Source organism: Odocoileus virginianus, chromosome 5, assembly GCF_023699985.2.
Source record: "Odocoileus virginianus isolate 20LAN1187 ecotype Illinois chromosome 5, Ovbor_1.2, whole genome shotgun sequence".
In the NCBI taxonomy this organism is placed as follows: Eukaryota; Metazoa; Chordata; class Mammalia; order Artiodactyla; family Cervidae; genus Odocoileus; species Odocoileus virginianus.
The window spans coordinates 16,264,548-16,335,567 of NC_069678.1; the positions used below are offsets into that span (position 1 = coordinate 16,264,548).

At 47.2% G+C, this 71,020-nt stretch overlaps 2 protein-coding genes across 3 annotated transcripts; both read left to right on the forward strand.

Annotated features, from left to right (window-relative positions):
• Nucleotides 1-4,438: 4,438 nt before the first annotated feature.
• CADM3 (cell adhesion molecule 3) lies at nt 4,439-36,748 on the forward strand. Of its 2 annotated transcripts, XM_020885944.2 has the most exons (10): nt 4,439-4,699; nt 22,863-22,964; nt 25,003-25,143; nt 25,655-25,807; nt 26,511-26,648; nt 27,009-27,179; nt 29,607-29,697; nt 30,125-30,294; nt 33,033-33,158; nt 34,487-36,748. In XM_020885944.2, exons 1-10 carry the CDS (start codon nt 4,618-4,620, stop codon nt 34,603-34,605), a joined length of 1,293 nt encoding a protein of 430 aa, XP_020741603.1. In that variant the 5' UTR covers nt 4,439-4,617; the 3' UTR covers nt 34,606-36,748. The 2 variants fall into 2 exon arrangements, with proteins under 2 accessions (XP_020741603.1, XP_020741612.1); XM_020885953.2 differs by lacking the exon at nt 22,863-22,964 and having other exon boundaries at nt 4,442-4,699.
• An 89-nt stretch (nt 36,749-36,837) lies between these two features.
• On the forward strand, nt 36,838-39,911 carry ACKR1 (atypical chemokine receptor 1 (Duffy blood group)). The gene is made up of 2 exons (XM_020885963.2): nt 36,838-38,466; nt 38,887-39,911. Exons 1-2 carry the CDS (start codon nt 38,446-38,448, stop codon nt 39,853-39,855), a joined length of 990 nt encoding a protein of 329 aa, XP_020741622.2. The 5' UTR covers nt 36,838-38,445; the 3' UTR covers nt 39,856-39,911.
• The last annotated feature ends 31,109 nt before the right edge of the window (nt 39,912-71,020 follow it).

Consider the following 71,020-nt stretch of genomic DNA (forward strand, 5'->3'; position numbering starts at 1 on the left):
CCAGGTCTTCTGCATTGCAAGCAGATTCTTTATCAGCTGAGCTACCAGGAAAGCTTCCCCCACCCTCTTCCCCCCCAAAAATGGTACCTGTGATGATTTTTATTGTGAACAAGTTGCTGTCCCAAATTGGTGGCTTACAACAGGTTAGAATTAAGATGCTGCTTAAAATTAACAATTAAATTGGAGTTGGTATTAGGATTAGTAGTTAGAGTCTATAAAAGATTAGGGTTAGGGTTGAAATTGGAATTCAATTAAGGTTAGAATTAAAACACATACAAAGGTTTTTATTAAGGATAGGGTTAATTAAAACAGGATAATAGAAATAAGAAGCAGTATGAAGAATCTGGTTTACTTGGGTGGAAGATTAAAGAGGAAAGTAAATGTGGAAACCTGTGTAGAATTTACTGATAAAGAAAAAGTCATACAGAAGCCAAGGGTTAGAGGGCAAAGCAGAACTGAGCCAGGGTTCTGAGTCTTTTTGCCACAGGTGCTGTCATGCCCTCCTAGATGAATATGTAGTATTCACCCCACTCAGGCCAATCTCCCGCCCTCCTCCCTCCCCAAGAGGCGCCACGTGGGGGAAGGAATGCCCGGGGCCCACACAGCTGCGTCCAGCCCAGAAGCGGTGCCAGTGCCGCATTCCTCACCCCCAGCCACACAGGCTACTGCTGAGTGGACAAGGGCACCAGGAGCCAGCACTCGCCTCCCCCCACCCCCTCCTCTGCTCCCCCCAGTTGTCACTGGTGACCGGTTCTCGAATCCCACAGACAACCCACTCCAGACTCTGTGCCAGTCTCTGGGAAACACTGATTGTGTATCATAGCATTTTAGAGTGACAAGTAACCATAGAGATCACAATGCAACATGGATCCTTCTATTTCACCTGTTTTCGGGCTGAGGAAAATCCTTGTAGTTCAGGCTTTCTTTGTAAAACTCTATTCCGAGTGAATGGGGTGCCTGTAAGAGGCTGGGTGCACAGACACAAAAGGCATTAGGGTGGTTAGAGGTAAGGAGCTATTCCAAATGGGTCCATCTGCCTCTGCAGGAGACGTGACCCGTTCACTCTGGGAGAGGCAGGAGTGAGAATTCCTCAAAGTGGACGCTCCCAGAGAAAAGCGATTCTCCTTGTCCCTCCTGCTCTCATGGGTATGTCTGCCTTATTTATCCAATACTGTAAACCCTCTACTCCACAGCTGTGTGAACACAGAAGTCACCTAAGTTCTCCATGTTTCATTCTCTTTATCTGTTCAACAAGGGGTATTCACTAGGTAATGTTGAAGGTCCCTTACAATTCTAATACTCTTTTATCCTGTATTTCTAAAAGCCAGTGACTGCTTCCTATTCCCAGACCCTAAAGTGCTGCCAAGATGATGCTGATGATGCAGAAAAGAGAGAAGGATCTAGTAGGAAAAGAGCATTCCAGAGTTTCATTTGCTCATGCTTAATACTCTCCACAAAAGCTCTCCCCCTCTCTCCCCACCCTTGGTTCTCTTCCCTTGCAGTTACAGTAGAGGGTGGGGCCAGACCAGCAGAGTCATTAGAGAATTAAAGGACAGGCAGAAGCGGATCAGCAGAGCAGCAGATGGAAAAGGTGATTAGTTACAGAAGCTTGGGACCTAATCCTACATCCTAGCATCCCAATCCCACCCATCCCCACTCTCATTCCCCCCAACACTAACCTGTCCTCTCTTAATCCCACTTAGATGATCTTTCAAACTTCTAGCTCCAAAGATAATACCCTTTATCCATCAAGACTCTTTAACTAGGATAGCATGATTCTTCTCTGAAGCTTCATTCTCTCTTTGAAAACACACCCACTCGTTCCTTTTTGCTGCATGACTAAATTCACGCCAACCTAATCCCACCTTAGTCAGAAGGTCCATTTTCCCTGTATCTTCCCTCCTGCCTATCCCATAGCACAGCCTCTCCTCTTTCTTATACCAGGTGTCCTTATTGTATCTCTCAAGCACACTTCGCCTTCCATCTCTGACTCAGAGATTTCAGGGTATCAGAGAACCCCCAGGGAGACAGAGAACCCCAATGCAGCAGGACAGTTTGGAGTCACTGAGATGAGTCAAGGCAGGCAAGTCAGACAATCCAAGGTGGTCAAAAACTGTCTTATGAATAATTCTTAATAACCACCCAGACACTCAAGAAATGTTCAAGAGGTAGGCAGAGCTCTTCTCCCAGAAACCATAGGTAAACTCCACAAACAGTGAGAAGAAAAACAGAGGGGCAACCTTCCGGCTACCCTTAAGGATCTCCCTGGAGAATATTCTCTTGTCCTCTCCACCAGTGACTAACATTGACATAGAGCTTTACTGATTAGACTACATTCCACATCCTTGCTCCCTGGTGGCTCAGAGGTTAAAGCATCTACCTGCAATGCGCGAGACCCAGGTTCGATCCCTGGGTCAGGAAGATTCCCTGGAGTAGGAAATGGCAACCCACTCCAGGATTCTTGCCTGGAGAATCCCATGGACGGAGGAGCTGGTAGGCTACAATCCATGGGGGTCTCAAAGAGTCGGACACGACTGAGCGACTTCACGATCTTTCCACATCCTTGCCCTTGAGTTACTAGGTGACAGAGACATTAAGTCCATCACAGACAGCTGCAAAAGCTGCCTGAGAGGGGGAAAGATTACTCAAACATTAAAGATTAGCATGGTGATGCACAGCCAATGCAGAGACGGGATGGACCCAGAAGTCAGAAGACAGGCACCCGAATCTCTCATCTAGGGACAAAACTGGCCTCCCAGGATTGGTGTTGTTCCATTGCTAGGTTGTGCCCAACTCTTTGTGACCCCATGAACTTCTCCTTCTCCCACAGTTTGCTCAAACTCACGTCCACTGAGTCAGTGATGCCATCCAACCCTCTCATCCTCTGTCGTCCCCTTCTCCTCTTGCCCTCAATCATTCCCAGCATCAGGGTCTTTCCCAATGAGTCAGCTCTTCAAATCAGGTGGCCAAAGTATTGGCACTTCAGTGTCAATATCCAATGAATATTCAGGGTTGATTTCCTTTAGGATTGACTGGTTTGATCTCTGTAGTCCAAGGGGCTCTCAAGAGTCTTCTCCAAGACCACAATTCAAAAGCATCAATTCTTCGGTGTTCAGCCTTTTTTATAGTCCAACTCTCACATCCATACATACTACCCAAGACTAGAGGGCATTTCAAAAATCGTATTATTCCATGTCCTGGCCAACACTTGTGTTTTCTACTATTGTCAGTCTAATCTTGGCTAAATCAGTTCATACCCTTTGAGTCTCAACTGCACCTGTGTAATAAGTATCGTACCAAATATTTTCTAAAAAATACTCATACACATAAAATTATTCGACTCGGAGATTCTAAAATTTAGGAGTGTATACCTAAGAGGTAAGTTGGAGCAAAACTGACTCAGGAGGGCCTCTTTCTGAGATCTACGGAGACTCTTCCAGAGATCTTCAATCACAATTTAAAAAAAAAAAGCAAACCCCAGGGGCTTGGAACTCTTGAGCCAAGAGCAAGTACAGAAACCCTGCTTCTCTCATTCATCTTATATGTGGCCTCTGGGGCAAGAACTGCTTTAGCCACATAAGGTCCTTAAGAGAGTAGCTTCCTGAGAATCTTTAGATCAGACCATTCTCCTAGAATCGTACTCACTAAAACTTGAAAAAGGAAGGACAAGATCCTCTGAACTATAAAGAAGAAACATATTGGAACAGGTTGGGAGTAAAGTCGGGGAATAGGAAGGATTAAGGGGGAAAACCACTGAGTTGCTTTGTAGGCTGCTCAGTTCGGCAGAATCTGAAGGGAAATCGCTGTTTTTAGACTGGGAGCAATTTCTTTGAGGGATTGAGGGAAGTGTTGATTCCCATGGCCTGGGGGCTTGCTGGAAGATGTCTTTCAAAGGAAATTGCCTGGGGCCACAAATTGTTACTGGACGTCCAAGTAGGGGCTCTTTCGTCAGAGGAACTAGGGATGTTAGTGCTTTGGAAAAAGACCAGGGTAACTGGTTACCCATTGCAGAGATGTCCCTGGGCACACTGTTGATAGGGGCACCCTAGGGGCATCCCACTCCTGGGGATCCCCAGTTGCCAAAGGAAGGAGGGCGGGGCTGGAAGCTCTCGGGCTAGTGGGCACGCCCTTGCCCAGGCCTGCAGTGGCAGCTCCCGCCAGCTGGCCCAAGGCCCTGCCCGACTCCCCTCCCTCCACCCAAGTCTAGGAGGGGTGGGCGCCGGGTCCCACTGCTGAGCCAGCTCGCTCCCTCTGCTCCACGCCCGAGCCGGGCTGGTGGAGCTCCCGGGGGAGAGGGTGGAAGGCACCACGACGGCGCGGAGGGGGCGCGGCAGGCGGGGGGAGTGGGGAATGCGGCAGCCGGTCCCCCCCGCGACCAGCCCAGCCCCCCGTCACCCCCCCTCCACCTCCAACCGAATGGTTTGCTCCGAGCGCCCTATTTAATCCCCGCGACTGCAGCAGCGCCGGCTCCCTCCCGGTCCCCGCCTCGGCCCCGGGCTCCGAAGCGGCTCGGGGGCGCCCTTTCGGTCAGTGGCGTCGTCTACCCCTCTCCCCAGCTCCAGCCCCCAGGGACCCAGGCTCGCCAGCGCCCTGCCAGGGAGCCGGCCGGGAAGCGCGATGGGGGCCCCTTCCGCCCTGCCCCTGCTCCTGCTCCTCGCCTGCTGCTGGGCGCCCGGCGGGGCCAACCTCTCCCAGGACGGTGAGTGAGGGAGGGGGCGGCGCCAGGGGAGGTGGGGAGGGGCCGGGGCGGGGGCTCCGACCGGCCGAGGGGGCGGAGGGAGCCCGTCGGCTTTGTTTGCAAGCGGGGGTTCGAGTCGCCAGCCGCTCCTGACAGCCTGTGTCTGCCTCCGAGCATCCGCGTCTCTGTGGACCGCGGGGTGTGCCGCGCGTGCCCCCTCTTGTACACCGTCCGGCGTGTCTGCGTGTGGAGCCGGGGGTCTGGGTCTGCCCCGGGCCGCCCGGGCTCTGGGTCTGCCGCGGCCCGGGTGCGTCTGGGTGTGCGCGTCTGTGTTGCTGTCTGGCTGCGTTTCTGTGTCAGTATCTGTGTGTATGTCTGTGTCAGTGTGTGTTGGGGGCGGAGTGAGATTTGTCGCTGTTTCAGTCAGGGCGTGTGTCGGCTGTTTGTGTGTGTGTGTCTGGAGGGGCTGGGTAGCCAGTGCGCTCCCCTGAACTGATGTATGCAAACATTCCCGCTCCCCGGCCGCCCCCCACCCGCGGCGGAGCTCCGAGTGGGCAGGGAAGGGGGCCTGGGTGAGGCTGCGGAGGGGGGCGTGGGCAAGGAGGCGGGGGGCTTCTCTGGAGCAAAACAACAACACTGGGCGGAGGGGGCCCGCGGATGGCAGGGTCCCGGACGGCGGCAGAAGCTGGGGAAGAAGCCCAGACGGGAGCGGAGGAGGGGGAGTCGCGGGGGGAGACTGGGCAAAAGCAAGACTGAAGATATTTGGGGAGGAGGAGGCATGGAAAACCCAAAGCTTTCCTGGGCTGAGAATTGATTTTCCGAATTGGAGGTAAGGTGCCTCGCCTAGCCCCCTCTGCTTCAGTCAGGAACTAAACCTGCTTGGGTTAGTCATGGTAGAGAGGTGAAGGAACAGAGTGGGGGGAGGACGGAGGCGGGGCCCGGGGTGAGGGGGCTAGGGGCCCCCTCCCGCCCTGGACCGGGCTATGTAGGTCAGCGCTGTGGGGGCACCTCAGCGTTCTTAAAGGTTGCTGACTCTTCATGGGGTGGCAGGGGACAGTTTGTAGGGAGACCGGGAAGAGAGGCACAGCTCAGAGCCTCAGGTCCCCGGAGGAGGGAGGGCAGGCGGGGAAGGGACTAAAGGAATGCATCCTCCGGTCTCCTCCGCCCCTGGCAGGGGCGGGCTGGGCTGGGGGAGGGGAAGGGGGACCGGGACCTCTGCGCAGCCCAGGGATGTGGGGAGAGTGAGGGGGAGGGTGGTGGCTGTGCCCGGCCAGATGCCAACGAAAAACAGACAGAACCGCAGGGGAGGAGAAAGGGGAGGCGGCTCCTGGGCGATGGACCCAGTGGCCAGCAAGGATGGGCACAGGGCGGGGCGGGGGTGGAGAGGGGAGGGGTGAAACTCGGAGGATGATGTAGAGAATTTCATCCGAAGGAAACAGGCGAAGAGCCAGGGTGCTGGAGGAATACTTGCTCCATCTCGCCCGACCTGCTCCCCAAGTCCTATCTCCATCATGAAGAAGGAGCTTCTGGTGTTATGGGGACACTGGGCAGCATCCTCTACCTACAGCTAGCTGGCTGGCTCTTTCTACTCTGTATCCATTCACACACCCCAAGGGAGTTCCTACCCGAGTCACCACAGGACAGAGGCCCCTCCTCTCCCCTATGCGGAACCCCCCTTCCCCTGGACGGCCTTACTGACGACCCTACTCAGTGAGGAGGTGAAGAGTCCTGCCTGAGGGCAGGCTAAGTGCAAGGCAAAGGAGAGGTTGCTAGGTGAAGTGTACATACCCAAATAAGGACTCTCTACTAGGCCTTGACTTTCAGCTGCAGCCCCTGGCCTTCCCATTCTGCTAGCTATGTTTAAGAGGGACAAGTGTGACCCAAACTGCCTCTGTTTGGCAATGGGAACTGATGGGGCAGGTTGGAACCTCAACAGAGCGAAGTCATCCCAGAAAGCTGTGAGCTCTTCAACTCTAGGATATAAACAAACACTGGAGAAGAGAGTGATCTGTGTTTTAGCCAAGTCTTCCTTCACCAACTGCACGCTTCTCTCTCAGTCCTCAATTTGGGGGCTCAGCCCCTACTCAGGCTTAAGATTTAGAGGAAAAGAAATGCTTTATCCTGAAATATATATATATATATATACACACACACACACATACATGCACACACACACACACACACACATATATATACCTCTCATAGCAGTGGCTTGAGGGAAGAGTGGAAGCCAATAAATTTTGAATGGAGAATGTCTGGAGGAGGGATTGAGAATTTGGAGATGGGTTAGAAGATCTGTTCCCAAAAAAGAGTCAAACCAAGCATCACTGTCCTTCTAGAGCACTGTCTGTCCTGACAGTGGCAGTATGTCTGGCTGCAGTGTCTCAGGAGGCACCGATGCACAGGAGACATAACCATGCACCATCTTCTATCTAAATTAATTCTACTTCTTAGCTTCGGGATCTAAAGAGGCCCACTCTGCTGTGGGAGGCAGGTGTATAGATTTAATGCCCACAGGTGGCGGCCCTGATGACCATCCTGCCCAGGCTCATACAGCAGGTGTGTCTAGGAGCCCTGACTTGGGGTCCCGAGGGCCCTGGGCAGGGAGCTCAGTGGCAGCACACAGCCCCCTGGAATAGAGCATGCACTGTTTTAGATTTCATCAGACCGAACAGGGATCCAGAGGCTGGAGAAGGACAAACAGTTGTTATCTGAACCTGACCATTAGTGCTGTGGTTCAAAACTCAGGAATGGTTTAGACATGCCGGGTGAGCCAGCTGCCCCCTCCTTCTCACATGTCTCCACTAGTGTTGGCTATAGCTGGCAGTTCCAGGTTTGGGGGATTACAAGGCCGTGAACTTCATGTATCCTGTGGTTGTCTCTCCGGTGAGCTGTTTGACATTCCACATTGCGACCAACCTCCCTTGGTTTTTCTTTTTCAAACTTTTTCCAGCACTCTGTGAGTTGATCTGGTACAGAAACAGACAGGTGGGCAGCCTCCCTTTCCTTCAGATCAAGATACAGCAGTTTAACCTTGGAGTGCACTGCCTCACACATGAACATCTTTCCCTTCCCAATGACCTTCTGTCCACTGCCGTCCATTCTGCAGCCCCCTGGCCAGGTGCCCAGTGTAGAGAACATGCCCAATGTGCCGGAGAAGTCCAGCAGGCATTCACTCCAGAGCTGCCCACGGATCTGCTTGGCAGACCTGCTGCGCCCAGTTTCTTTTCCTGGTTGCAGCTGGAGCTGTTCTCTTTCTGTTCTCTTCCCAGTTGCAGCTGGGAATCCTTGGGAAGGAGATGCTCTCCCTTCAGACATGGCATTTTCGGGCACAGAGAAGCTGAACGCATCAGAGAAACACTGGTATTGTAGAGTTTAGTTAATTCCATACAGAGCCAGTCTGTCTGATGTGGGGCCCAAGCTGTAGCATATCAACTGCCTCTTCCAGCAGTTACACCAAAGACTCTGTCCTGAGCTCTCCCTAGGGCTTGGCGGCTCTGTTGGTCCCAGTAGTTTCTTCCAGCACAGTGGTTTTCTCACTTTTATCTTTAAAGATGTGGAAGTTCTTTACCAAATAAATAAAACAGATCAAAGGAGAATTACTCTTTTTGAAACAGATAAGTAAGACTGAAAGTCTATCTCTCTTCTTCTTGACTTCTCCCATATCTCCCCCCTAATCCTTAAGGCACAGAGGTTCTGCTATATACAGTCTGAAATCCTCTACCCTAGACTGACAATAAATGAGACAGTTCACTATCCTTAGGTTCTTGTTCTCTCTCTTCCTCTCTCTCCTCTTCCAACTGAGCAAGAAAGGAGGTCCAAATCTAATTTCAACAGTGCCTTGTTGGAGACAGTCACTATTCGCTTGAAGAATGAGTCATAGTTCTGCAGCCATAAAACTCCACAGATGGCATCTTTCTGGTGTTCTGGTCACTCTGAAACAGCAGACCAGGTAGTCGTGCCATTGCTCTGAAAATTCTTAGATGTGATTTTGGTACCCCTTGCTATCGCTGCTTTCTCGCAGTCCAAATAATATGTACTGGAATCAAAAGCTTCTTGTCCTTAGGTCACAAAAAATAACCTAAGGAAAAAACCCTCACAGTTATCATCAGAGAAATTAAACCCCCGGGGCTGAAGCTAGTCACATTCTTTGTTGTTTCCTACTCCAACAGAACCAGCTCAACAATCCTTTTTTTGTCATCTATTTCTCAGTAATGGAATTTTACTGAAGAATGGTAATCTAGGCTCCAGGTTCTCCATGAATGCAAGCTGTAGACTGCACTGATTCCTAACTGACTACTGCATGAAAAAGCCAGGGTATTAGAAAGTTTTGGTAATTATATCTTCTCCTTTCATCTTTTATGCTACAAGTTAACACTTCCTGTTTCATCACTGGCTATAGGTCTATGCACTGGAACATTTTGTTTCCTGGATGAGGTCATGTCCTAGAGACCCATCCATAAACTCTGAGAATAGCAATCCTCATGAGAATGCTTATAAGAGATGAAAGAAACAAACCACTAGAAAAAAAAAAAAAAAAGCCTGGAAAAGCAAGCCATCAGAAAAAGATTCAGGTCCCTAAGAACTCAGTCAAATTAAGCACAAATCCTCCATGTAACTGAAAGATAGGGAAGAACAAGTCTCTGGGGTCAGAGACCTGCCTCTTCCTCTAAAATCAGCAGTAGAGATGATTTTTTTTTTACCAGGTCAGAACCAGCTGATGCTCGGGGATTTTACAACCCAAGTAAAAACCCAATCCAACCCTGTTACAACAAGGAGATCCATCCATTCTAGCACCGAGATAGGAGTCTTGAACACATGAAACTGCTGAGATTTTTTTTTTTTAACAAAATATAAGCTCATTAAAGCTACACATTCTTCACTGAAGCCACAGGCACCAAAAGAGAGAGCAATCTGTCCCTTTACCAAAATTTCCCTAAGTCTAAAGAGAGTGGCCAAATTTCCCAACTAACACAAAGACCTCTAAGTCCTGAGGACAATACCCTTTTTACAAGGCATAATCCATTATGCTTTTCCATGTATGATCAAGATTGGACTGTTCACAGCAGTTTGGGGTGCGTTAGAGCATTCGATTGATACATGTCATACCCTTTGTTTGTTGTTTAATCTCTAAGTTGCGTCCCACTCTTTTGTGGCCCCATGGACTGTAGTCCACCAGGCTCCTCTGTCCATGGGGTTTTCCAGGGAAGAATACTGGAGTGGGTTGCCTTCTCCTTCTCCGGGTCTCATACCATACTTAACTATAATACACGTTTTGGCTTCCTTATGTCTAGTGTCTCTGAGGAGACCCAGGCTTTGTGGCACTGTTTCCCACATTAAAAGATACTCTTAATGGCATTCATAATTGGTTGCAGCAAATCAAAACTCTCTCCACCACCACTGATTCTTATGTAATTTCCATAATTACTGAGGCTTATGTTGACAAACTCAGTCCAGTGGCAGTTCTCACTTTTTTAGCACCATCTCTGGGTTGCATGTGTGGTAGGTTCAAACAAAGTACTTGAGAAGATCTTTGAGAGCAAATGATGGGTGTGGTGTGATCCTAACAGAAGCCCTGAGGTCTGCTCTTTCTCTTTTGATTGTTTGCGAGCTGGCTGCCTTAACCCATGATCCTGGTTTTCCTGTTCTTTGTGGAACAAACCACAGGTGCTTTGAGCTCTCCATGGTGCTAGCCCCTGACGGGGACACTCCAGGCTCTTCTTGCTGCTCTCCGTGGTCCTGCTCCCCATCCAAATTCCTAATCTCTTTACTCTCCACAGTGCAGCCCTCAAAACAGGGATGGGATTTCCCTCCTCCTACCACAAACACACACATGATCTTGGCTATGATTCCTGACTGGCTCTAACAGCAAGAGGGGAACAAGACCAAATCTGGAGAGTCTTCATAACTACCTAGTCACCTGTAGGAAGGGGACAGAAAAAGCAAATAATTCTGAGGTGGAAAAGTGTTGTTTGCAATGTTCAGGAGATGAGCGCCTAGAGTGACCTCAAGTGGCCTCAAAAGAACTGAATGTTTGCTATACATGGACTTATAGATTTAAAACAGAACTACAAACTGTTGTGGCTTAGACTGAGACAGCATTGCTCACGTACAGTTACCACATATACACGATACATGTAGAATGCAAAATGAGTCCTACTCAGTTTATGAGCACACACCTCTTAGCACCACTCTGAGCCTGACAACCAGCTCAGAGTATCCTGTCATGATACTCATTGTCCCTTTCCCCTCGGCCTTAGCAGTAAACATAAAGACAATATATAGGTTGGCTCATCAGAATAGATAATAGAAGAATGCAATATGGGAGAGGCATAGAAGATAAATACCAAATCCATGACTCATGTTCCTCATCATTATAACCATCTTGTATAGACTAAATGGCCTTAATGCAACCGTCTTATCCCAGAGTCCAAGTCCTTGGCCATATCTCAGAAGATGCCTCTTTAAACTGGACTCTGCTACTCTTTTGGGTTATCTGCCAATAAGCTGATGACGTCAAGTGCAGCAAGGAGCCAAGAATGCTCAGCCCCTGCCAGTCTGAGACTAGACAGCCTGTTCCTCCCATCACATCAGAGCTATACAAGCTTCTCTTCCCCTCAATGATGATTTCCCCCTGTCAATTTTACATAATAGTTCATATAATAGTTAACACTTATGAATGACCTGTACAGAGTGAAGCTGGAGAGACAGGTTTCCAGAATTAATTTCCAGTACCCCTCTTCCATTTCCTTATTTGAAACAAGGAGAAATTTCATTCCTCAAGGACAGGTAATGGAAGCGATTTATCTCCATGAGTGAGCTTTCAAGAAGACAGAATTAGGGTTATGGTAACAGCTGGAGTATCTCGCATCTACTCATCTCCCTGAGCCCCCTCTTCTCATAAAGAGCAGACATGTTTCTGAAAGGATTCTAATGCAGAATTTCCAGCTTTTTTTCAATATGTGTATCATTCTTCTGTGTGAGCTCTTACCTCTGGGATTCTTTAACCCTCTCATCTCTCACCATCTTTCTCCCAGAGGTCTCCAGGAGAATGATAAGAAAGCTAAATAACATAAAGAACTAAAATGTTATTTTCTCTCAGGATTCATTTTTCCTTACCCCAGCTAGACCTACACTAATTGTGTATTGATTGCTAATTATAAGCACCTTTGGCTCATTTACTTCCAGTTCAGGGTCAAAAAAGGTCAGACGTATCACCTCGCCCTAGGGAGGAAAAAAAGAAATGAAGGCTGGTATCTCAGCCATTCATCTCTAAGCTAACCATTACTTAGCTCCCTACTTCCTTCATACAGCCACAGATACCAGCAAGGTAGAATGGAAAACTAGTCCTTCCAACAGCAGGTTTTACTGGGAATATGCAGATCCTTAATTCTTGCCTTCATTTGTTCTTCTGGGATCTAGCTCTTTACTTCCAATTTGGATTCTAGAATTCCAGCCAAAGTCTCAGAGTAAAAAGCTTCAGAAGGTGAACTGGTTTACTGAGTCTCTAACTTAAATACCCAACCCTCCTTGGAAACCCAGCAAGGGTCTAACAAATACCTAGATGACAAGTTACTTGAGACTTAGCCTAGCCTAGGTCAGTCTTTGAAGAGCAAAGTTTTTTCTTTATCATAAAATGAGAGAACTGTTTTACCATCTGCTCCTAATCATTTGTCCCTCAGCAAATGTAAACAAAACAGTGAGACAACTGCGCTCACTTGTTCTTACTAGTTCTTACTCTAGTTCTTAAGGATGAGATATTTCCAAACACATATATTTTCTCCACTCATCTCATCCTATAATCTCAAACAAATATAAAAACCACCATCACTAGCCCATGGGCCTCACACATTCTCATTTATCTACAATTGCTGCTTCATGCCAACTCTCTTCTGCTTTCCAAGCCCTGGAGTCCAGTGTCAGGGACAGATGGGCTGAGCTCAGCCCTGGGGAGAAGAGGATTCTGGCCCTCTCCTGGGGAGTCTGAGCAGGATTCTGAATTCTGCTTTGAGGAGAATCTCTGAGTTTGAACCATATGGTTTGCTGGATGGACGTAAGGGGTTCTGATTAATAACGGGCTTGTGAAAAGGGCTCTGTATCTGGGTCATAAGAAAAGCTGTGTTTATGACAGAAAAAAAAAGGAAAACAGAGATACAAAGAGTGAAAACCCATCATCATGTGTGTGTTGAGGGTCACATGCTGAAGGGGAAAAAGAGAGTAACCAGGCTGAAATATATATGCATTGGAATATATATGCATCTTGAGGAAGAAAATCGAATGTACATCCACATTAAAGATGAGACACTCAATGAAGGTTTAAGGAGAGGAGATGGCAGAATTTTGGGATGGCAGAATTAATGGCCATTTCAGGGACTGTGATGTCTGTAGGCTTGGAGGAATGTATCTGTCTCACAAAGGAGCTAAATTCCCAGGAAGGCACAGAATAAGGCTAATTGAACAATGTGGCACTTGCTGCAAAATACATTTTTAGGTGAGAAAAGTGAAGGGAAGAGACTAAGTCTCAGCTGGGATTGGCAGAAGAGGGGGACCCAGAGCAGTGTGGGTGTGCGGAGCAGAGCAGTTTTTTCTCCATGTGATGCTCCTAATCACTGCCCTGAACCTGTCATCCACACCCTGACTCTGATCACCCAGTGAAGACAAACAGTAAAAACAAGTCAGTAAAATGAGAGCCGGCAGAGAGCCAGAACGCTCTCTTGCCTGACTTCTAACAAATTAAACTTTTTCACAGGGTTGTTATCCCACCACACCAAGCCATCAGCCTAAACTATCTACAGTGCGACATTAAGAGCAAAGGAGAATAAGATACAGCCTGTTGAGAAGGGAACTCATTCATCTGTTCCAACAGGTTTTGTGGCTATGGACAATTAGAAGCCAGGCTTTGGCACCTGGATGAATATTCCTTAGGGAATCTGTTCTTTATTTCTCCCCAATGTTCCTGGGCTTTCCTGCCCATTCCCAGTTCCTATTTTCTCATGGCTAGACATACTTTCCAACAAGTTAAACTTAATTACGCTTTCATTGACTCCACCCTGACTCTGGTATGTTTCCTTTCCTAAGTACTTTCCTAAGATGGGGCGATTTTTTCCCAATTCTATTACAGACGTGTGAGAGCAATTACATACACTTAGAGAAAGGGTATAAAGTGCCTGCACTTGGCTCAAGGGACATCTAAGAGTTCAAAATCTGGCCTGCTGACTCTCTTGCATTAGAACACAGACCCAGGTCATATCTGTCCTGATTTCGGAGGATGCGAACATGGTGGGAAGGGAATGAGGAGATGGAGGTGAAAGGATGCTTCTAAAATGGTTCAAGGCTGTCATCAACTGGAGTGATTTCATGCCTGCCCTTAGGGGCTTGCTTGAGAAATAAATGATGAGAGTCAACCCCCTGCACAGAACCTGTGCTCCCAGCAGCTCTTACAAAGCCATCCGCTCTGCTGTGTCTCATCACCCCCACCCCGCCTCTTAGTCCAGAACACTCGATGCTTGTCTGGAGCACATAGCCCAGTCCTGGAAGGCAGGAGCTAAGGCAAGGAAGGGGCTCTTTGGGGATTAGATCCCCTTCCTTTTTCGCCTCCCAACTGCAGTTCTTGCTTCAACACTGTGTTGGCTCCGGAGGGGCTTGTTTGTGTGGGGGGCCAGCCCAGGGCTCTCTCCCAGTGCTAATGCATGGAGAACACTGACTCAATAGCAAATCAAAGCAACAGCTGTCCCCACCTCCTTCTCTGCCACCCACTTCCCAGTCTCTGCTCCTCAGAATCTTAACTAAGTCTCTGAGGGCCCCCCCTCAGCCTACTGCAAGCCCACTCTGCCTCCAGATTTTTTCTGTCACTAGCTCAAGAATAGGATAAGCTCCTCTGCGGCTTTCTCCCTTCTAGTCTCTGTCTCCCACATCACAATCAGGTTAGCATCCTCCAGCTCTCCACACAGATGCTAACACTCACACAGCCCACCCTCCTCATCACCTTTTTAATTCCTAAGGGCACGGAAGCGGCTTCAGCCCCATGGCCTCCTCTTTTGTAAGAATCAGAATCTGCCAGGAAGACCCTGACATTTGTAGGGCGACATTATTCACACCGTCTGCTTCCTCATTTCACCCCAACTTCTCTAACCTGCCCGGCATTTAGCAGAGTTACTTCCCCTGAGGTCCAGAGCCCTAGGGTTCCTCACAGCAATGCAGAGGGAGCTGGGAAGCAGGAAGAGTGGATGCCACTGAAAGTAAAGTCACACTAAATGGTAACTTAACTTCCAAATTAGCTCGTGCACAGGAATGACAATGAGAACAGAAGACTGGGGTTATAAACCCAGCTACCACTAACCGCCTGTGTGACCGCACTTAGAAGTTTCTAAGCCTCTGTGAACCTTGGTTTCTCGTCCTTAAAACAGAAAGTGTGCACTAGATACTACTTGGGATTTTTATCAACTCTAAAAGAACCATAGTGAAAGGGAAAGTCACTCAGTTGTGTGTGACTCTTTGCATCCCCATGGACTGTAAGCTGCCAGGCTCCTCTGTCCGTGGAATTCTGCAGGCAAGAATACTGGAGTGGGTAGCCATTCCCTTCTCTAGGAGGTCTTCCCAACCCAGGCATTGAACCTAGGTCCCCCGCATTGCATGTGGATTCTTTACCATCTAAGCCACTAGGGGTGCCTAAGAATCATAGAGGGGAAAATATCTTGGGAAGAATGAGGTGCAAGAAAAGAAGGTGAGGAATTACTGAGGTTTGGCAGTGGAGTCAGAAAGGACATCAGTTACATTCTCGCCTGGAAGACTCAAAACGATCTTAGGAATAACCACCTCTGGCCAGAAGGGGTCAGGAGAAAATGACCAGAACATGTGAGTTGCTTGCAGGGCTTTAGCAAACAGATATAGTTACTCATGACATCGTAAACGTGGATGTTTTTCTAAAAACACTTGGATATGGGAAAACATTTGGGATAACTGGTTTTTGTTTGTTTGTTTTTCAGTGAAAAGAGGGTTCACACCACGATGTGCTTTTTGTTTTAACCTCAACCTCACTCCCTCTGCAGGCAAGCTAGTCAACTAGCCAACTACTCTAAAGACCCCCTCCTCCTCATTCAGCCTGGAAAAGCTAAGTGCCACACCATTCCAAGGCCAGGAAGCAAAAGCCTTTCAGTTCTAACAACTGCTTAGGATGCAGCCAAAAGGTGTCTGCCAGCCTACAATAATAAACCTGTTTGAGCCCAGATTCGTCCCTTCCAAACCTAAGTCTCTTGGATCATCTAACAGAATAAGATCCCTCATTCTGTAAAGATCTCTTGTTCTCTTGGCTACACTTTACCAAGCTACGGAGGCTAATCAGCCTGTTAGGGACTCCTTACAGTGAAGGTCCTCTTCCCCGCTCCATTCACCATCCAGTTTGACATATATCCTGTTCGCCCCCACCCCCTGGGAGAGTAAAGCCACGCCCAAAGAGTAGTGACTTCTTTGGGCCAAGAGGCTGTTGGGAGCCAGAGAGAATGTAGATAAACAAGACTCCAGGAGGGAAAGCCAGACAACAACAAAAATAACAGAGGGAGGAAGGGAATACTGAGAAGCTAAGGTCTCAGCAGCCCAGCCAGAGAGAGGGTGGCGGGGGCAGCGAGCTGGAGAGAAGGCCGATCAGGAGGCAGGCAGCTGAAGCGTGACTGAGCTCTGAGGCTCTGAAGTGGATGTGAGCTGGAGCATACCTGAGCTGAGCGGGGAGATCCATTAGGGGATCATGTTGCCTGTGAGGGGACAGGAGCCTGCGCTGAGGAGCCACAGGAAAGGAAGGAAGTACAGCTGAAAAAACAGACAAGCCGTGATGACAAAATAGCTCTTACCTCTATGGCCCCAGCTTTCTTTCATCTGATTGCTCTGTAATACTGGGAATAGAAGCGACCTGGGGACTTGGGGAAGACAAAGTTAAAGAGGAACGTAGAGCAGGAAGTGAGAGAACATTTTGACACTCATGCCCTCATGGTTTTCAACCAGGAAATTACACACTGACTTCTGCAGAAGTAATGGAATTCCTGGCAACCCAAGAGCAAGCGTGAAAAATGAAGTTTAAAGAGAGTTCTTTGTGATCAGGATGTTATGCTCTAAAGCTATGCAGGTCAAAATATCTCCCTTCCCAAATCTTGGAGTTATGGATTAAATTGGACCTCAGATGAGATTCGGAGAAGGCAATGGCAACCCACTCCAGTACTCTTGCCTGGAAAATCTCATGGACGGGGGAGCCTGGTAGGCTGCAGTCCATGGGGTTGCACAGAGTCGGACAAGACTGAGCGACTTCACTTTCACTTTTCACTTTCATGCATTGGAGAAGGAAATGGCAACCCACTCCAGTGTTCTTGCCTGGAGAATCCCAGGGACGGGGGAGCCTGGTGGGCTGCCGTCTATGGGGTCACACAGAGTCGGACACAACTGAAGCGACTTAGCAGCAGCAGCAGCAGATGAGATTGGTTCACTTTCTTCCAAATGCAGAAGCAGACATTCACTATTAAAGAAAAATATGGCTCTGGGCATAAGGAAAGGATGCAGGCACTGAGTTCTAATTCTGATCGTGCCATGGCCAGTCCCTTCAGTGTGACTGAAATATATGTCAGAATCCACTACATAGCTAGGGTCAGGGGAGAATCAAGAGTGAGATCACCTGGCCAGGGAGCCCAGCAATGGGGGTGGGTAAACCCTTCTAAAAGTGGGTCCCTTCAGCATTCTGGGCCACAGCCCCCAGGGTGTTTTTCCCTTGGAGATAACACTCCTCCACCCACCTGCCATGGCAGTCGTGAGGAATAACAAGTAGGCTGGGATGAAAGTATTTTTAACTCTGGAGTTAGAGAAATGCTGAATCATCACCATCACCATCACCATCACCATTAACTCCTACTCGAGGAGCTGGCGTTCTCTATAATCTGGGAAGTGGAGCTCTGGACCCAAGCACTGCACAGGCAGCAGTGTTTATGCAGGGGAGTTCTGTTCCCTTGTCCCACTGTCCCAAGTGTGTACCTGTGACTCTATATATGACCCTGAGGCGCATGCAGTGTGGATTCCCCAAACAGAAAGGACAGGGAAAATACATCAACCAAGCAATAAACTTTAAGCACATAAACTTCCCTACTAACATCACTTAAATTGGAAACATAATACATTTTTATTCATTTCAGTTACTCATGTATTTATTCAATAAATATTTATTGAGTACTTACTATGTGTAAGGCCCTGTACTCTGGGTGAAAGACAAAATCACAGGTGTCAATGCATTAGTAAGTCTCCAGTTCCCATCTCTGCTCCTCTTAATATGAACAATCATTCAGAAGGAATCAGAGTGAAAGGGCTACTTTGTCCTTTAAAATGCTGGGAGTCCTGAAGATACTGGAACTCATGGGTAAATAGGCCAAGAATTAAGAAAAGCCCCAGACAACTAAGAGCAAACAAGAAGGCAATCTTAGTTCACAGCCTAGAGCCAGAGTGCTACGAAAATGTGAGGCGACTCTGTTTTAACCAGACACATCTATTGCTTGGTTAACTGAAGAATCATCCCAGCTCTTTGAGGTGAGCCCCCAAAGGTGTAGATGAAGATGCACTAAGGAATCCAATTGAAAACATAACTCGGTGGGTATAAATCATACTAACACCACAAGCTCCCACTTCCAACTTGCTACACTGTTAATTTTTATCGTATTGCAGGTGACTGTTGTGAATATTGTTTAGGTGAACAAACCTTGGCTAGCAATGCAGGAAGGAATCTTTCCAACTATACCTTCTGCCCCTCAACACACACACAAAGCACATGCTTCTACAAAGGGAGGCAGTGTAGTAAAGATATGCAAAAAAGTGTCTGGGCTTTGTGGTCAGAGATATCTAAGTTTAAAGGCTGCCCTATCTCAGTACTTATTGGATCTATCATATGGAAAAGTTACTTAAATTTTCTGAGTCTTAGTTAACTTATCCTTAACATATGCATAATAATATCTATTAAAGGGTTATTCAGCTTCTCTGGTGGCTCCGGCAGTAAAGAATCTGCCTGCAAAGTGGGAGACCTGGGTTTGATCCCTGGGTCAGGAAGATCCCCTAGAGGAGGAAATGGCAACCCACTCCAGTATTCTTGCCTAGAAAATACCATGGACAGAGGAGCCTGGCAGGCTACAATCCACGGGGTCCTAAAGAGTTGGTCACGATTGAGTGACTAACACATACACACAGGTTATTTTGGAATAATGAAAACAGAGCACTTGACTTGGATCATGACACATAGAAGGTAACCAAGAGAGATTCCCCCCATCTTGTAACCTTCTAGAGCTTCAGCCTCTGGAATATCTACCTTCTTCCTTGGTCCATTTCTTCCTAGCCTGTTTGATTAGCTATTTCCTCTTCACGGGCATGTGTTGAACCTAGTTACCCCAACTGAAGATGTTCAGCATCTTTGATTCATTTATTAAGGAAATATTTATTAAGCACCTTCTAAGTGCAATATGCTCTAATAGGGCTGGTACCAAATATAAAGATGGATCAGATATCAACACTACCTGCAGAATTATTACAATTTAGGAGGGAAGCCAAACTTTCAGCTCCAAGTAAAGATTGATGCATAATTTAAGAAAAGCAGATAAAATGTTGTAATAACAACAACAACAAAATCAGAAATGATTTCTACCTGAGGCAATCAGGGAAGCCTTCTTGAAGGAAGTGCCACAAACAAATAGGCTTCTAAGGATGGTTAGAGCTTAGATGTGTGCAGATGGGTGAAGGGCATTATCAACAGAGTGACTGTGGGAAAGTGAACTGTGGGAAAGTGAACTTTGCTGTAAAGCAAAGGGTTTACAGAAAGAATTCCAAATAGCATCATATGTCTGGGATATGGGGTGAGTGAAGTAAAGAAGCAACAAAGCTGAAAGGCATATTGGCATCAGACTGCAGGATCTTGTAAGCTAGGCTAACAAATCTGGATGTTATCTGCAGACGATGGGAAGTCAGTGAAGGTTTCTAAGCAGAGAAACAACATGACCTATATGACTGGAGCTCTCTTTACCAGTTTTTCTACGTGAGTAACCTGGGCCTCCCCTTTCTAATGGTCTTATGGTCTCAAAGTCTACATTTCCTTCCTATGACCCTGCCTAAAGAGAATTGTCACTATTTCCACTTCAAAGTGCATGCCACCTTTTCAGAGCACTCTCTTAAGTTCTTTCCAGTCTGAACCCATTGAGGGAATTTATGCTGATGTCATAAACGATTGGCAAGATCTAAATCCAAAGAACAAGGCTTTCACAATCCAGGTTATAATTTCTGCCACTTATCCATGTTTCTATGAATAACATTATATAATCACTCAGCTGCTCCCAGGAGAGTGGCTATTCAGAATTTATCATTACAGGTGTACAGTTTTATAAAAACAGCAAGAAAACTTTCAGGCATATTAACAGACAATTCTCAAGAGGAGACAGGAGATCATAAGTACTGTGGAGAATTAAAGGGGAAAATATCACCCCTCGCAGGAAAAAATAAGAGCTATCTCTTAATCAGTTTCTTAAAACATAGCAAACCAGAATGAGTTCCTTATAAACCTACAGGGACAATATATCAAGCATCTCCCCAACATGCCACTTATTAGAGAGTATTTGTTTAGTTATCAGACCCCTCAGCTAAACAATTCAGTCTGGTTTGAATGACCAACATCATCATTTCACTTATTCATCCTATTCAGAAAAAAAAAAAAAAAAAAAGCCAGCAAAATGCAGGAGGAGGGGAGGGATGAATGTAATGTAAGCAAGGAAAAAAGCAACGGAGGAGAAGGCCGAAAACAGCACAGATGAAATAAGGAGCAACAGAATGAAGACTAAATCCATGCTGTTTGGACAGAAGACATGCTCTGCCTGAGTGAGAACGGACAGATCAGAGTGCCAATTGTGACTGAATGAATTACCAGAGGCAATTAAATGTGCTGAGGGCCCACTACAAGCTAAGTACTGAAGATACGAAGATGAAAAAGAGAATGCTCTTGCCCTCTTTACCAACTCAAAGTTTAGATGAGGAGGCTGATAACTAAAGAAAATTGCAATACAGCGGGCTGAAATATAAGAAAGAGAAGCTGCTGAAAAAGCTTTAAGAGCACCAACCAGCAGGAGAAAGAGGATCCTTGAAAGGGGTCCTATTTGTGTGCCTTTAGGTAAGTCACCGAACCTCTCCAAACCTCACTTCTAAAAAGGGACCCTATCTGGCTGCCTCTCTCTCAAGGTTGTTTTGACATGAATTCATAGTTGAAAGTCCAATCTGAAAACTGAAAGCCTTTATGCCAACGTAAGAGAAAGCTATTTTCTCCATTTGAGCAAAGGTCTATTTAGTGCTTACTTTGGGTACTGGGTACCAATGCTGTGGGGTTGAGCACTGACCCCTCTCTGGCTTTCCCGGTCCCTCCGCCATGGCAAGCTTTAGCACAACCAGTCTGGGTTCCCACTGAAGCACCTACAAACAGACTACCTGGAAAATACCACGAAACACTCACCAGCTTCCGGCTGCCTCCATCCTTGAGGTCCACAGAAGATAGCAGGGTGACAGCCTGGCCCCCAGGGAGAGTGTCTGCGCACCCTCGGCGACCTTATCCTGGCCGCCCTTCTTTCTCCCATCCTCATCTTTTTTGCCTCTCCTCATCAGCACTTTCCTTGCCCCCTCTCCGGTCGACTTCGACCTGCTACAGATCCTTTTTTCTCTGTTGCACTCCCCCTCCCCATTTGGGCGTGAGTGCTTCTCCTGTTCGGGAATAGAGTCAAGGCTTCAACTGCTGCAGGACGTCTGAGAAAGCGTGAAGAGCGGCGGCGTCCCCGAAGCTGTCTTTAGAGCCCTCTCCGGAGGCTAGGACTCCTAACACCCTCTCCCTTCCCCCGTCTGGCTCCCTTCTCCCCTCCCCCACGCCCTGCTCTCCCATTCGGCAGTTCTCTCCCTCGCTCCCTTTCTTCTCGTGGCCCCTAAGCCCATTTCCCACTTTTCTTTTTAGTCTGCCACCCGTGCCACCCCGTGCCCTCCCCACCCCACCCCTGGCCATCTTCCGTGGTCCCACCACCCTCTTCTCGTCCTTTCCTCTCCCAACCCCCACCTCCGCTGGCTCCGGAGCCGGCGCGAGGAGGTGACGAGGGGCGAAGTTCTGCCGGGACTCCGGCCCCGGGACAAGGAGCCGCTCCGGACTCTGCTCAGCAGCCGATGGCGTCACTGAGTTTTGCGTACGTGATTGGCTACCTCTGGGTTTACGACGGACGACCCTGGCAAGATTGTGCGAACTGGTTTCTTTGTCCCCCTGCCTCTCAGGTTGAGTCGGGGGAATAGGCCTTGGGCACTGTACACTACTTCACAACAGGGTCTTGGGAGAGAGCCGTGACTCAGGCCTTGCGCGTGTGTTGTGCCAGATGAGGGAGCAGAGTCAGTGATATAAAGCGGAGAGTGGGACTGCGGGCGGGGGAGGAAAACTTGAGAATCTGAACTCTGGATAGAAGGGAACTGTCTGGGAAGGCATGGCGCAACTTGCAGCCCCAACTGTGGTCTCTTTCTGCAGTGCTGAGGGTTTTACCTTGAGACAGAGCTTGGGCTTTGGAAGCAGGCGTTTAATTTCCAGTCTTTGTTCTTCTATTTGTAGGACCTTGGGCAAGTCACTTCATTCTGTTTCCTCTCTGTGAGGTAGAAATGATAATACCAATATACTTATTTAACTGGTTCATTTAAAGGATTAAATGGAAACATTTTCAAATGATTAAATCTGTCATTGTTTTAGTAGAGAATATGGTGTAGCAGAAAGAATCCTGGATCAGAAATGAAGAGTCTTTGTTATCGTTCATGTTTCTGTATGACCTTTACCAAGTCACGTTTAACCGTTGTGGGCCTCATTGCCCTCATCTGTGAACTGGGAGAACTGGACCCGACATCTCTAAGATCACTGTTGGCTCTAACATTATATGACTGACTACTAAAGCTTAGCATCCTCCTTAGTTCACCCTTTCAAAGAAGGACTTCACTTCCTTTTTCAGGACTCTGGTTAATCTCTCCCCTTTGTGAGAAGACCACCTTCTCTTAGGTACCCTGGTGAACGTGTGTTTCATAGGGCCCAGTCCTCTCCCCCATCCCCAGCAACGAAAGTACAGATCTCAAACTATAGCAGCTTACATGTAGGGCTCATCCTTGATGGAGACTCTCTCCCCAGGCTACTGGCAAGAGCAGAATTTGGAGCTGGGAACTCTGGCTCCACTCGACGAGGCCATCAGCTCCACAGTCTGGAGCAGCCCTGACATGCTGGCCAGTCAAGGTGAGAATCCAGGCCCCCTCATCTCGATGTCCCTCAGTCCCCTCAGCCATTCTCAAATCATCTCCCACTCATGTTGCTTCCACCCCGTGTTCTCACTCCCCTCATTACCACACAACTCTTCCTCCTCTCCATCTGACATTTTAGTACTTAGTTCTACACCACCAACTTCTCTGGCACCTACTCCTCCTTCCCTCGCTCCAGTACAGAGACCTCTGTTTCCCCTACACCTTTTTCCAAAAATCAAATGATTCTGGGAGGAGTGTATTATGCAGAATAAAGAGGTTCTGGAAGGACCCAATTGAGGTAGAATTCTTCAAAAGGAACCAGGGACAATGGGATTACTAGTCAAACATCACTATATGGTGAGCAGTAAATGAAAGACTTCCCAACCCTTCCATTGAAATATTTAAGGAATATGTCACTCCCACATTTATTCAGCCCACTCAGTCTCTGGCTCGCTAATATCAGAGTTGTAGTTTTAGTCCTCAAGTTAGGCGACTACCTGAGGAGCATTCCAGAGAAGAGTACTGCCTTGCGAATCAGGAGGCTTCTAGTCCTGACTGGAGCCATTGATGAGTGGCATGATCTGAAGCAATCACTTCACCAACATTGCCTCATTGTCTACATCTGTAAAATGAGGGAATTGGATTCCATGAGCCTTAAGATCCCTGTCCATTCTAATTTTTATGATTCTAAATGCTAAAACCGCCAGCCAGGCTTTGGGCTCCCTTCTGGAGGCAGCCACCCAGAACTGTGGTGCTTGGTGTCAGTGCTGGCAGGCGCCACTTTTGCTCCTCAGGGCCCGCTCTGTGGCAGGAGTGCTCATGGGATATTTCTTGACAATGCAACTCTGGGGACTGAGAAAGACAGGAGAAAGCAGATGAAGTAGGGATAAGGTTGGTGCCACAGGGAATGTGGGGATTTTTTTTAATTGCTCAGTTAGGGAGTGTAGGAAGTATGTTTCTTTGTTTTCAATTCAGAGATGACATTGCTGGTTAAATAACTTAGCAGGATAGAAGAAATTGTGTGGATGTTTCAGAAATCCAAGCTGGAAGGTCAGAGCTATTGGGTCAAAGGAAATCAGATATGAAAATGAGGGAATCAATATTGGGAATCAGTCCATGCTGGGGGGCACATGGGACAATATTGGGTGAAGGAAGCAAGTGTGACACTGGCTGAGGGGCTCATAGCTCAAACTGATTGGATGGCATATTTGGAATTCAAAGGCCTCATCTGTATGTTATCTTATTATCTTCTTTTGTTTAACTTGACTAAGGAGAGAGGGATTAGAAACCACATCCCTCCATCACATTGAAGGGAAAACTTTAATCCATTCTTCTTTAAAATAACATCAGGATGGTGAGTTGGGTTTGTGTGTTGATTTGGGAAGCGGGTAGCGCTGATACTGAGAGGAATATGTTAAGGGAGCTGATGACTAGAGGGAAGTTCCCTGTTGGAGGCATTGAGAAGTCTGTGTCAAAATGTTCCTTTTTTTTTTTTTTTTAATCTTTTTTGTTTGTTTATTTTACAGTTTTATCAGCTACCTCTTGTGTAAATGAATGTGTAACCCAAGGGCCGACTTGGCCTTTTCTTCACCTTTAGTGTGGGGATTATTAGTCTCAATTGCTTCTCCTGTTCTTGCTCTCACATGCAGGTGGTGGCAGGAAGGTAAAAGAGAATGACAGATTTGTATGTGTGTTTTCAAAGGTGAATGGTAGCACTCTATCAGAAAAGATACATGTGGAATGGTATGTGTAGATTTGGGGTGCCTTTATTCCTCTCAATGTTTGTGGCCCTGTCCGTTCATTCAGCAAATGTTCAACAAGTGACTATTTTTCTGTGCATTCAAAGCAAGAGGAAGTAAGGTCTGTCTTCCCCTACCCCCACCCTCACCCCTATTCCTTCCCCCGTGGTGTGTTAAAAGAATACAGAGACTTGGGCCTTGGATGGTTGTAATTAGATGAGCTGGACTTTAGCCCAGAAATGGGTGGAGGGGTCAGCACTGTATCTGGAAACTAACCCTATTCTACTCCTGCAGACAGTCAGCCCTGGACATCTGATGAGACAGTGGTGGCTGGTGGCACCGTGGTGCTCAAGTGCCAAGTGAAAGACCATGAGGATTCATCCCTACAGTGGTCTAACCCTGCCCAGCAGACTCTCTACTTTGGGGAGAAGAGAGGTAGCATCCTATGAGTTATCTCCCTCCCATGGGCTGAGCAGCAGGGCTGCAGAACTGAGAGGAAATGTCCCTGCAGTTCAGAGGCTGAGAAACGTGAAGGGAAGCTATTTGGGGAATCAACAAGCCATGGGCTCCTCAACTGGCTCCAAAGAAACTTCATTATCATGGCTCTGACCTAGGTCATGCATGGTACTATAGGGTCCTGCCCAAACGAAAGCGCACCCCAAAGGAGCCCTGAGTGACAGCTGATAACAGTGTTGCCCCAAGGTAGCCCACACATCCAGTCTACTTTTCTGAGTATCTCTGAGGCTACTGAGCCCAAGGGCCTAGGAAAGGGACTGAATATCTGAAAGACTGCTCAAACTCAGGAGCAGTTTTTTTTTTTTCCCCCTGTCCCAAACCATGCTAGACCCTTTCTCAGGAAAAAAAAAAAAAACTGGCCTGGGATTGGAAGATAAAGATGAAAGGTGCCAGTAAAAGTCTTGCTTCCAATTCTCGCGATTTCCCCCAGCCCTTCGAGATAATCGGATTCAGCTGGTTAAATCTACACCCCACGAGCTCAGCATCAGCATCAGCAACGTGGCCCTGGCCGACGAGGGTGAATACACTTGCTCCATCTTCACTATGCCCGTGAGAACTGCCAAGTCCCTCGTTACCGTGCTCGGTGAGGCTCCCAAACCCCGATGTCTCCACGGCGTGCTTCCTTGCAAACAGATCTCCCTGGGTGGGCCTCTAAAGCAGCCTAGAGCCAAGAAAGTCTCCAGGCATGTTGGGAAAGTTCAGCCTGTGTTAATATTGCAATGTAATGAAATGCAAAGCGTGCTGGGTCTAATTCTAATCTTTTCTCCTTTACTTACTGTTTGCTCTGGGACAAATCTTTAACTCTCTTTGAGCCTGAATTTCCTAACTTGTAACAGAAGGATGCTAGTGTCTCTTCCACTTCCCTCCGAAGACTGTGTGATGAGACACAAACATAGAAATATGTTCAGTGTATGATTTTGATTTCCAAGACAAGTACACTCATTGTCTGCATGCTCTCATCTTGACCCCGTATTTCAATTTCCTTCTTTGCTTCCCTGAGCCTCACACTATGTCTGTGGCCAGCTAGCTGTGCTTTAGTGCGTTGGGTCATCTGAGGTATCATCTCAGGCACAGTAAAGCTCCCACTGCTGTATCTTTTCCCTCTGGGGCGGTCTTTCCTCCTGGTCCTCAGGAAGGAGATCAGAGAGAAAGACGATTTCTCTAGCCTTCTACCCATCAGGAACCAAAGTAGAACCCAGATATCCTAACCCTCAGAGAGTCCATCCCAGCAGGGGGAGCTGAGGGTGCCTCTCCTTCCCCTCCTGGCCACCCCCTATTCGTGGCAGGAATCCCACAGAAGCCTGTAATCAGTGGCTACAAGTCATCATTACGGGAAAAGGATACAACCACCCTAAGCTGTCAGTCTTCTGGGAGCAAACCTGCAGCCCAGCTCACCTGGAGGAAGGGTGACCAGGAGCTCCATGGTAAGTTCCACCTGCCTTGGGGGCGACAGGAGGAGGTGGTGCTGGGGCGGCAGGGAGGAGAGAGAGAGAGGGGGGTACCTGTCTGTCTGTCTGTCTGTCTGTCTACGTGCACATAAGCCATGGTGTAGAAGAGAAGGGAAGGATAGATACTCTGTGTACACTTGTGTTTGAATGTGTGTGTGTGTGTTGGGGCCTCCAATCCTCCTTGTGTGTACATATCCATTTCACAACTTCCTAAGTCTGTCTAAGCTGAGATACACCATCTGTATGTCTCCGGTGGGGCCCACACAATCCCCGCATGGTAGGGCTCACTCTGTGTCTATGTGTGTGTGTGTGCACGTGTCTGTTTCTGCTCTCTAGGGGAATCTACCCGAATACAGGAAGATCCCAATGGCAAAACCTTCACCGTCAGCAGCTCAGTCACCTTCCAGGTCACCCGGGAGGATGATGGTGCAGACATCGTGTGTTCTGTGAACCATGAATCTCTAAAGGGAGCTGATAGATCCACTGCTCAACGCATAGAAGTTTTATGTATGTCATGGGCTTGTGGGTGAGGAAGATCTGGTATAAGATGGGGAGTGGGGAAAAGAAAGGGCTTCCCAGGTGGCACTGGTGGCAAAGAACCCACCTGTCAATGCAGGAGACTTAAGAGACGGGGGTTCAATCTCTGGGTTGGGGACATCCTCTGGAGGAGGGCCTGGCAACCCACTGCATGGGTTTTCCATGGACTAAAGAGCCTGGCGGGCTACAGTCCACAGGCTTGCACAGAGTCAGACACGACTGGAGTGACTTAGCACATATGCACGGAGAAAAGAAAAGTGTGGGTGACTGTATATGAAGAACCAGGCACAGATAAGTAAATAGGGGGAAAAAAAAATAAGACAAGATGTGCCAGTGGTAGGCCAAGGGTCAGCAAACTTTTTCCAGCAATGGTCAACATTTTAGGTTTCGAGGGCCATGTGGCCTCTGTCTCAACTAATTAACTCTGTTGTTGCTGCAGGAAAATAGCCATAGATCATATGTAAATAGTGAACATAGCTGTGTTCCAATAAGACTTTATTTACAGAAACCTGTAGCTGGAGGGATTTGGCCCAATAGGTAAATTTACCGTCTCCTGGGTTAGGCCAGTGTTATGCATCTAAATTGTAAATTATAGCAGTAACTGTAGCAAATCAGGAGTCAGGAGAAACAGAATCTCATCTGCCCCTCCACCACTTCCTAGCTGAGTGATGTTAGGGAACTTATCCCACTGAGCTTGGTTCTTTATTTGGTAAATGAGAAGATGGACATGGAATCATGAGGCCTCCTCTTGGTCTAACATACTATGGGTTCAAGAAAAGAGACGGTAGGAAAACCACTCTCGCTGGCATCATTAGTCCTATATTTTCCCAGTATTCCCCCCATCTGCCCCAGCTCTATGATTTTTCTTGGGATTCTGACCTGAAATGGCCACTGTCAACAATCACTACTCCCAACCTTTCCAAGGATCCTCATCCCTTTATGGAATCTGCCTTGAAAACAGATGGGAAATTTAGCAATTTTCAGAAAGAACTTCTCTGAGTTGAAAAGTCAAAGGGGAAAAAAGTAAAGTACAAAGGCAGAAGATAATGAGTTACAAAATAATGCATTTGTCCTAACTTTTCTAAAGACTGGTTACTTTTCTAAAAGAACTCAGACCCTTCACCTCTTTCTTATGGAAGATCCAGGCCTGACTCCAGGGCTGTTTTAATCAATTGCCAGACCCATTGCTGGCACTTGGCACGTGAGGTAGGTCTGGGGTGGCGTCACTGTGCATTTAGCAGATTCTCAGTCTGGATTCCGGCTGCGGTGACACTGCTTACCAGCTGTGTCACTGTTAGCAAAGCATTTCATCTCAGAGTGGGCCCTGCCTAGTTCAGTGCGTTTCATGAGAACAAATGAAACAATATATGATGAAAGAACTTTGCAAACCTCAAAGGTCTATATTGCCCTGAGTTGTTCCTCTGATTATTAGTTCTGAGTGTAAAGCCCCTGACCTTGAGCTTCTTGTCCTGGCCCCTGGCCAGGGCTAAAGAAGGCCCTCTCGTGTCTGAGTCCCAAAGACTTCTCTGTGAGGTACCAGACCATCTGGCAGTCACTCTCCAGGGACCCTTTTGGCTCCATGTGATCAGCAGTCAGTCAACAAATGCTACACTCCAGGCACCACACTGGAGGTTTCTCTGGCTGCGGGTCCCCGGAACACCCATTCTCTCACCTGGCCTGAGTCTCTTTGTCCTGTTTGATTGGACCGAAACACATTCATTAACCGGTTGTTAAGGTTGGCTCTATCCTTAGGGGGAGCTCGGCCTCTTTATCTGTTGTTCTAACCCGGCTTCTGGTTGTATTGTTCTATGCAGCCATCTGGACCCAGCCTCCTAAGCAGCCCTTCGGCATCAGTGGCAGATGCCATTATTCCTTCCCAGAGCCCATGTATATTGTGTCAGTGCCTTTTTGTAGCCAAAATATGACCCCCATCTCTTGCTCTTTCCAAGCTCTCGCTTCAAATTTGGACCAGCCCCTAAAAATGGTATTTTGCGTTAATGCAGCGCTTCCTGTTTAAACTGCCTTGCAGAGAGGATGGAGAGATTGTGAGCTCAATCAGTGATCAAATTCAAGTTTATCTGTTCTGTCAAAAATTGTATTAAGTCCCATTTATGTGCTAGGCACAGGTGATCCCAATTCCCCTTCTCAGCTCTCTGTTAAGACATCCCTGGGTCCCTAGCAAGGACAGACATGGGCCTACTTCTGCAAGGTTTTCAGACGTCCGATGGCAGTAGTACTCTTTGCTCACAGAGGCGGGGGTGGGGTGGCCTTGGTTGCACAGCCTCTTGGGCTCCCAGGCCTTTCGAGGTGGATGCTGACTTGCGTAACTGAATGGTTTTGAGATGGAGGCGGTCTAAATGGCATGGAATCATGTTGACATCGTTTCCTTCTCTGCAGACACACCAACAGCGAAGATAAGGCCAGACCCTCCTCATCCCCGCGAGGGCCAAAAGCTGTTGCTCCACTGTGAGGGACGTGGCAACCCTGTGTAAGAAGATCTGTTTCCTGGACTTTAACACATCTCTGCACACGAAGGCTTCACCTCAAGCCTTCCTGTCTCCTTCATGCTATCCGAGCCTCTCGTTTTCCTTGACACTGTTGAACAAGGCCCGTCTTCTGACTGTTTCTTCTGCAAAGCAGCAGAAGTGGGGAGGGGCCACTCCCCGACTGAGCCCCTGAGGTCCCCATAAGGAACCAAGCCAGTTAGATACGAGCTCGGCAGTCTCCCTCGTCCCCAGGCTGGGCCTCAGGGCTCACCTCCCCGCCCCGCCCCCGAGCGGCTCAGGGTCTCCGGCCCCTCGAACCACTCAAGCCCCCGTCACGCTGCCCTTGACTTCCCCATGTGCAGTTCTGTTTTCTTCTCTAGTTCCATGCCCTGCTCTTCCTGAACACTTGGGATTTCTCTGCCTCCACAGCCCCCAGCAGTATGTGTGGGAGAAGGAGGGCAGTGTGCCCCCGCTGAAGATGGCCCAGGAGAGCGCCCTGATCTTCCCCTTCCTCAACAAGAGCGACAGTGGCACCTACGGCTGCACGGCCACCAGCAATATGGGCAGCTACAAGGCTTACTACACCCTCAACGTGAACGGTGAGCCCTCCGAAGCTCTCGTCCAGCAGACCCCTTCTCTCCTCTGCCTTCCGGTCCTCTCATCTTTCCGTCTCCTGATAGCCTCCCCAGACCTCAGCTGGGAGCGGACTGGGGGGGCAACAGCCCACCACCGGAGGCCTGAGGACGCAGGCTCTGGGTCCACTCTCGGATGTGGAATAAGGACAAATCGATGGGATAGTGGACTTTCATCTGCCTTTGTTTAGCGATGACCCAGGTGATACCCTCCATCAATCTTTGCATTCACCTGGCAACAAGAGTAAGAATTCTGTGTGCCCAGGCCCCAGAGTCACTCATCTGTGTGCAGAGGCATCTGTCTTTGCAGCAGGGCTATCCTCAGAGTCACTTCTCCTGTGACTAATACAGGATGCATGCTGCTGCTGCCATCTCCTTTTCTGAGGATCTTTGACATGCTATAGAGAATCCATGCAGAAAACAGAGATAAGTTTGTACTACGCGGAGCAATAGTCAGAATCTTTTTCTCAGATGCCATATCATCTAGAGAGACTAGATGATGTTCCTTCTCTGAACTTGGGCCCAAAGGTGTGACTACAAAATTCAGCTTCAAGAAAAGCGACAGGCTAAGCCTCTTTATGGAGATTTTGTTTGAAACCCCCCCCCCCCAATAACAATGGGGGCTTCCCAGGTGGTGCTAGTGGTAAGGAACCCCCCTGCCAATACAGGAAATGTAAGGGACGGGGGTTCAGTCCCTGAGTCAGGAAGATTCCCTGGAAGAGGAAATGGCCTCCAGTATTCTGGCCCACTCCAGTGTTCTTGTCTAGAGAATCCCGTGGACAGAGGAGCCTGGCGGGCTACAGTCCTTAGGGTCGCAGAGAGTCGGACACGACCGAAGTGTGAGCATGCAGCACATAGGAACACTGAGTCCTGCCAGAAACTCAGGCTCCCCTCAGAATAGGGGACGTGCGTTGTCAGGGGGACATCAGAGACTCACTTACAGGAAATGTCTATTAAAGCAGTGTGGAGATAGCAATCAGGCCTCCCAGGAGTAAGAGACCAGAGGTCTCGGGACTCCAGGGGCAAACCTCAGCAACGCGGGAGCTGCCTCAGCACAGCAAACAAAGCTATTGTTGGGTGCCAGGAGCAAGGACAATGCACTGAGCTTCTGTGTCTGCCCCCAGATCTCTCCAGGCCAACTCTGATGACCATTGGCAGAGAAGGAAGTCTCCCGTGCCCTTGTGGTTGGTCTCTTGCTGATCCCACCACTCTGCGCTGGAAGCCCAGTCCTCTGACTGGTCTGCTTCCAGTGCTGACGCCTGGTGGTAGAATTAGTTACTGCATCTGCCTCCAGAGAAAACTCTGAACCGAGTTGACTTCCAACTACCTGGGGTGAAATTAGATGGAGTTATACCTAGAGACACCAACCTGTAATTGATGAACCCAGAGGTCATTTTCGCCATGCCACCCTAGGCTTTCCTAGGTAATTTTCATTCTTACAGTCTTTGGGATGATTATCTAGAATTGGTTTTTAATAAAGGTTATATCTCACATTCTCTTGGAGGCAGGGGAGAGGAACAGTGGATAACCTCACCATGTTCCCTCCAGTTTGAACTATCACACCCACTCCTCCTATCACAGAGACGCAGGGACCTTCTTCTCCCTCCCTCCCAAGCAGAACATGCAAACCAGAGCATAATTTTTTTTTTCCCCCCAAATAAGGTGGAGACAGGCAAGGAGCTAAAAAGCTGGCCCAGTCAAGCCAGAGGAGACATAAGGTAGGAGAGAGAAAATGGACGAGGAGTCAGGAGGCATCAAGACTCAAACTGAGTCAATTTAAAAAAAAAAAAATAATAGCTCTCCCATGGGTGGGAGAGCCTTAACTGCGGCTCGTATAATTTTGGACATGTCAGAACTGTGTCCCAGGCATGGGCACTGTCTCCTCAGATCTTTGGGACTCTGACTGTGACTGCGGCTCTCCTCGGCATGCCTGGCCAAGCCTGCGTGTGGGAATCTGTCCCCTATAGACACTGCTGTGGAGGACAGAGTCTCTGTATCTGATGACAGTGGCCGTCAGAACTGGGAGGAAGAAGTTCAGTCTTTGTCCTTCCCACAAACCTTTGGCTGGTGGGGAAGTGAAGATGGGACCCCAGACCTCTCTGGTGAAAGGAAGATTGGGTCTTGCTGGAACTGTAAGCTCCCTGACAAGAAGGAACACTTTTCTTTATACAGGGAATCACAGTCCACCATCTATCCACAGTTCATGTGCCTATTCCTGTCTCCAGCATTTTTTCACTGCTCCTTTCCAATCTGCAATCAGGACAACACGTGATTAGGTTGAGAAGCCCCCCTTAGAAAAGCCAGCTCAGAAAACCAAGCAGACAGAAGGGGAAGAGGGTAAGGGGGATAGGGAAAGAATATCCTGATAACCCAGAAATTCAAAGACAGACACAGACAGAGAGAGAAGATAAGAAAAGATGTAGAGATCAAAGTGTTGATCTTTGACCAGGGTCAGGCTTCAGGTTCACGAACTCAGAAGGTTGTGTGAGCAGATATATCTGTTTATTCTTGAATATGTTTTTTAAAACAAGTACTATGTTTCAGATACTGTATAAGAAGCCAGGTGTAAAGTGAGACAGATCCCTTTTGTTGGATGAAGCCACTCTGTTCTTTCAGAGGTGTCGGATGGTCCATGGCCTGGGGCAGACACGCTGTAAGGCGCAGGTCCTTCCCAGATCTGAGTGTGTGCTCCCCTCTCCCCCCAGACCCCAGCCCAGTGCCTTCGTCCTCCAGCACCTACCACGCCATCATTGGGGGGATCGTGGCTTTCATCGTCTTCTTGCTGCTCATCCTGCTCATCTTCCTCGGTCACTACTTGATCCGGCACAAAGGTCAGAGGCACGAGGGAGCATCAGGAGGGACTTGAGAGCAGACAGGGAGATCATGAGGGGCCGGCAGGGTAGGCGTGGCCAGAGAGAAGGGCCTTTGGAGTCTCAGTGGGTGGGAGTGTCCAAACCCTTGGAGCGCTGGTGGAGGAAAGAACACGGCCCACCTGTGATAACTGAGCACTGCCAGCCCCATAGTCAGGCCTGATCACCTGGTGATCATCCAGGTGAAGTCAGACCTTCCCACCCAGTCAGCTGCTGCAACCATGCCGCCCTGCTTCCAGGGCCGCCGGGTGAGACAGGACTGCCGCACCTCTGCATCCCCCTCCTATTTCTTCCTGCGCTTTGCTCCTTTCAGTTTAGCCTCGTGGTTTTTGTCCTTTGAGCACCTCACCCCTTAACCCCATACCATCCCTTCCCTTTTCGCTCCTCCCTTGTATCTCTCGGAGAAGGCAATGCCACCCCACTCCAGTACTCTTGCCTGGAAAATCCCATGGACGGAAGAGCCTGGCAGGCTACAGTCCGTGGGGTCGCAAGAGTTGGACACGACTGAACAACTTCACTTTCACTTTTCACTTTCATGCACTGGAGAAGGAAATGGCAACCCACTCCAGTGTTCTTGCCTGGAGAATCCCAGGGATGGGGGAGCCTGGTGGGCTGCTGTCTATGGGGTCATACAGAGTCGGACATGACTGAAGCGACTTAGCAGCAGCAGCAGCTTGTATCTCTGCCATCTCTCCCTCTCCTCATATGCCTTCCTCTCAGACAGCCCTCTGTTATTCCTTGTAAGCCAGCTGCCTGGGTCTTAGTTGCATTGCAGCACATGAAATCTTTTTAGTTGTGGTATGTAGGATCTAGTTCCCTGACCAGGGATTGAACCCAGGGCCCCTGCGTTGGGAACACAGAATCTTAACCACTGAACACCCAGGGAAATCCCTGGCCAGCAGCCTGACTCTGTGGACAGGTCAGACGCTAGCCAGATCTCAGCAGTGCAGTCATGGAGCTGACATCGCAGTTTTCTTGTTACCAGTGTATGAGCACACGTGTGTGTATACACACACACACACACACACACACACACAACACCTTTTTTTTTGGCCTGTGTTATAGATGAGACTAAAAGCAGGCTCCATCAGTTCTTAGTAGTGTGTTCAAGTGAGAGATATCAGCAGCAAGATGCTAATTAGGGCAGGTGGGGAAGAAGAAAGCTCCAGGTAGGAGAAAAGTTACAGAAGCAAGGTGCGCATGAGTGGGTGGGAAAGTGGCCGGGGGTGGGGGGACCTCCGAGATTCGGAAACTGCTCCTGAAAGAAGGAGCCTCTTCTCTCTTCCCAGGAACCTACTTGACGCACGAGGCGAAAGGCTCCGACGATGCCCCCGATGCAGACACGGCCATCATCAATGCAGAAGGCGGGCAGTCGGGCGGGGACGACAAGAAGGAATATTTCATCTAGGGGTGCCCCCGGGACCCCATGGGGACGTCTGGGGCCATCACCAACCTGGACTTGTACAGAGCGACCCCGGGGCTGCCCCTCCCGCTTGCTCCCCAGCACCCCCCACCCCCCTGTACAGAATGTCTGCTTTGGGTGCGGTTTTGTACTCGGTTTGGAATGGGGCGGGCGGGTGGGGAGGGAGGGTTGCCCTCAGCCCTTTCCGTGGCTTCTCTGCGTTTGGGTTATTATTATTTTTGTAACAATCCCAAATCAAATCCGTTTCCAGGCTGGAGGGGCAGGGGCCCTGGGGTGAGGAAAGCAAAACAAACAAACAAAAAAAACCCCACACAAACAGAAAACCTGGAATGTTAGGAGGAGGATGAGGAGAAGGCTAGGGCAGGAAGGAGCTGGGTCAGTTTGGTGGGGGGCCCTCACCAGCCCTCGATCATGAGAGCCTCTTCCTGGATTTCTCTGGGGTCGGGAGGTTGTGAGCAGGAGGCGGAAGGTGGCTTTTCCTCTGTGAGTTGCACACCTTGAGCTCTGCACAGAGAAGGTACCACCTGACACCCCTCCCTCTCCTCCCTAACAGGAAAGGGGTGAATGGGGGTGCCCCAGGAGATGTGACCTGCAGCTGGCACGCAGCCACGCAGGGCCCAGGGCTTCCCCAAGTGGGAGGGCGCGGGTCCCTGCGGGAAGGGCAGATTTGGAGACAAAGGATGGCAGAGATGACCCTCTCTGCCCTCCCCACCCCCCCCACCACCCAGCCCCTATGGTGAATGAAGCCAGGCCCTTTTTCCAGGAACCACCCTTGGGGGACAGCAGAGCAAGGCTGCCCCTCCTCGTTCCAGCAGCTGCGGGGGGTGGGGTGCGGCTCTGGGCCCTAAACTGCATCTGCTTCCCCGCCCAGGGGCCCCTGACTCTCTCACTGGAGCCCTGGACTGTTGCACGGCAACCACTTGTCTTAGGCACTGCTCAGCAACTTCGCCTCCCTGTCTTGTGCTGCCCTCTGCCCCCTCCTGTTCCCCAAGCCCTCCCTCCCTCCCTCCCTCCCTCAGCAGCCAGGCAGACAGAACAACAAAAATACTAAAAGGAGCTTCACTGCGCTGAGCTGTTTCCTGCCCAAACGGAGGGAATAGTCATGTGTGTGTCTGTGTGTGTCTGTGTGTCTGCGCACTTGTGTATGTGAGTGAGAGGCAGAGGGGCTCCTGGGCAGGTGGGGTGCTGCGGGGCATGTGGAGGAGGGCTGTGGGAGCTGACAGGCCCTAGGCAGGCTGGGCACCTCACCTGGGATGTCGCTCCATCCTGGAATTTCCATGCCGTCCCCAGCGCCCATCTGTTACGGAGAAAACAGTCCCAGGGTGTGTTTTTGCTCAGTCGTCCATCTCATCTCTCCCTGAAACACAGGGCATTCAACCTCTGCCTCCGTTTCCCCGTCTCGGAGACCCGGAGTCAGTGCTAAAGCCTTTGCTATGCACCCCTCAGGCCTCCCGCTGGCACTGACCCTGGAATGACCACCGTCACTTCTCGTCCCCATAGTCTGTACCCGGTGCGTCGAGGGCTAGGAGCAAAAGCGCCTGTCTCCTTCCCATCTCCATTCCATCCCTGCTTTTGATTTTCTGTCTTCCTTGTGGCCAAGCCGGTTGCCATGGAAACGAGGCCAAGCGCCCTCGTCGCCCGCCGGCCGCCCCGCCTCAGACCCAGGTGCCCCTTGGCGCCACTCTCACCCTCCTCCAGCACGTCCTGCTGTCCTGACCACCCAGGGGTGTGCCAAGTGGGGGCAGCTGCAGCCAGCAGGTCTGCCCACCCCCTTCAGTTCAGGTAATACTGTCGTGAATCTTCCAGCCGCTGGTTAGGGCCCTGGGCCCCCTCCTCTTACAGCAGCGAGGCAGCCTAGGGCCCCAGGCCTGTGGGCTCCCTGCCTCCCAGCACCCGCTTTTGGGAAAATGACTCTTCCTCTTTGAGCTGAACCACTCTGTCCATATTACACAGAAGCCATATTTGTACCGGGGGGCGGGGGGGACGGGGGCGTCGTGCTGTGTGTGTCTGTCTGGGGGTGGAGGGCGGGGCGGGGAGCAGGGAGGGCACGTGTATCTTTATAATCTTTCTAACTCTCCTGTGCTAATCTCAGAGGGGCCACCCTCAATATATCTGGATTATCCGTGTCCTTCGGCTGCCTCCTTCTTGCCACTCTTGCTCCTGTTGGGATGCGTGTGTGTAAGGGCTGTTCTGCACCTGCTGCCTCCAGGGGTGGTGTGTGCCTTGCCAGGCCGCGCTCTCCGGGGCACCGTGTGTGGGAACGACAGAACTCTCTGCGGGGGAGAAGAGCATTCCTTCCTGCCCTTTGGCCAGGTGCTTAGATTCCCAGTGTTGGGTGGGCTACCTGACTGCTCCCCACTGCCCTCTACCAGGATCCCTTCAAGAGACCCCCAAACTCCCTTTTCAGTCCCCTTCATGTTGAACCTGAAACTGCAGCTAGTGTCCCAGGAGAAAGGAGACCATCTCAGCAAGGTGACCATTCTGCGCCTCTGCTTCCAGCTCCAGCCGCCCCTGAGTGGGCAGGAGGACTTGGCAGAATGAGCGCTATGACACCCAGCGCCTTCTTGGACAAATGAAACAGTATCACCTAACTAACCCTCCCTATCATTCCAACTCGGATATTCCATGACTCACCCTTCCCCAAGTCCAGGCTAAGCGTCCCCCAGTGAGGAAATAAAATGCAAGATAGGGGCGGGTGGGGGGGACAAAAGAGCAGAAGTCATGTGAGAATGGGGATGGTGAGGGGACAGCATACCAGAGAGCAGAAATGTCCATTTAGGGGCATCCTCCTGCAGGATGCTGGTGAGAAATAGCTCTCCCCACCACAAGAAACTTTACATGTTGCTAAGATGCCAGGACAATGTAGCACTTCCAGGGCTTTTATGATCCCCAACAGAAATGTGAATAGAGATTGCCCCATAGGCAACAGTCCCGTTTTAAAGTATGCCATCCTGTTGCCCCCAAGAGCCTGCTTTAACTTGTCATATCATGTGTTCTGCTTGGTATGGAAGATGCATTTACTGTGCCCATAGGTGGCTGGGCAAATGCCCAATTGCTCCCTGAAGCAGCTTCATTATACAACCTCGACAGCTGCCCCCCAGCCTTCCCTCCTCTCACACCAGAACACCCAGACCCAGAGAGTAGCACACACACTCCCAGACACCTAGCACTCAGATATGACAACACACGGCCACGTGTGAAGATAAGTAAGCTTACTCTGACACCATGAATGATACACAAAGCACCCCTCTCGAACACATACCACTCAGGTTGTCAGCATCACATGGATCCAGCCACAAGCACCACTAACACCCCCTCCCACAAACACGCCGCTTTTGAACTATCTTTCCTTGGATCCAGTTCAAGGGCATGGAGAAGCAGTGAGAGCCATCAGCTGCCCTTTCCCTCCAATTTCCCAGCACGTCTCTTATCACCATCTCACACTTCACCTCTGGCCCCTCTTCCTTCCTTGTACTCGAAGAATCCCTTTGTGCTGGAAAGCCCCCTGGCTTCTCAGCCTCCCTTTCCACCTTTGGAAAAACACTGACTTTCTGGTCCCCACCTTTTTCCTTTCCCGAGTGTGTGTCCTCACCAGCGGACTCCAATCTCAAAACAGGAAGCCCCTGGGGTCAGTACCCTAAAGTGGTCCTGGGACTCAAGACAGGCAGTAGGCGTGGGGTAAACACTTCCCGAATGCACTGCCCGCCCCACGGCCCTGCCCAGAGCTGATGGCCTTCATTAGTCCCTGGCGCTTATCTTGGAACCACAGCCACTGGCAGAACTACCCCAGCCCATCTCTCTGCCCGCCCTGCACCCAGCAGCGTCATGGGGAACTGTCTTTACCCGGTGAGTGTGGGGCTGACCCCCAGCCCCTCCCTCTCTGCCTCCTGCTGCCCCTTCTGTCTGCCCCTTGGGTCTGTAGAGCTCGCCCTTCTCTCCTCTCTTGTCCCTTCCCTCGGTTTCCTTGTCTCCTTCTCCCGGAGTCCAGGGTCCCCCGTTCTTTGCCTCCTCGCTCATCTCTGTCAGTTTCAGCCAGACCTGCTCCTCTCTCCCAGGCCTGTCCACCCCCTTCCCTTGCTTTCCGATGACTCTCGGCTCCTCCTGAGTTGCTCAGTCTTGTCCTCTCCCACCCTCTCCCCTGCACCCAGCTCTTGCAGCCCCCACTTTCCCGCTGCCCTTCTCTCCCTACCTCCTGCCCTTGGCTCCCAGGATCCCCTTCAAGGGATAGCTGGATGCTCTGATTGTCCCTTTGGGGATGTCCTCCAGGTGGCTGATGACAACTCCACCAAGCTGGCCCTCGAAGAGGCATTTTGGAATGGATTTCAGGCGACCGACTATCCAGACTATAATGAGGCCGACATGGAAGCAGCTGCGCCCTGCCACTCCTGCCCACTGCTCGACTACTCCTCACTGCCCTTCTTCATCCTTGTCAGCGTCCTGGGCATCCTGGCTAGTGGAGCTGTCCTCTACGCGCTTCTCAGACCTCTGTTCCGCTGGCAGCTCTACCAGGACAGGTCTACCCTGGTGCAGCTGGCCGTGGGCAGTGCCCTCTTCAGCATCGTGGTGCCCATCCTGGCACGGGGGCTCAGTGGGGCGCCCATCACCTCCCTCTGCCACCTGGCTCACTTGGTCGCCTATAGCTCAGCCTTTGCTCAAGCTCTGCTGATAGGGTACCATGCCTGCCTAGGCCCCCAGCTGGGTGCGGGCCAGGTCTCAGGCCTCAGGCTGGGGATCACCGTGGGACTTTGGGGAGTGGCCACCCTCCTGTCCCTGCCAGTCACGCTGGGCAGTGACACTTCCCAAGGACTCTGCACTGTGACCTTCAGTGGGGAGTGGGAAATGTTGCGGTACATACACGCTGCAGCCTGTTTTGCCATCTTTGTCTTGTTGCCCCTGGGTTTGTTGGGAGCCAAGGGGCTGAAGAGGGCGCTGGGCAGGGCGACTTGTTCCTGGGTCGATATCCTGTGGGTCTGGTTCATTTTTTGGTGGCCTCAGGGCATGTCTCTGGGATTGGACTCTCTAGTGAGGTCCAGGGCCATAGTGGTGTCAACATGTCCGGCCCAGCAGGCCCTGGACATGCTGCTGGATGTGGCAGAAGCCCTGGCAATATCGCACTGCGTGGCCACACCCGTGCTCCTCGCCTGGGTCTGCCACCAGGCCACTCACACCTCCCCACCCTCCCTGCCTCTGTCTACAACACAGACTTATCTGGACACCCTTGGAGGCAAATCCTAGCTCTCTGCCCACCTGTCAACCTGAATTAAAGTCTACGCTGTGATTTTTTTTTTTTATGAAGCTGGTGGTTTCTTATTTTGTCTGGGGATGTAAAGGAGAGGGAGGAGAATGGAGAGAGAGAGGCATTTCACACCAGACTTTGCTGTCAGCGTCTGCTTCTCTGGCTGGCCTGGGGAGAAAGCGAATGATGTGCAAACATCCTCGGGGCACACAGATGTTCTCTTGAGGTGCGGGGTTACTGCCATCTCAAAGGGCAAGAGCAGGGGGACCAGAATATGAGGAGAGCAGCTAAACCTAAAAAAAAAAAAAAAAAAAAAAGCCAGAAGAGATGGCTTAGCTAGTAAAGAAAGAAGCGATGCTGCTGCAGTGAGAAAAACGGAGACGAGTGAAGATGAACGGAGAGCGTGACTCCTCTCTGCCTGGCCTGTCCAGCTTTCCTTTCTGCCTTCCAGATGCCTTCTGTCTTCCTGTTGGCTTTGCTGAGAGATCGGGTTGGGGAGAGGAGTGGAGGAGAGAAGCGTCCTGGAGGACCTTACTTAGCTCAGGGAACCTAGCAAGATAATTCTAAAGCCACTTCCCAGGAGTCCTCTCTCTGAGGTTTATTCCTCAGAGTAGTCCTAATCCCCATGTGTGTGCATCTGTCTGTCTAAATCTGTTAGATCCCGTGTCCATGTTAGATGCACGCGTGTAATAACAGATGGGCTTCCCTGGTGTCTCAGATGGTACAGAATCTGCCTGGGTTCGATTCCTGGGTCAAAAAGGCTCCCTGGAGAAGGGAATGGCTACCCACTCCAGTATTCTTGCCTGGAGAATCCCACGGACAGAGGAGCCTAGCAGACCACAGTCTGTGGGATTGCAGAGCGCTGGACACGGCTGAGTCGTCACAGATGCCCGTGTGTATACTTGCCTCTCTCAGAGTTTGACTTGCATACTCCTGTGAGAATGCTCTGCTCCCTCTTTCTCTCGGGTCTCTCCCTCCACCTCATTCTGCTCTCCATCCTTGTTCTCAGGGTATGGAATCAGGACTTGTAACTCGCTCCTAACTCAAATGAGTTTTCTTCACCCCAGTTTCTGGACCTAGCCTTTTCTATGAAGGAAGCATGTAGGGAAATAAAAATCAAGAAGCTGTGAAGTGTAAGATACTTGATGAGGAAAGGCCTGATCTGGCTGGGCCATCTGCTTGGAATTCCCCAAATTTCCCTTCTAATACCTTTTAGCTTTCAACATAAGCCATTTCCCCCACACAAATATATCCTTCTGCTTTCCCCGCCGTACTTCTTTGCCCTGGGAACCTCTTCCCCAAATATCCTCCCTGATTGGCTGCTTCATCATGATCCTGGAGACTTTTTCTCAGTCAAGTTTAGGTGATGATAGGAAGGACCATGAATAAGCCCCAGTTCATAAGCGGGACAGCCTCTTCTTTATAATTGTATTTATTTATTTCTTCTTGGCTGGGCTAGGTCTTGGTCGCTGCTGGGGCTTTTCTCTATTTGTGGTGAGTGGGGGCTGCTCTCTAGTTGCAGTGCGCAGGTTTCCTATTGAGGCGGCTTCTCTTGTGGAGCACAGGCTCTAGGGTGCTTGGGGTTCAGTAGTTGCAGTTTCCAGGCCCCAGAGCACAGACTAAATAGTTTTGGCACAACTATTGGCTTAGTTGGTCCACAGAATGTGGGATCTTCCCGGACCAGGGATCGAACCCCTTTCTCCTGCATTGGCAGGCAGATTCTTTACCACTGAGCCACCAGGGAAGCCCAGGGGAAACCAATTCTAATGGCATCAACAAATTCACCCTGTACCCAAGATGCCACACAAAGACGTGTCTCTTCCTCCAGCCCAGTTAAACCCTGGGGAGACTTGAGAAGGTGCCTTAAATCTATCCAAATCCAGAGATGTTGTTGTATTAGTCGCTCAGTCATGTCCAACTCTTTGAGATCCCATGGACTGTAGTCCGCCAGGCTCCTCTGTCCATGGAATTCTCCAGGCAAGAATACTAGAGTGGGTTGCCATTCCCTTCTCCAGGGCGTCTTCCCAACCCAGGGATCTAACCCAAGTCTCTTGCATTACAGGCAGATTCTTTACCTTCTGAGCCACCAGGGAAGCCCTGAATCTAGGTTTGGCCTGTCATTTTTCAAAGATGTGCTACATGTGGTTTCTCCGCCAAATCATTTCTGCTTGACTCTTTGGACCTTGGAGATAAGTAGGAGAATTCAGGAGAGGGGCAGAGATGAGTTACAGCATCCTTGGCAGGCGACTTGAAAGGCAGGAGGAATTTTCCTGGGTGGGTGCAGTGACAAATCCTCTCAACCCCCCCACCTCCTGTCTCTTAGCAACCTCCAGATTAGCTGCTGATTGGTGCATCCTAAATTGAAAGGCGGGATTTAGGGACCAATTGAGACGCGGGAGACATACTGAAACAGAAAGAAAGGCAGAGAAAAGAGAGAAAAGAGAGATAAATTACCAACCTAAATTATGCTAAGATCTCCAGTCATAGTTTATGAATGTATCCCAGTGTTTTCTTTGTTGTAATTCCCTTCCCAGCCTATTCTCATAAATTGCATCCTCCAGCATCTGACCAGTCTCTCAATCCTTCAGGTACTGGCCAACTCCCTTATAAGCTACTGGATTTGGACGCTGACCTAGTTAAGGGGGAGGAGAGGGCACTTTCAGCTTGCCAAACCTTCCAGTGTCAACCTGATGCAAAGGAGGCTTAATTTAAGACCACTGGGGTTGTCTTATCTACCCACCCCCTCAGCCATGCCTCCAGATAGAAATCCCTCCTTGCTCAGCCTGGGTAGAGAGACCCTCAGATACTCTGCCCCTCTTACATCTCTCACAAAGGAAAGTCCAAGGCGGAAGCCTGGGGCTGATAAGAGGTAAGAGTTGGTTGGAGAAGTGTCCCCACAACTTTCTCCTTCCCGTTCTGTCCCCTCTGCTTTGCGCAGTTCCCCTGGGTGCTGGCCTTTCCCTGTGTTATCTCCACTGCATTCGGGTAGCTCTTCTGTAAGTATAACCCTGGCCTTAATCATTTCTATAAGGCTTTCCTGGGGGCCCTGTTATCCCAGTCCATTTAACCCACTGCATACCACCAGCCACCTCCAAACTGCTCTGACTCAGGCATCTTTTCTTCAACCCTTCAGGAATACACATCCTATTTCCTTTGAACCCGTAAGAATTTAATCTCAGGGATGGCAGGGACTTTAGCTCTGTATGAATTATTGGGCCTCTGGCTAAAGAAAAAAATCCTCTCAGAAAGAAGACAGGCAGAAAGCAAGCTCTTGGGAACACACACATACCCTAGGGAGGGTTGCTCTGCATTGCTTCTTTATGGAGAGAGACTTATTTCTTAAGGGAAGATGGAAGATCGCATTGATGCCCATAGTTCATTGATTTCAAACTGGAGCCCCTCCCAGAGGATTTCAGAAGCAAATACCTGGTCCTTACATCCTATTTCCCTGAAACCATAGCCCCATCATTACCTTCCTCAAGAAAGAGTCCTCAGAAGAATTCTGATTGAAAACTTCACTGGGATTTCAAACCCAATTCATTGCCAGCTCTAATTGTCAGGGATTTGCATGAAAACCATCGTATGCTACCTAATTATTCTGACAACAGCAGCCCGCCGTCTGGGCACAAGGAGAATCGCAGTTTTAATTAACAAGAATACACCTTGCAGACGAATGTGACTGTCTAGGTTAATTAACAAGTCCGAGTCCTTCCAAATCATCTCTGCACGTCTTCTAGGTGATTGGGGCAGGAGGAACTTGGGGCACTCACGGGGTGGCAGGGGGAGGTTAGAAATCCATTCGGCCAAAATGCGTGTCAGCTTTCATCCTCCGTACAGCAGCTATTTGGTGAAGGGAAGAGGGAATCACCAGGGGAAAGAGGCTCTTGAAAAAATTGATTTAGAGAAATTTGAGGCATAGTTCTAGGGTGGTTTTAGGCATTTTTATGTCACCCTTAGACTTTTAGAAACCTTGTAGACACAGTTATGGAAATGAGAGGAAGAAGTCCTGGTAATTCTCAAATATCTCTGATTCATTGTCCAGTTGTTTGCAAACTTGTCTTCCAGGAGATCTCCAACATTCCCCAATCTGCCATTTCTTCCCACATTTGGAGGTATGTTCCTACCCCATTTGGAAGTGTTAGTCAGTTGTGTCTGACTCTTTGCAATCCCATGGACTATAGCTCACTAGGCTCCGATGTCCATGGGATTCTCCAGGCAAGAATGGGGAACACAGGTAAATCCATGGCTGATTCATGTCAATGTATGGCAAAAACCATGGGATTCTCCAGGCAAGAATGGGGAACACATGCTGATTCATGTCAATGTATGGCAAAAACCACTACAATATTGTAAAGTAATTAGCCACCAACTAATACAAATAAATGAAAAAAAAAAAAAGAATACTGGAGTGGGTTGCTATGCCCTCTTCCAGAGGATCTTCCTGACCCAGGGATCAAAGTTGCTTATTCCCTAAGATTTCACAGATAATGTCCCAAATTTCACCCTTGCCCTCTTCAAGGGTCATTGTTTGTATTTTCTTCCCCGAGTAGTTCTCTGCCTCCTAGAAGAATATACTCACATGCAGACTGTATGTGTTTGAAGGGCTTGGACTTTCCCCTCTATGTTACGCATTATTAATGTATGGGGGAGGGGCCTTGCAGGTGTCTTGGAAAATATGATGAAAATTGTGAAATCTCTCTCCAGGAAAATAGAATATTCCACCCCAAATTGGGTGTTTAGTTCTCCCCCGCTGTACTCAGAGCTAAACTCACATGCCTTCCCTGTACCTACAGGGACTCCATCAGCTCCTCCACGCTCGCTGAGCTGGAGGCCCATGGCCTAGGGCACTGCCTGTTCTCTGAACGGGCAAGTCCCATTTCCACTAAGTGCCTTCCCACTTGACATCCCTTATGCCCATGACACTCTTTGCTGTGCTCTTTCTGTGACTGGGACTTTCTCATCCTTGAGATCCCAAGGCGAATCTCACCTCCTAAAAGAATGACCTTCCCTGACATCCAGTGGGCTGTGGCCCCCAGCCATCTCCTGCACCCAATGATCCCCCACTAGTTCATCTATGATGTTTCCAGCATGGCACCATGAGCCACACACTGAAATGGTCCTGTCTCTTTACTGGTGTGCTTACCAGCGTGTTGATGATCCCTTCCCCTCATTAGAAAAACAAGCACCAAGACTGCAAGAACTTTTCCTGTCTTGTGACTGGAACGCAGAGCTCGTAAACATGTTATCAGAAATGGCTTTCCTGATAGCTCAGCTGGTAATGCATCTGCCTGCAATGCAGGAGACCTGGGTTGGATCCCTGGGTTGGGAAGATCCCCTGGAGAAGGAAAAGGCTACCCTCTCCAGGATTCTGGCTTGGAGAATTCCATGAACCTTATCGTCCATGGGGTTGCAAAGAGTCGGACACAACTGAATGACTTTCACTTCACTTCAGATATGAGAAATAATTAATTGTATAAAAATAAAGTGTGGCGCCCCACTCTGCAGGGTTTACAGTCCCATGGGGAAGAGGAATAAGTAAGAAAAGAAGCAGTACAGAAGAACTGCCCCCAAACGGAACTCCTCTCCCTCAGTCCTGCAGGCCATACTTTCCGCAGCATGCAAGCCGTTTGGGGGCCAAAGAGTTCAGAGGGCTGTCAGCACATGATTTCTGGAAACCTGTTTTCTGGGTCAACTTTCGGGTGGCTGGAGCTGAGTGGGTCTTCACCACAGCTCTCCAGCCACGTTGGAAGAATGATGCATGCTTCCATTTGGGATGAAGCTGCTGCAGACACTGCAAAGCTGTGGGCCTCAGACAGCAGGGGAGAGCTGGGCAGGGCTATCATTCTTCATCTTCTCCTGCAGAGAAGTGAGTCCCGGGAGACTCCCCAGAGTTCTCAGAGACAGTCTCCCTTTGGCTTGGAACTGAATTTGGAGTCCAGTCACCTCCTTGCATGTCATCACCCTCAGTGGGAGCACTCACACCCTCCTTGGACCTAAAAGCCATTTCTTTCTCCCTGTTGATTTTCTTCTTTTCGGTTCTAGCCCCTTCTCCTCTTTAGTTCCAGTTTAGGTGTCCCTGTGCCCTAGGCCTTCCCACCCTCTGAACTCTGCTTCCTTCTTTCCAGTTCTGGCCTCTGTAGCCGGCATGCCTGCACTCACTTCCCTGCAGTTCTGGGTACTCCATCAGGTTAACCCTTTAAGGTACTTGTACTCAGTTGCTCAGTCATGGCCAACTTTTTGCTATTCCATGGACTGTAGACGCCCAGGCTCCTCTGTCCACGGAATTTTCCAGGCAAGAATACTGGAGTGCATTGCCATTTCTTTCTCCATTAGGGCACCTAAGGTTGTATAATTACGTATGAAAGGAAGTGAAACTGTTAGCTGCTGAGTCATGTCAGACTGTGTGCGACCACATGGCCTGTAGCCCACCAGGCTTGGCTGTCCATGGGATTCTTCAGGCAAGAATGCTGGCGTGGGTTTCCAAGTCCTCCTCCAGGGGATCTTCCTGACCCAGAGATAGAACCTGGGTCTGCTGCATTGCAGGCAGATTCTTTACCATCTGAGCCACCGGGAAGCCCTGGTAATATATAGCAGTATATAATCATTATACACTTGGAGGTATATAATTCATTCCATTTAAGGATGTATTGAGTGCTTTCTAAGTTAAAGACACTGTGAGAGATCTCAAAGATACATGAGTGAATCAGACACAATCTGGACACCAGCATCTCTCCAGACCCATCTGGTTCCCTCTGTCCCTTTTCTTCCTTGGTTCTCTGGCCTTCCTAGCCCTCTTCAGAATAACTCTGAACATATCTGGATCCCAGGGCACACAGGCATTCCACAAGGCCCTCAGTCACATAGACACTGCTCCATCCATTCTGCTGTTCACCAGCTACAGACTCTCAGCAAACCAAAGCCCCTGGTCAATGGGTGGTTCTGTCTCACTGTCACATCCAAAATGTTCTTTATGTACAGATACAGAGAAGATACAAAAATAAAGGACATTTTTCCTTCCATACTCTTCCAAAGTGGGTGTGGTGGATTCTGGAAGCCAGTGCAATGAAGGCCAGTCATCCAGAAAAGAAGGGGATGGGTGTGGAGCATTGGAAAAGAAAGCTATTTACAAACCAGTTTATGACTGGTTTTCTCCCTGTGACCCGAGAAAGAGGTGAAGATGAAATGGACTCTCTTGACTCTCAGCATGGAAGCTCCCAAGAATATGACTATATTTCTCCTCTATATCCACTCCTTCAGGCCCCAGAACTGGGCTGATCAATCTGCATTCTTGATTGATTGACAGAAGGAGGTCTATGGACAGCTCTGGAAGTGTGAAAGGAGTAAGTTGGAGGGGAGGTCACCGAGATAGAAAAACATTCTGCAGAAATTAAGTAAAATTTAGCAGATTAATGCAAAATGTGTGTTTTTAAAAAATCAATTGTTCAAAAGCAGGATGGAAGAGGCCTGGCTCAACAGAAGTTCTTTTGAAAAAAAGAAAAGATTTTAGAGGTTTCACTTGGCCACAGGCTAAAGATGAGTCAATAGTGTGCATAGCAGCCAAAAAGCTAATGTAGACTTCAACTGCATTAAGAGACACAGTGTCCAGGATGAGGGAGGGCATATACCACCCTCAGCTGCCCAGGACAAGCCATTCTGGAAATCAAGGGCTCTGGGAACCACATGTTGAGTCACTAATAAATCAGAACTCTTCCCAGGGTGGCCAAGATGATGCAACTCCAGAGACTATGCCGCCTCCATACAGAGGGGCTAAAAGAGCAGGGGTTGGTGTGGGCGGGGCAGTGACATTGGAAAAGTGTAGAAAAATACATAGCTGTCATTGTGTACCTGAAGAGTTGTCCTTCAGAGGAACGTTAGACATATATGTAGCTGTAGCTTTAGAACTAGAAACACAGGATGGGGAGAAATAACAGAGATTGATTTCGGCTGAAGGTTAGGAAAGGCTTTCCACAACAGGATTTCAGGGGTGGGGTGTGGCATTCTTGACAATGTAAAGCAATGACACGTGTGCACACAAACAGCGTGCTCTGTACTGCTCTGTGTTTTCGTTTCACAGTGATGAGTGCACCAGATGAGGGCCTTGCTTTTGTCAAGTTTAGAGACAAATAAGAGAGGCAGAGACACCAGGCACATAGATAAATTACAAATGCTGCTGCCAGAGAAAAGAACTGGCACCATAGAAAAGCATAAGAGGATAGAACTGAGACTGTGTCAGCATTTCACTGTTACAGAAAGGACTCAAGCTGAGGCTGGACAGTAACGAATCGTCAGAATATTTTCCAGGGATAGTCCATGCTTTGGGATAGATCCAGGGTGAGTCCAGCAGTTTTTCCCCCAAATTGGCAGTGCAACAGAACCACCTGGGGAGAGGTTTTCAACAGCCCTTGACTCAATACAAGATATTCTGAATTCAAATAGTTGAGACCAGGAGACTCTGAAAACCCTATGGTGATAGGTTAAATGAAAGAGCTAGACTAAAATGCTTTGATTCCGGTGACTAGGTCTCACTTGGGATGATTTTAATCTCTTTGCTTGCATCCTCGAATTAAAATCATCTGGCTCAGAGCTGGGGTGCTTTGGTCTCTTCCAGACCTGGCTTGTAGAACAATGAAGGACTTCTTAGCCAGATGTGCACCTGACCTGAATTTTTCCAGGAGGTGTGTACCTTCCCAGGCATCAATTGCTGCAGGGAAAAAAAAAAAAAAATTGTAGCTGGTGCCCGGGGTCCCTCTAGTGGTCAGAACTCATCATTTCAACTGTACTTCTCCAGATCCTCCTTTGGCCTAAGAATTATTTTCTGACACGGGGTCTGTGAAGATGAAGGGGCCCTATGAAAAGAAAGCAGAGACTCCTAAATACATATTTTTGAAAGCTATTCACCAAAATTAGCGTTAATAAATAGAGTGCTAGAGCTAAGCAATTGCTTGCCGAATTCCTCTTGCCCTTTGCCATGTCTTCGTGCATCTCCTGCATGTACAAGTGCATTGACCACTTCGCCACCTGGGAAGCCCCTTGCCGTGTCTTAGATGATCTCAAATTAGATAAATTTAAAAAACCAGAGTTGACAACTCCCCCAGGAAACCGGGCCATCAATTAGCGACTCCACGGGTCATTTTAATTCCCTGGGAAAATACAAAATGTATGAGAAATTGTCATTTGAATAGAGCATTGGATTGAGCTGGGAGGCGAGGATCATGGCATTGTAACCGTGTCACTTACCAGCTTTCTGAACCGTAGTTTTCCCACCTGAGAAAAAGCAGATAATGACACTGGCTTGCCTAGCTTACAGATCTGACATAAAGATGAAATGAACTGGCAGATGTGGAAGCTGTAAAATGAGTTACAGCTAGGAGGAAATACACTGCAATTAGTATTAAAGAAAATTTGCCCTGCAGGCAGTTGGGAAAATTGTCCATTGCCTTCTGGGCCATTCCACCAAAATGTAAGTTTTTACAAAAGCGACAGTACACATAACAAGCTGGGTTGCGGGGACTTACCCCTCTCCCTCTGTCCCTGTGTCTCCACTCAGCCCTGTGACCAAAGGGCTAACAGAAGCTGTCTGAGACATTTTAATAGGAAGCTCCCAAGAAGCGTGTCTTCCAAAGAGAGGTTGACCCGGGGAGGGGGCAATGGCAGTGGTGATAATAAGGGTAGTTGCAGACACCTTGCTGGCATTTGGGCTTGCTTTTGTTGATTACAGTATTATTTAGGGCAGAGCACAAAATATTCCTGGATTGCTAAAAATCAGTGATATCTCCACAGTGCTGTTTATTATACCCAGCCTTGGTTCAGGGACCCAAAAATGTCCACATTCCAGCTCTTCTCACATGTTCTTTCCAGCAGTCTCTGTCCCTTGGAACGTGGCATCTTTTGGAGGCTCTTTATTGTGGGAGTACTTGCCTGCTTAGCAGCCCCTACATATGTGAGTGCATGCTAAGTCACTTTAGTCGTGTCTGACTCTGCGACCCCGTGGACTGTAGCCCACCAGGTTCCTCTGTCCAAGGGATTCTCCAGGCAAGAATATTGGAGTGGGCTGCCATGCCCTTCTCCAGGGGATCTTCCTGACCCAGGGATTAAACTCAGGTCTCTAATGTTTCCTGCATTGGCAGATGCGTTCTTTACCACTAGAACCACCTGGGAAGCCCAAGCAGGCCCTAAGCTTCCTGCAGTTCTTTGAAAAAGATTAATATTACGTATTCTACACCCCTGCCACTCAAAGTGGGCCATGAAGCACAGTTTTGGCAAGACCTGGAAGCTTGCAGTAAATACACTCTCAGGTTCCACCCCAGACCCTTGGCTGAATTGTAATCTGCCCTTTAATATAATCCCAGGTGATTTGTAGGCTCATAGAAGTTTGGGGAGCACCCCCAACTTATATGGATATTCAACTCTGGCTCTGTTTTCATCCATCATCCCCTATCCACCACCCCACTCTCAGCAGACACAAGTCCTGGCTCTCTGAACCTTCCCCTTCTCCAGTCTCCCTGCCTTCCAGACTCCACTTCAAAGTTCAGGAATTAGCATGCATTGGGGGCAGGGCCTGCACTTCATTCTCATGCTTTAGACCAAGTGAGACCAAAACCACATCCTGGTTCCTTCCCAGGCTCCTTCTGCCCCAGAAATGTAGACATTCTGCAAATCTTCCCTCACATGGCACAAGTCTGGGGGTTGTGGGGCAAGGGGGAGCATGATCTTTCTACCTTCTTTTGCTCTGGATAAGTGATATCTCTAGAAAGGGCAACAGTGAGAAGCTATTAGTAAGTCAGGTATGATGTAAGAGTCAGACTAAGGGGCCTACCCTGTGGCCAAGACTCCACACTCTCAATGCAGGGGGCCTGGGTTCAATCCCTGGTCAGGGAATCAGATCCCACATGCTTTAACTAAGACCCAGTTCAACCAAAAAAAAAAAAAAAAAAAAAAACCCAACAACAAAAATCTTGTAAAGAACAAGTGACTGAGTATCGAGGGGTTGCCAGTCACAGGGTGGAAAAGTGTCACTCCCTCTGAGTAGCAAGGGGACCTCACAGGGTCACCCCGTACGCAGGGGCTGGCAGGCGCGTTCACATGTACACAAGGCATCCTCTTTCTTGACACTATGTCTGGGCACTGTGTCCTTTAGGCAGAGGCCATGCTGCCCCATTCCCCCTGGCCAGGCCTCATTTGCATTTGGTGGCACAGACCTAACCCCAGCAGGCTGTGTCAGAACTACCATGCCATCTAAGTATGTCATAGATGGGAAGGAAGTGGGAAAGGATGGGTAGGGGTGGGGGGAAGACCTTCCAGTCCAATCCCTGCAACCCATTCCCACTCTGCTGATTCCTGAAATGACTGCTGTTAGAAATCTCTCTCATTGGTAAACATTGCCCTCACCCTGATTCCTCTTCTTATGTAGATATTCCCTTAAGAGACGCAATGAATAAAGAAACCAAGTGCAAGTCACCTTATAGGTACTGTTGGCTCTGGTCCGCAGTGTAGGCTATTGGCTGGAATCAGGCAGGTCCAGCTTCTTGGGGCAAGTGGAGGAACTAACATTTCCAGCCTTCTGAAGAGCCCATCACTCTACAGGAAAGCCAAGCCTTGGCATGACGCCGACAGTCCTGAACCTGCCTCTCCAGCCTCACCAGTCATGCTGAGTTCCAGGCACAGTGCCTAACTCTCCCAAAGCAAAGCACCTTCTCCCAGGTCCCTGCGCCTCTCCTGGGGCTGCTCCACTAGACTGAAAAGCTCCCACAGTTCCCCTTTGTCTGGCCAGTGCCTAAACTTGTTCTTCAAGACTTGACTCAGGTGTCCCCTTACCTGTAACCATCTTCCATGTGCCCTTAGGCTGGGTTTATGAGTTAGGTGTACCTGTTCCATGCTCCCAAAGTCTCTTGGGCACAATAGTTACTTCACTCTGTGTTACTTAACCTCTGTCCCTGTGTCTCACTCCTAGACAAGGTGTTTTAAGGGTAGAGCTGATGGCTTCCTTATTTTTCAATTTCTATAACCTAGCCCAGTACTGGACACCAAGTAAGCATTTTAAATGTTAAATATCTGTTGTATGTATTAACACATGTGCAGAGGACAGAAGTTAGGTAGCAAAAGGGAAGAATGTAGAAATTTCTAATCAGAAGTTATATACCTTGTTCAAGCACAAGTTGTTAGGAACCAAAAAAATCTACAGATTTGAACCCAGGTCTGTGTTTCAGAAGGACATCAACTTTTAAAGCCCTTGCTTCTTTCTCTCTTGCATCGAGCTGATGGTAAGTCATCACAGCGCAGCCCTTGCTATATTTTCCATCACTGGGTCCAGACGTTCAGATCTGACCTCCTGGTCGGGACCCTAAAGTATATCAGGTTCTGCCTTCTTGTTTTTTAGTTGATGGATGAGGCTCAAGACTGTGGAAGTTTCCCTGTTTACTGTGAAACCGACATCATGGTCTGGAACAGGTTGGGACTGGGAGGGGCTGGGGCTGAGGAAGGGGACAGGGAACACAAAACCCATCTTCACATCAGATCATACTGAATCAGTGCAATATATATTGATTGATCGATCACGAGCCAGGTGCCCAAATTCTAAATCCTAGCTATAGGAAAAAGGTGGCCAGGAGAACAAAGGATATGTTTCTCCAGACACCCCTGGCCCCTGGCCCAAAGGGAGAACTGGACAGACGCCATCACTTAAAGTCCACTTCCTCTGGTCTCACCACAACAGGCCGCATCCAGATGGAAAAACTAGTTAAGAGGATCTCCTATTTACATACATTTACATACATTTGCATATCCACACAAGAACACATAGTTCATTCTCAGGCAATTTTCAAGCAAATGTGATTATTGCCACCTTCAGGTTGTCATGGATAGATTTTGCTCTTCTCACTTTCCTTCTCACCCGCCCACAGTGCCTGAGCCCTGGATAAGTGTTGTGGGAAGGGCAGCGCCGATGGGTTTGGGAATACCCAGCTCCATATCAGCGGCCTAGAGATGGGCAGCATGGACAGCTCCTTGCTCTAGCGGCCCCGCCTGAGCCCCTGCCCTCAACCCAAGCCCGTACAGGCTGTTTAATCACATCTGCTGTGCTCAGACTAAGGTAACAACTACAGTGATTGGATGTGCTTGGCAAATTACATATTTTTTCACTGTTCCAGCAATGGTGCAATACAACAAAGCCCCTTCTGCACTCAAGACAGTGGGCACATCATAAACAGTATCTGAATGTAACTGTGAAGTCAACCACCAGGCTCTCGGTCTTTCCTCATCACCATATAATCCCAAGTTCTTGCCCCTTTTCTTAGAGAATCAGTTTTTCCCACTATTTGGCTCACAGTGGGTTCTTCCTGATAGCCTTTTAATGGTGCAGAGGCTCACAAAGTCCCAGAGGGGAGCCTATTTCATCTTTCAGGCTGTAAGACAGGCAGCTGGTGTGGCTTAGAAAACATAAGAAATAAAGGATAGGGTCCTTGCTATTCTCTCTGGCACAAGGAGAGAATCTGAGAAGCAATAGGACATTGGGCCTTTCTTTCTTTGAGTTGGTAAGTCAGAGAAAAGACTCTGCTTGCTGGTGACTCCTGTGTATTTGAATACTCAGGTAGCATATAAGTGAAATGAGAAGTATGTTTACCAGTTTCTTACATTCAACATTCTCCTATACTAATTTGCTGATCAACTAATCAACAAAGATCTTCTGTGTGCCTCAGGAAGCACTGAGCTGAACTACAGTAGCTATTTAATAAATACTCTAATTTTGTTGAATGCAGTAGAGGTACTGTGCTAGCATCAATTATGGGATTCAGAAGCTAAAATGTATACACCCTGCCATCTAGAAACTCGGAGTCTCGGGAGATACTTGAAATATTTTATTCATGCATGCTTGCATGCTCAGTCACGTCCGACTCTGCGACCCTATGCACTGTGGTTCACCAGGCTCCTCTGTCCATGGGGTTCTCCAGGCAAGAATACTGGAGTGGGTTGCTGTGCTCTCCTCCAGGGGATCTTCCCAACCCAGGGATCCATCCCAGGTCTCTTATGTCTCCTGCATTGGCATGTGGGCTCATTCACTAGCATCACCTGGGAAGCCCCATTTTGTTCATATTTAATAATAAAAGCATGGAATACTATTGATGAAAGCAGAGGCATCGAAGTCAGAGAGCAAAGTTGAATTCCCAGCTGTGTGACCTGGGATAAGTCATAGAACTTCTCTGAGTCGGTCTCCATTGAGAGTGGACCGGCAACTACCGATGACCCAGGGTAATTCGGAGGATTAAATTGACTGACATGTAAAGAACTTAACACACATTGCCTGGCACTGAGAATGCTTTCAAGATGTTAGCTAAAGTATAAGAAAGGCGTAATTAGGTAACAAAGTGTATGATTTAGAGTTGTACAATTTTTTAGAATTAGAAAGAAACTTAAAAATCCTCTAATCCAGTGTTTCCCAAATAATGGTCTGTGGACTGTTGCCAGTTTGTGACAATTTTTTTTTTCTTCCCACCAGTCTACAGCAAAATGTGAAAACAAAAAACGCAATCTAATAGTAGGCTATTCTCTCATTGGTGTTCAGTTTCCTTTTTTTAACAAGCAGATAAAAGGCAGATGGTAAGAGTGCTATGTCAGTCCTCCATTTATGATCATTATTGTTGTTGTTGCTGCTGCTATAGTTGTCGTTCTGTTCAAGAAATTTTAGTCTGAGGCCCACTATGGTATCAGACCAAACTCCAATCAGTAGCATCATCTTATAAGTCGATCTCTGGACTCTACTTTAGCCTTCCAGGGTCAGGTGCCATCCTGCTGGGAAATTCCTTCCCCTTTGAATCCCAGAGAGTTAACAGAATAAATCCAATCCCTCTTCTACATGATGACCCTTCAGATAGTTGAAGACAGCAACCACGAGGGATAGTGGGCAGAGCCTTTGATGCAAACTAATTGCATGTTGGTTCCTCCTATTTCTGTTGAATAGGCCAAGAGTATCTACTGCTGAAGACTATTATAGGGAGCAAGAAAGATGATGCATGTGAAAGCACCTTGCATATGATGATATGCCCTGCAAATGTTACATCTATAGTTACTAGGGGCCCTGTTTCCTCCAGGAGGTCTTCATACAGCACAGCATCTACTATTTACCATCAGTTCTTCCTCCTTTGGACATGTATGGAATGGTTGATGAAAGCTTCCCAGAAAACATTCTACCCAGCACTGAGCATAATCTATTCAACTATGTGGAGTGAAATGAGACAAAGAGTGAATTGAGTGGTCTTTAAGGTGCCAGCTTCCATGACTTATCACCCCTTTACCCTGCCTGTCCTGGGCACCTGTGTGCTGTGCATATGTGCTAAGTCGTTTCAGTCATGTCCAGCTCTTTGCGACCGTAGAGACTATAGCCTGCAAGGCTCCTCTGTCCACAGGATTCTCCAGGCAAGATACTGCAGTGGGTTGCCATGCCCTCCTCCAGGATATCTTCCAAAACCAGGGATCAAACCTGCGTCTCTTCCATCTTCTGCATTGGCAGGAACGTTCCTTATCCCCTAGTGGCACCTGGGAAGCCCTCACATTTCAAAGGAGTCTTGTTTCTTTTCTGGCCAGCTAAAATCACCGACTCGATGGACATGAGTTTGAGTCAACTCCGGGAGTTGGTGATGGACAAGGAGGCCTGACGTGCTGCAATTCATGGGGTCACAAAGAGTTGGACACGACTGAGCAACTGAACTGAACTGAACAGAAAATCCCCAGAACAATGGGACAGTTATTATTTTGGAGCAACAAGAAACTTTCTCCTTTTTTTTTTTCTTGGTTTCCACATTATAACCATGTTTAATCTACCTCTTACAACTTAAAAAATCCCCTCTTTGGAGGAAATTGACAACAAAATAAGAGTTTAGTAGGACTGCCTTTCCTTTGATATCTGTTCCCAGTTTTGTCTCCTCCATTAAGTCCAGTATTTCCTTTTTCTTCCTGTTACAGGAACACCCCCTTCACAAGCCATATCCAATTGTTATTTTGCCAACACCTATGCATTCTGCTCCTTACCTTGCCTTCAGTGGCCGAAGGAGAGCTGTGAGGTAGATAAACGTAGAGGATAGAGGTGAGGAGTACTGACTCTGGAGTAAGCTTGCTTGGATTCGAATCCAAATTTTTGGTTTTTTGGTCTTGGGTCAATAACTTTAACCACTTTGCTTTTTAGACCCTTTATCTGTAAAAACAAGGTAAATTTTACAGCTCCTTCATAACGTTCTTCTGAGGAATCCTAGAGTCAATATATGTAAAGTGCTGAGAACAGCACCTGTCACAGAGCACATCCTCAGTAAACATCAGGCATTAATATTATTACTGTCTTTATAGGACTGTGTGCACTTTTAGATTTATTATAACTTACACTTTATTCCTTATACTTTTTGTTCAGGGTTTTATTCAATCTGAGCTCATCAAAGTACTCCTTATGAAACCCCATGGGTTTTGTTAGCTGCCTACTCCTTTTTTTATCAGGATGACTTAACAGTAATGTTATTTAAATTTCATTGCTTAGAAGTGCCCATACCATTAAAGAGTGGAGCTCCTTTATTATTTTGCATCATGGGTCAAGAGATTACAATCCTTTGCTCTGAACTTCCAGAAATCTGCTCTCCTGGTGTCTGGGATACAGTGATCTGAATATTTTATCTAATTTATCCACACACTGTTTCCCGAAAGGAATTGATATGGTTGCCATATTTCATTATAATAAGAGGCTACCATTTCATTTATTATTAGCTCTCAGAACTGCCATAGTCACTTTCCTCCTTGCATCCTATAACATACACATCATGATCCAGATCTTCCTTACTGGTCATAATTAAGTCCTGAGTAGCAGTTCCCTCTCACTGCTTTTTCTACCTACTGAGAGATTAAGTTGTCAGCAAGGCAAGGCAAGAATTCATCAGCTGTTCTGCATGAGACCTCCAGCAGATGTCCTGCTAGTGGAAGTCCCCCATCACCACTAGATCTTGCTTCTCTGCCAATTTTTGCAATTTGGAGAAAAGAGATTAGAAAGATATCTATATGCCTATTGCACAAGGGCCTGCCTCATCTCCTCTGTAAGAATGAAAGTTTCCAGAAGACTTCCTATTCTAAACACCCTTCATGCATTCCTGAGACTCTGCTAGATTTTTTTTTTTTTCCATCAGCTCTTCTCTAGACTTTAGCATATTTCCTTGACATGGAGTTGCTTTGAAAGAAGTATCTATTAAACACCCCTTTGGTGTCTGACTCTGTGGTCTTTGGGTCAGCGCACTCACCACCCCTTCACAAAATGTGCATCTCATCCAGAACCCTGCAGAGACTGTACGATGCCTGGGCTCCCGGTAGACTCCTTGTCATAGGCCTCTGGCTGATGCTGACCATCGCAGCTGGCCAGTCAGCTGATCTGATGGGTAGGTAAATATGTTTCTATGTGTTTCCCATCTGCATAGTAATTCTTGGTGTCTCAGAAAAAGATCTCCTATCAGGGAAATAATCATCATTCATAGTAGCAATGATCAATGTTAAATTGGAGTTAAGTTCCTTGAGGGCAGGGGCGAGTTCTCTTATTTATTCCAGTTAGCAAAGGAAGTCAGTGAAACAACAACAATCATTTATTGAGTGTCTAATATATGTCAGAGGCTTCCCAGGCAGCACAGTGGTAAAGAATCTGCCTGCCAATGAAGGAGACACAAGAGATGAGGATTCAGTCCATGGGTTGGAAGGATCCCCTGGAGGAGGAAATGACAACCCACTCCAGTATTCTTGCCTGGAGAATTCCATGGACAGAGGAGTCTGGCAGGCTATAGTCCATGGGGTTGCAAAGAGTCAGACATGACTGAACACACACATATGCACTATGTGTCAGACACTTGTTGGTATAAAGAATACGAAGATGACTAAGACATAGCCTCTGTTCTCAGGAACTCATGTGTGGTAGAGATAGGCAAATAAACAGATAATTGCAACACATTGTGATAAGTGCTATATGAGAGATATTGCTCTGCCTATTACTGGACACAGAGCAGAGACACCCAGCCCAGTTGGGGGAAGTAGAGAAAATACTGCTTGTTAGAGTAGCTTCCAGTCAGCTTCTGGTGATGCTGAACTAAGCCTCAATGCTTAGCAGAAAGTTTGTGCTTAGTCACTCAGTCATGTCTGACTCTGTGACCCTATGGACTGTAACCTGCCAGGCTCCTCTGTCCTCAGGATTTTTGTCCAGGCAAGAATACTGGAGTGGGTTGCCACTTTCTCCTCCAGGGGCTTTTCCTGGCCCAGGGATTGAACTCGTCTCCTGAATGGGCAGGTGGGTTCTTTACCACTAATGTCACCTGGGAAGCCCAGCAGAAAATTTAGCAGAATGTAAATAAATGTCACCAGTTTATTTCTAACTAGAAAGATACCACTGTGGCACAAAATGAACCCCTTCTTGCCCTGATTGGGAAAATGATCAGCCTTTGGGTGTAAAGACTGAATAGGAAAAATTGCCAGGTAGCAGTGGAGGCCCAGATCATAACCTTCTAAATAGGTTTCTAAGAAAATGCATGGAGCCTGTTGGGGTCCAGTGCCCTATTAAGTAGAGAAAATGGAATCATCCCTTGTTGGAGAAGATCTGAGAGAAGAGGGAAGAGGACTGGGGGAGACACAGGAGAGAAAAGTGCTGGGGTCCTAAGTCTCTGAGAGATCAGTTTAGAGAGGAGAGGGCAGGGCTGGGATGCAAGAGAGCAGGCTGCCTGGAAGTAGCACCTACGTTAGGGAACCACTCCAGCAGTGGCTGCTGGGGACAGTCCTCCCGCAAGGGTAGCTGGCCATCCACATCTGGAAACTTGGCCACCCTTGCTCTCTGGCGATTCAGAATCACTGTGTGCAGTCTGGTCTCTGCCTCAGAGATGCCATTCACAGTTCTTCAGTCAAAGCAGTGCATCCAGCACTTGAGGTTTCTCACCTAGGCAATGCTCTTGGAGACTTCAAGTCTGTTTTTGAACCCTTTTTAAAAAATTGTTTATTTTTAATTGAAGGATAATTGCCTTACAATATTATATTGGTTTCTGCCAAACATCAGCATAATCAGCCAAAGGTATACACATGTTCCCTCCGCCTTGAACCTCCCTCCCACCTCCAACCCCATCCCTCCCGTCTAGGTTGTCACAGAGCCCTGAGTCATACAGTCATATGGCAAATTTCCACTGGCTGTCTATTTTACATATTGCAGTGTATATGTTTCCATGCTAGTCTCTCCTTTCATTTCACTTTCTTCTCCCCCCGACTCCCACTGTCCTAAGTCTGTTCTCTATGTCTGTGTCTCCACTGCTGCCTTGCAAATAGGTTCGTCAGTACCATCTTCTGGATTCTATGTGTATGCTTTGATATATGATATTTTTTTCTCTTTATGACTTACTTCATTCTGTATAATAGACTCTAGGTTCATCCACCTCATTAGAACTGACTCAAATGCATTCCACTTTATGGCTGAGTAATATTCCATTGTATATATGTATATATGTACCAGCTTCTTTATCTATTCATCTGTTGATAGACATCTAGGCTGTTTCAATGTCCTGCTGCTGCTGCTAAGTCGCTTCAGTCATATACAACTCTGTGCGATCCCATAGACGGCAGCCCACCAGGCTCTTCCATCCCTGGGATTCTCCAGGCAAGAACACTGGAGTGGGTTGCCATCTCCTTCTCCAATGAATGAAAGTGAAAAGTGAAAGTGAAGTTGCTCAGTCCTGTCCGACTCTTCCCAACCCCATGGACTGCAGCCTATCAGGCTCCTCCGTCCATGGGATTTTCCAGGCAAGAGTACTGGAATGGGGTGCCATTGCCTTCTCTGATTTAATGTCCTAGCTATTGTAAATAGTGCTGCAATTAACACTGGGGTATGTGTGTCTTTTTCAATTATGTTTTTCTCAGGGCATATGTCCAGTAGTGGAATTGTTGGGTCATATGGTAGTTTTATTCCTAGTTTTTAAAGGAATCTCCATACTGTCTTCAATACCGGCTGTATCAATTTACATTCCCACCAACAGCCCAGGAGGGTTACCTTTTCCCTGCATCCCCTCCAGCACTTATTGTAAACTTTTTAGTGATGACCATTCTGACTGGTGTGAGGTGATATCTCATTGTAGTTTTGATTTGTATTTCTCTAGTAAAGAGCAATGTTGAACTTCTTTTCATGTGTTTATTAACCTTCCTTATGAAACTTCAAGTCTTTAGAACCCTCTGGTCACTTAATAAGGTCCTAGAGGGATTGTTTCAAATTTTCTTCTATCACACTCCACTGGGTAAGGAGTTAAAGAACCTACACTCAGTGGATGGTCTGAAGCAACCCAGAGACAATGAAATAGGCACCTAAGGACTAGACAGGTAAGAAGAGCAGGGAGGTGAGGATCCAGGCAGAAGGGCGAACCTGAGCTGGCACAGGGGGAACAACATCATGGTCTAAGCAGAGGACGGCAGGTGGGAATAACAGTAGCACCAAGTGGGAAGCAAAGAGTGATGGGGTGGGAGGGAGGAATTAGACTATGAGGACCTTTGGAAAACAAGTTAGGAGCATATGTTTAATCCTACCTGTGTAGACACATGAAAAGATTTTGAGTAGAGAAATGAGATGATCTGGTTTGTTTTCAAGATATTGGAGACAAATTACTTTGGAGATTGTATCAGTTCAGTTCAGCTACTCAGTCGTGTCTGACTCTTTGAGACCCGGTGAACTGCAGCATGCCAGGCTTCCCTGTCCATCACCAACTTGTATAGATTGTATCAAAACCTGCTATAATCAGCCAGATAAGAGATAAGATGGCCTGAACTAAGAGAGTGATGGTAGGGATGGGGAAAAGGGGATGGATCTGAGGAATATCTAGGCAGTAAAATCAGCAGGACAAGGTAGGAGAAAAAGCAAAGGAAGGAGATGGAGCAGTCAAGGATGATGCCTATGTCTGTAGTTTAGTTCAGTTCAGTCGCTAAGTCATGTCCGACTCTTTGCGACCCCATTGATTGCAGCACGCCAGGCCTCCCTGTCCATTGCCAACTCCTGGAGTTTACTCAAGCTCATGTCCATTGATTCGGTGATGCCATCCAACCATTTTATCCTCTGTCGTCCCCTTCTCCTCCTGCCTTCAATCTTTCCCAGCATCAGGGTCTTTTCAAATTAGTCAGTTCTTCCCATCAGGTGGCCAAAGTATTGAACTTTCAGCTTCAACATCAGTCCTTCCAATGAACACCCAGGACTGATCTCCTTTAGGATGGACTGGTTGGATCTCCTTGCAGTCCAAGGGACTCTCAAGAGTCTTCTCCAACACCACAGTTCAAAAGCATCAATTCTTTGGTGCTCAGCTTCCTTTATAGTCCAACTCTCACATCCATACATGACTACTGGAAAAACCACAGCTTTGACTAGATGGACCTTTGTTGGCAAAGTAATGTCTCTGCTTTTTAATATGCTGTCTAGGTCAGTCATAACTTTTCTTCCAAGGAGTAAGCGTCTTTTAATTTCATGGCTGCAGTCACCATCTGCCGTGATTTTGGAACCCCCCAAAATAAAGTCAGCCACTGTTTCCACTGTTTCCCCATCTATTTGCCATGAAGTGATGAGACCAGATGCCATGATCTTAGTTTTCTGAATGTTGAACTTTAAGCCAAATTTTTGACTCTCCTCTTTCACTTTCATCAAGAGGTTCTTTAGTTTCTCTTCACTTTCTGCCATAAGGATGGTGTCATCTGTATATCTGAGGTTATTGATATTTCTCCCCGCAATTTTGAATCCAGCTTGTGCTTCATCCAGCCCAGCATTTCTCATGATGTACTCTGCAAGTAAGTTAAATAAGCAGGGTGAAATATATAGCCTGATGTACCACTTTTCCTACTTGGAACCAGTCTGTTGTTCCATGTCCAGTTCTAACTGTTGCTTCCTGACCTGCATACAGATTTCTCAAAAGGTGGGTCAGGTGGTCTGGTATTCCCATCTTTTTCAGAATTTTCCAAACTTTGTTGTATGTATGTATGTCTGTAGTAGTTTGGGTGAAAAAGCATTTGCAGTGTCTGCCACATAATGGATGTTTGATAAATATATAAAGTCAGTGCACCGTCATGATGATGTTTTTTTCCATCATTAGTACTGAGTGTTACTGAAATGAATACTTAATAGGAAGTCAAGAGATTCAGACTCTAGTCTTAGTTCATTCACTGTGTGATCCTTAGAAAGTCACACTGTATCTTCGATAAAATAAAAGGGCTTAACCAGATAAATTCTGAAGACCCTTCCATCTTTGACTTTTCTGGCAAGATGTTGTGGACAAATATTGAAAACATACCACAATTTAAGACAATGTTTTCATGGGTAAGTGTACTCCAAATTTCCAACAACTAACTTAAATTTTGGAGAAGCCTTCTAATTTAAGCACTGCCAGGACTTTCATATAATTTCCATTTTTCTCCCTTGGGTATAATTTCTCCAGGAAGATAAGTCTTCACCTGTCCAAAAAATTTTTAAGAGACTATGACATATGTTTTGGATCTCCTATAACATCTGTTAAAGTGTCAGGGACATTTTCACCACTCAAAATTGACTTGAGCTGAATTAAATTGTGTCTCTCTGTAAGAGTTTGATTCTGACCCCAAACACTTCAGTCCTTGAAGAATACATTCATTTGTTCATCCATCCATTGAATCAACAGGTAGTAATAAAGTACAGAACCAGGTGTAAAAACAGTAAGGCAGTAACATGGGACCTCCCTTGTGGTCTAATGGTTAAGACTCTGAGCTCCTGATGCAGGGGGCCCAGACTGCACTCCTAGTTAGGGAACTAGATCCTGCATGCCGCAGTGAGGGTGGAGGGTTTTGCTTGCCATAACTAAGACTTGGTGCAGCCTAGTTAATTAATTACTTCAAAAGAATAAGGCAGAACTTTGCTGGTGGTCCAGTGGTTAGGAATTTGCCTGCCAATGCAGGAGATACAAGTTCGATCCCTGGTCAAGGAAGATCCCATATGCCTCAGGGCAGCTAAACCCTTGAGCCACAGCTATGGAAGCCCACGTACTCTAGAGCCTGTGCCCTGCAAAAGGAGAAGGCACCACGACGAGAAGACTGTGTACGGCAGCTACAGACTAGCCCCACTCGCTGCAACTAGAAAAAGCCCCACATGTACAAGGAGATCCAGGGCAGCCACAAAATAAATTAAATTAAATTAAATGAAAGCAATAGTTTATAAAATTTAAAAAAAGAAAGAAAAAAGAAAAAGGCAGCAGTGGTTTCCTCAATGGGTGAGCAGAGCTGATAAGACATGTGTAGGATTCCATAGTGTGTGCTGGGAAGTAAGTGATGCCATATGAAAGAGGAGCAGATAAAGTGATGCGGCTATTTAAAGAAGAGATGAATTACTTCCAGTGAAAAGAAAGTAAAGGTAGCAGTCTATGTACCGGTTTGTGCCCTGCACAGAAAACTCTATAGTTATAAGCTCTGTTCAAAGGTGTTTAAGCTGAGAGCTCTGAGATCGCTAGTGGAGCCCTGGGGTGTACTGTCCGACCTACTGGGCAGATTCTGTTGGGGTGAAGTTCATCAGACCAGCCAATGGCCACACTCTAGTCCTTGGTCTCACAGAGAAGCACAGTGTATACAGAGATCCCTGGATTGGAGACTGAAGGACTTGGGGTCTGCTCTCATCACTAGACATTTCTGCATTGGGTGACCTTTGGCGATCAGTCCAACTTCAGCTACTTCTTCTGAAGGGTCGCTGGACATGCCTCTTAGTACTGTGAAGAACAATGGAAGGGATAATGGGAATTAACCTTGTGGGTAATGGTCACTGGGAGCTTTCTATGGGCTGTGTGTCTGTCTGAAGCACATTCATGTATTAATTTATTTAATCTTCACAGTAATCCTGTGAAGTAAGTGGTCCTTTTGTCTTTCCTTTGTGTAGCTGACATCTCTGAAATAACAGAAACCGTCCCAAGCTCAAGCAACTAGAAGGTAGTGTAGAAGGTATCAAACCCAGGTGGCATGGCTCCTGAGGCCACACTTGTTGATGATTATGCCCTGTTGCCTGTCTTCTAGCCTGACATATATTATAATAAATTATAATATGATATTTAATGTGAGCAATAATGTTTTTCTAAAGAAGATCTTCCCTACTCAGGGATCAAACATGCATCTCTTATGTCTCCTTCATGGGCAGGAGGGCTGTTTACCACTAGCAACACCTGGGAAGCCTTAATGAAGTAGGCTAATCAGTCTATACTAAAGGTAAATAGGAGTAGCAGCATAGTTAAATAGAAAAAGATGATATTACAAACATACATACATCAGCGATATTGTAGGTTCCAGACCACCACAATAAAGCAAATATTGCAATAAAGAGAGTCACAATTTTTTGCTTTCTCAGTGCACATAAAAAGTTATTTTTATATCTTACTGTAGTCTATTAAATGTGAAATAGCATTTTGTCATTTAAAAAATGTACATATCTTAATTTAAAAAATCTTTTATTGCCAAAGAATGCTAACCATCATCTGAGCCTTCAGAGAGTCATAATCTTTTAGCAATAGTAACATCAAAGATTACTGATTACAGATCACTGTAACAAATGAAAGAATAATGGAAAAGTTTGAAATATTGCAAGAATAACCAAAATGTGATAGAGACCCAAAGTAAGCAAATAGTATTGGAACAATGGGGCCAGTAGACTTGGTGCATGCAGGGTTGCCACAAACCTTTGATTTGTAAAAAATGCAGTATCTGCAAAACACAATAAAGCAAAGTGCAATAAAATGAGGTTTGCACATAGATCTTAAGATGTAACTAGTGCTTATACTAGACTCCTGGTAGTTTGCTCTACTCAGGAAATAAAATTATAAATAATAATAATTTACATAAACTCTTAGCACTTGAAATTCATGCAGTGATTATCTAGTCCAGCCTTTTCATTGAATGTTTAAAGATATGCCCAGAAATTTAAGTGCCTTTACTAAGGTCACACTGTTGTCAAAGCAGAGAACTAAAAACTATTTAGTGATTGTAGAATTCAGAATTTAAAGAGTGGGATGTTCCTAAAAGCTAATGTTTTAAAAGTTTCTCTTGATTGGTAAATTGATTGCTTCTTGTCAAGGTATATTTCTTAATAGCTGAATAATCGAACTGCTTCTTTAAGTGAATGCTAGAGACGTACACTTTTCTTTTCAGTGCTTCTTGTAGAAGGTAAGGAAATAGAACCTTATTACTACATTTGTATTATATCACTTGCCTTATGACAAAGAAATTGTACAAATTTACCTTCTTTTACATTCACATTTAGAGGTGGCTACTTCCTCCACATGTATAAGAATCCATCTACTATGGGTGGGTTGTTCTTTTCTCATCACAGTCTCATTCAAACAATGTTTCTTCATTTAGTCTAGAGAATTTGAACCTCCTACAAGCACCACTTTGATTGCTCTTCTCTTTGGGGGTGAGGAAAACCCTTTTCACTCACTGGGTTCCATGGTTCTGCTACTTTGGTTTCTGGTAAGCGTTGAAGCCAATCTGATAAAATGTAAGCTATGGTCCCAGCTGATAATGACTTGCTGTGTGATTCAGATAAGAGCTTTCACAAAAGGAATTCAGGTTCCAGGACAGAGCTCCAGTAGAGGTGGAACTCTGCGGAGAGGGTTATAACAGAACAATAATAAAATAAGCAAAGACATGAGCAAAACTGCTGTTTGTGGAATGCTTCATCTGTACCAGAAATGTGGATCCTGAATGGGATTTCCTTAAAAGTTCTTTGAGAGAGTCAAATAGAGATCAGACAGTTTTTTTCTGACTTTATTTTCTGTTTTTAGTGTCATTACATGCAGCCCAGGAGACCAGACTAGGTCTCCTAAGGCATTTTCTCAAGTTTTGTGTTTGACAGAAAAGGGACTTTTACCTTTGGGTAGATCAGAGGAAACAGGGGTCTAAATATTGCCTGCATGCTTATTAAGTCACTTCAGTTGTGCCTGATTCTGTGTGACTATGGACGGTAGCCTGCCAGGCTCCTCTGTCCGTGGGGTTCTCCAGGCAAGAATATTGGAGTGGGTTGCCATGCCTTCCTCCAGGGGATCTTCCAGAGCCAAGGGTTGAACCTGAGCCTCTTATGTCTCAAGCAAACTTTGAGTTCATTAAACAAAGAATCAACTCCATAAATAAATAAATATTTATTATGCATGTTTAGGGCTTTTCTAGTGACTCAGATGGTAAAGACTCTGCCTGCAATGCAGGAAACCCAGGTGTGATCCTTGGGTTGAGAAGATCCCCTGCAGGAGGGCATAGCAACCCACTACAGTATTCTTGCCTGGAGAATCCCATGGACAGAGGAGCCTGGTGGGCTATAGTCCATAGGTTCACAGAATCAGGCATGACTGAGAGACTAATAACATGCATGTTTAAGATCCCAGGCCTGAAGAAAGATTATTCAAAAGAAGACCAAGCCCCCTCTCTAGACAAGAGGCTCTCCTGGCTTAGTCTCAGATATGCCTCAGATCAAGGTGGTATTGGTGTTTGCCTACTAGTTCTGGGGCTGTGGGCTCTATCCACAGAGAGAGAGCAGGAACAAGGGCATGGAGAAGTGCTTTTAGTTCAATGGCAGGGCTCAGGCCCACAGCTACAATTTAGGCAGAGCATAACCCTCTGGCTGCTGCTCAGTGCCCACAAGTTCAGGATGTTGGCAGAAAAACAGGTGGTGTCCCTCTGGCCTGGTGAAAGCACGTGATCTTCTGCGAACATATGATAACACAGGCGCCCCAAGCAGCTCTCTAGCAGCAGGCTCTGTGGCCTCTAAGTACGTTTCCACCACCACCGCCAAAGGAAAGAGAGGCTCGTTTCTCCAAAGATCATGCCCCAGAAGCCACATCCTTTCCCGTTCACTTCTCCTGCTCTGCCCCTCCCTTACAGCCGTTTCAGAGCACAAAGACACTTTAGGATGATATATGCAAAGATACAAACTATGTCTGGGTGAATCACAGTAAGTACCATTTTATAACTTCAGCTTGGTGTTTGCTGACACATAAAAACAAGCCCTTACTGTTGTCTTTATCCTGCTTTCTAGTTTTAACTTTTGTTCTCCCCCAGCTGGTGGCTCAGACTGCAAAGAATCTGTCTGCAATGCAGGAGACCTGAGTTCAATCCCTGGATCAGGAAGATCCCCTGGATCAGGAAGATCCCCTGGAGAAGGAAGATTGCCTGGAGAAGGGAATGGCTACCCACTCCAGTATTCTTTCCTGGAGAATTCCATGGACATAGAGATTGGTGGACTATAGTCCACTGGGTGGCAAAGTGTCAGAATGACTGAGCAACTAACACTTTCACTACCCCACCCCTACCCAATCTGCATTCTAGAGTTATTTTTCTTGTTTTCTGGGTCACTGAGGAAATAATGTCTTTTCCATCTTGCTCCCAGGTCCACACCTCATTGTGAAGCTGATGCTATTACACTAAATGCTAGATTTTACCCTGGTGAGTACATCATTTCTACCCATAGATTTCCCAGGACAAGTTGATAAATGACACATTTTGAGAAAGCCTTATTGTTGCTATTCAGTTGCTAGGTTGTGTCTGACTCTTTGAGACCCCATGAGCTACACCTCACCAGGCTTCTCTGTCCTTCACTGTCTCCCAGAGCTTGCTCAAGCTTATGTCCATTGAGTGGGTGATGCCATCCCACCATCTCATCCTCTGTCACCCACTTCTCCTCCTGCTTTCAATCTTTCCCAGAATTAGGGTCTTCTACAGCATCAGTCCTTTCAATGAACAGTCAAGGTTGGTTTCCTTTAGGATTGACTGGTTTGATCTCCTTGCAGTCCAAGGGATTCTCAAGAGTCTTCTCTAGCACCACAGTTTGAAAGCATCAATTCTTCAGCACTCAGCCTTCTTTATGGTTGAACTCAGAGAAAGCCTAGGGGTCTGGCAAACACAATATGAGTTAACTCCTAATTAGATAAGAAAGCTAACCATGCTAAAGGGAGTTGACCAGTGTTCATGACATTTCATTGGTTGCAGCCTGTCTGATATATTGATTAAAAGTGGGGGACATTAGGAAATGGTATGGGTGGAGAGTTTTAGGGACAGGAAAAGTGAGGGCCTGGAACCACATAACTAAATCATTTTAAAATATTTATTGAGGACCTCTATGTTAATAACAACAACAGCGGCAAGAGGCGCTTCTGAGCGCTTCATCTGTGCCACTCATTTGGCTAAACACTTTCTACAAATTACCTAGTTTGATCTTCATAATGACTATATGAGAAAGGGATGATTATTATACCCATTTAAAGATAAGTAAATCAGAGTTATGAAAATTAGGTAGCTTGCCAAGGCTTAGAGCCTGTATGTGGTTGATCCAGGATTGGAACCTCAGTAGTCTAACTTTATTTATTTATTTATTTATTGAGCTCCAAAAAAAACATTACTTATAGACACTAAAATTTGAATTTCATACAACTACATGTCATGAAACATGACTCTTGTTTTTTCTCAAACTTTTTATTTTTTTTTTCCATTTATTTTTATTAGTTGGAGGCCAATTACTTTACAACATTGCAGTGGTTTTTGTTATACATTGAAATGAATTAGCCATGGATTTACATGTATTCCCCATCCCAGTCCCCCCTCCCACCTCCCTCTCCACCCCATCCCTCTGGGTCTTCCCAGTGCACCAGGCCTGAGCACTTGTCTCATGCATCCAACCTGGGCTGGTGTTCTGTTTGACCCTAGATATACATGTTTCGATGCTGTTCTCTTGAAACATCCCACCCTCGCCTTCTCCCACAGAGTCCACAAGTCTCTTCTATACATCTGAGTCTCTTTTTCTGTTTTGCATATAGGGTTATCGTTACCATTTTTCTAAATTCTATATATATGTGTTAGTATACTGTAATGGTCTTTATCTTTCTGGCTTACTTCGCTCTGTATAATGGGCTCCAGTTTCATCCATCTCATTAGAACTGATTCAAATGAATTCTTTCTAATGGCTGAGTAATATTCCATGGTACATATACATGTATATGTATATGTGGTATATGTACCACAGCTTCCTCATCCACTCGTCTGCTGATGGGCATCTAGGTTGCTTCCATGTCCTGGCTATTATAAACAGTGCTGCGATGAACATTGGGGTGCATGTGTCTCTTTCAGATCTGGTTTCCTCGGTGTGTATGCCTAGAAGTGGTATTGCTGGGTCATATGGCAGATCTATTTCCAGCTTTTTAAGGAAACTCCACACTGTTTTCCATAGTGGCTGTACTAATTTGCATTCCCACCAACAGTGTAACAGGGTTCCCTTTTCTCCACACCCTCTCCAGCATTTATTGCTTGTAGACTTTTGGATAGCAGCCATCCTGACTGGCGTGTAATGGTACCTCATTGTGGTTTTGATTTGCATTTCTCTGATAATGAGTGATGTTGAGCATCTTTTCATGTGGTTTTTTGCCATCTGTATGTCTTCCTTGGAGAAATGTCTGTTGAGTTCTTTGGCCCATTTTTTGATTGGGTCATTTATTTTTCTGGAATTGAGCTGCAGAAGTTGCTTGTATATTTTTGAGATTAATCCTTTGTCTATTGCTTCATTTACTATTATTTTCTCCCAATCTGAGGGCTGTCTTTTCACCTTGCTTATAGTTTCCTTTGTTGTGCAAAAGCTTTTAAGTTTCATTAGGTCCCATTTGTTTATTTTTGCTTTTGTTTCTAAAATTCTGGGATGCGGGTCATAGAGGATCCTGCTGTGATTTATGTCGGAGAGTGTTTTGCCTATGTTCTCCTCTAGGAGTTTTATAGTTTCTGGTCTTACATTTAGATCTTTAATCCATTTTGAGTTTATTTTTGTGTATAGTGTTAGGAAGTGTTCTAGTTTCATTCTTTAACAGGTGGTTGACCAGTTTTCCCAGCACCACTTGTTAAAGAGGTTGTCTTTTTTCCATTGTATATCCTTGCCTCCTTTGTCGAAGATAAGGTGACCATAGATTCGTGGATTTATCTCTGGGCTTTCTATTCTGTTCCATTGATCTATATTTCTGTCTTTGTGCCAGTACCATACTGTCTTGATGACTGTGGCTCTGTAGTATAGTCTGAAGTCAGGCAGATTGATTCCTCCAGTTCCATTCTTCTTTCTCAAGGTTACTTTGGCTATTCGAGGTTTTTTGTATTTCCATACAAATTGTGAAATTATTTGTTCTAGTTCTATGAAAAATACCGTTGGGAGTTTGATAGGGATTGGATTGAATCTATAGATTGCTTTGGGTAGTATAGCCATTTTGACAATATTGATTCTTTCAATCCATGAACACGGTATATTTCTCCATCTGTTTGTGTCCTCTTTGATTTCTTTCATCAGTGTTTTGTAGTTTTCTATGTATAGGTCTTTTGTTTCTTTAGGTAGATATACTCCTAAGTATTTTATTCTTTTTGTTGCAACGGTGAATGGTATTGTTTCCTTAATTTCTCTTTCTGTTTTCTCATTGTTAGTGTATAGGAATGCAAGAGATTTCTGTGTGTTAATTTTATATCCTGCAACTTTACTGTATTCATTGATTAGCTCTAGTAATTTTCTGGTAGAGTCTTTAGGGTTTTCTATGTAGAGGATCATGTCATCTGCAAACAGAGAGAGTTTCACTTCTTCTTTTCCTATCTGGATTCCTTTTACTTCTTTTTCTGCCCTGATTGCTGTGGCCAACACTTCCAAAACTATGTTGAATAGTAGTGGTGAGAGTGGGCACTCTTGTCTTGTTCCTGATTTCAGGGGAAATGCTTTCAATTTTTCACCATTGAGGGTGATGCTTGCTGTGGGTTTGTCATATATAGCTTTTATTATGTTGAGGTATGTTCCTTCTATTCCTGCTTTCTGGGGAGTTTTAATCATAAATGGATGTTGAATTTTGTCAAAGGCTTTTTCTGCATCTATTGAGATAATCATATGGTTTTTATCTTTGAATTTGTTAATGTGGTGTATTACATTGATTGATTTGCGGATATTAAAGAATCCTTGCATTCCTGGGATAAAGCCCACTTGGTCATGATGTATGATTTTTTTAATATGTTGTTGGATTCTGTTTGCTAGAATTTTTTAAGGATTTTTGCATCTATGTTCATCAGTGATATTGGCCTGTAGTTTTCTTTTTTTGTGGCATCTTTGTCTGGTTTTGGAATTAGGGTGATGGTGGCCTCATAGAATGAGTTTGG

Excerpts from the sequence above, each read along its gene's own strand:
- CADM3 (XM_020885944.2), top strand. The coding sequence starts at position 4,618 with ATGGGGGCCCCTTCCGCCCTGCCCCTGCTCCTGCTCCTCGCCTGCTGC. Across the intron at positions 25,144-25,654 it reads CTACTTTGGGGAGAAGAGAG|CCCTTCGAGATAATCGGATT; the intron begins GTAGCATCCTAT and ends GATTTCCCCCAG. Across the intron at positions 30,295-33,032 it reads CTACACCCTCAACGTGAACG|ACCCCAGCCCAGTGCCTTCG; the intron begins GTGAGCCCTCCG and ends CTCTCCCCCCAG.
- ACKR1 (XM_020885963.2), top strand. The coding sequence starts at position 38,446 with ATGGGGAACTGTCTTTACCCG. Across the intron at positions 38,467-38,886 it reads TGGGGAACTGTCTTTACCCG|GTGGCTGATGACAACTCCAC; the intron begins GTGAGTGTGGGG and ends GATGTCCTCCAG.